Below are 60,474 nucleotides of genomic sequence, written 5' to 3' on the forward strand. Positions count from 1 at the left end.
TCTTTATGTCCTCTGTAAGAATGTGTCCTCGCAGAGAAAGGAAAATACAGATAGAGAGAGCAAGGAGGGAAAAAAGAGCTTATTTTTAAAACCATCCCATGAACAAAAGACTAGTGAAAAGAAGTAATATGACTTCTTATTGACATTTTGACATTAAAAAAAGTCCTCAGACAAAATTATGTACTTGAGCTTGACGGGCGTAACCTGCTGAAAAGAGCTAAGTCATGTGCATCAGAGCTGAAGAGCCTCGTGGAAATACTGAATGCTCCTCAGAATCACTGCTTTAAAAACTTCATCTTGCTGTTTAAGCCGAAAAGGGCACAGAAAGACAAAAGGGCAGCGTGTAAATTAAAGCTCCTCACTGAGGTGCTTTGCTGCCTATTTCTGTTTGATAAAGTTCATCATCTCTGGGTAAAAACACAATTATTTTTAGATCACTCTTAAAATCATACTATTATTTATAGATTCTCGCACCAGCACGTTGGCAAACACATGATAACTCACTCATACTGGCATATCAGTTTTATCATACTGTGCTAATATGGGTTGTTGTTTAGGATTTGACTCCTTTTACACAGACTCTTGGCTTCCATGCCACACCACTGCTAAGCAGCTAGCCCCAACCGTTTTGGCAAGACACCTGCAGTTTTTTGGCACTTCTGTGGCTTCATCATTCAGCCTTCAAGGTTGCCACTGTTGCTACATACTCTAGAACTGTTGTTTATGCATCATCTCCATCAAGTTTGTATTCACAGCCTCATGATCACAATTTGCAGCCAGGCACCCCCTCTTTTTTTTTTATCTTCTAGCATTTTAACCATTCACCTCATTCACATACAAATACATTCACAAAATGCACTGAGAGCCACAGAGCTCAATGACAATCAGTGTAATAAACAATTGCTGTGACCTTAGAATGAATCATGCAAAGAACAAAAGTGTCAGAAATCTAAACAGACTTTCAGAACTTTCTTTGCTTCAGGAGATATGCATATTAGGAGAAGAAGAGGAGAATTTAGGGGTGGAGAGGTGAAGAGGAGTTGATTAAAGGGGAGGGGGCGGCATAAGGAGATTCTTGAAGCGACACATTTATTTCTCACTGTAGAAGCACTTATGCTGAAACTCTTAGAAACAAACCTGTATGTGGGCAGGGGAAAAAAAGTTGGGAACACAATTTGGTTCATTGCTACTTTAACTGTGCAGTGCATTGTGAAAATCCATTGTGTGAGAGATGCAAGAGCACATTTGTGTTTGGGATTTGTCCAATAATTTGTGTTTTGATGCAAAATGTGCACAACAGATGAACACACAGTGTTTTGTTTTCATACACAACATCCATTCAACTGTTTTCTGAACCACTTGTCCTTTTCCTGATCAGGGCCACACAGGGCGGGGAGGCTTTAGCAAATGGGCGAGGACACGTCCAACCTCTCAGCCATTGTGAGTGTGGTTCCCAGTCTATCATGGACAAACACACTTGCACTCATAACGACACCTGCAATTTAGAGCTCCCTTTTCACCCGAATTGTGTGTCAGCTGTGAGAGGGAAATGCACTTGGTGGAAACCCAGAGAGACACTGAGGAAACATGCAAACACAAACCCAGCCAACCACTCAGACACATAGCAACATGCAGGTGAGAGGAGTGTTAAATGATAAGTTACTGTATTCTCATCTAATCATGATGTAAATTCTATTTATAATGGGATATTAGTGTGGGAAAAATACAGAAAAAAAATATATTGATCATCTCCTTTTGAAGACACATCTCCATAAAGCTGTTCATGATAAAAGGGGGAATGGTATTTCAGTGATTCACAGCACAAATTTATAATAGATAACCCACAATGTGAAAGTTTTCTCACAGAGCTGAAATCTTCAATGATCAGAGAACAGTGAAGATAATATTTAACAATATAGATGATAATGATGACAGTATCTTTGTTACACTGTGAAGAGAATGAAAATTAGAATAGCTCCTTGGCTCCTTCATGCTTTTTGGTTTTCTGCATATCTCATGTCAAAGTAGGGCTGTAGTTTGCAGCATCCATTGTCATGGCAACCAGGGGGCAACATAGGAGGTGTCAGCAGCCATCAGCTGCAGCCCTCATCTTTGATCCTCAGCCAGTCGCAGACACCTGACTCCGTTTCAAGCTGGTCGACTTTTGACAATGACAGAGAACATTGCGAGAGGAGCAGTGATGCTACAGTGATTGGCTTCTCTTCGAGGAGCTCGTTGGCAGACGGACAAAAGCTGTAATCTGAGGGAAGTTCACAGTCAGTAGTTTTGGATGTGTTTTCCTTTTGGCCATGCTTGTTAACCAAGTTTGGCTCCAGGAAAAATCATTTAACTGCAGCTGTTCAGACTTAAAAACTCAAAGACCAAGTCATTCCTAGAAAAAAGAAGGAAAGTTTCCTGTTATTATATCTATATTTTGCTGTTAAGGTGGTATCCCTTCACCTGTTTGAATTGCAGCTCACCTTCCATTGTTACAGCTCAGACATCTTCAACAAGCTCTGACTCAGTGGTGAGTCAGTCATTTCAAACTCATGCTGTGCAGTGAAATGCTTTGTAAACCCGAACACGTCTCTTTACATTCTACTAAAAGCCTTACATTTCCAAAGATACAAACTACGTCAGCCTGAAAATATGCAAACATCTCCAAATCTTCTAGGGTTGAATATTCCTCTTTGGTATAAGCATCATAATGCCTCAAAAAAGAGCTGGAACAAGATAACAGTGTGGATTAAGAGGATTCTTCCAACTTTAAAGAGATAAATGGAAAAAAAAGATATTAAGGATTTATTAAACCGCTAACTGTTGCAAATAAAGTTTTAAGACAACATTATGAGGTAACACATGAATGTAATATTACTAAATACAAAATAGTGAGACCTTTGATCTCACTGCCCACTGAGCAGGGAAGCATCTGGCATGTAACCTCAGTCTTAAATGTGAAGGGGTCCATGAGTCAAAAGGGCACACTGGTTTGGAGCGCACGTGCTCTCTAAATCTTGAAACTGGGGCAGTGCTGTCTCTGAGAGAAATCAAACATCCTTCAGTTTAAAGTACATCACACTTTGGAGATAAAGATCCATACAGTACGTGCCTCATAATATCTGTGACTGGGATACATGAAGTAAATCCATGTAATTTCATAAGAGAGTAGCCAGTAATGTCTGCTTTAAAGTGATAGAGGATTGTATAACATTGTTTTTGGTGATGATAATACTGTACATGGATTGACAAAGTTAATATAACGCATGGATTATTTTGTTAATCCATGTATTAAATGCAATTAGTCGCCTTTTTACGCATTTAATGGTTATCAGAATTATTTAAGGCAAACACAACCAGTCGATTCAGCCTTTATATGGTTATAACAGGCACAGACACGACAATTAGACATGTGAGTGGAAATTGTGTGTTGAACTTGTCACATTCACTTCCATGTGTTGGACAATTGCCAACAGACATTGCAGCTTTTTTTAGAGGGGTAATCATGCTTGGTTATTTAGGTGGATAATGAAGTGTGGCAGTAGTAAATAGTGGATTAAGATTATTATACTTAAAAACCTTATTAAAATCCTTGACATCGGCTGACTGCTCATCAGTGGCAGCATATTGTGTTGTGGTTTGAGCAGCTGTCCTTTCAATGAAAAGGACACCGATTTGTTAAACAAGGCCATAAAAGTTAAAGTGGAATGTGCACTTAGACGACCCCCTTATTAGATTTTCAAATGTTTTTATTACGCAATTTCCCAGAAATTGACTTTTTATCCTTTTATTAAAATTAGAAAACAGTAGCTCTGAAAATGTATTCTCCCCTGACTCATTGTCCATTTCCTCCAACATCAACCATTACAGCGCTGATGTGTGCATTGAGTTTGGTTATGAGGATGAGTCAAGACCACCATCTGGATATCATCCTCTACAATTATTCATCATGAGCAAGCAGTAATTTATCTTAACCACATCCTCCTTTTCTTAATCATAATCCTTCCTCTGGTGCTGGATCACCTCCAGCCACTTGTCCATGTCCTGCCGTCTGCTAAAATCTAATCTCCATTTACTTTTCCGACTGCCTCGCTCTGGTCTGGCAACTGTTTCATCTCACACATATTTTTGATCGATGCAAAAAAAAAAGAAAGATTGATGTTTATTCATGATTATTAATTGATTTAAAGCACCGTAACCACACAAGGAACAGCTAAAAACACTAGCGTGGATCAAATTTTTTTTTTTTTTTTTTTTTTTTTTTTTACAATTTTAAGTGCTGAGACCTTAAAGCAGATATCAGCTTCACGGCCGTTTCGGCTAATGCTGCGTTCAAGGCAGGCTTTTGAAACCGTAAGTTACAGCTTCAAGTCACAACTACGACTTGGTAGCGTTCCAGGTAACCCGTAGCTCGTGTTTTTACCATCCTGTTGTCTGTGAAAGTTCCCTATAACGGCCACTCGTAACTTCCGACCCGTGAACTCGTACCAGATCGAACTGGTATGACTTCACAGGAAGGAAAAACACAAAGTACGAGTTTCTTTGAACGCACCATGAGTTAGCAGCCCCCGCCCTTGTCAGGCATCAATTGGTCCTCGTGCTACGTCACCACATTCACGCGCATCCCTTGGCTGCACACACAGCCCTTCATGCCGTTCTCTCTCCTCATTGGATAACACTTGTATCCCACAAGGAAAATTTTCTCCTCGGGTTACAGCAGAGCAGAGTGACGGAGAGACTCGTGTTTAGGCTGAAATACTTCATGTAAGTGATTGCTGACGGAAAATAGGACTATTTAGGACTTATATTAACAAAAACATTCCACTGATATCTGCTTTAAAGCAGAAGTGAGTGATATATTTGTGTTAATATAAGTCTTAAATAGTTATATCTTCCGACAGCAATCACTTACATAGAGTGTTTGGACTGAAACACGGGTCTCTCAGTCCCTCTGCTCTGCTCTGAGCCGAAGAGAAAACATTTATCGTATCCTACAGTTTTTATCCAATGAGGAGAGAGAACGGCATGCAGGGCTGTGTGTGCAGCCAAGGGACGCCGTGAATGTGGTGACGTAGCGACGAGGACTGTTATGGTGCATTCAAGGAAACTCGTATTTTTCCGACCTGTGAAGTCGTACCAGTTCGATCTGGTACGAGTTCACCGGTCGGAAGTTACGAGTGGCCGTATAGTGACTTTCACCGGTAAAACAGGTCGGAAAAACACGAGTGGGTTGCCTGGAACGCTACAAAGTCGTAAGTTGTGACTTGAAGCTGTAATTTACGATTTCAAAAGCCTGCCTGGAACGCAGCATTAGCGAAAACGACCGGATCACTCACTTCTGCTTTAATTAAAAAGTAAATTTAATTTAAGTTTTATGGAAAACAAGAATTTAAAAATTAAAGATTTATCTCTCTAGCAGCGCCTGATGACATCAGGGAGTTCAAAGTACACACCACTGGCTGGCAGCAGCTCTCAAGCTCCAATTCAACCTATTTCTGAACCTTGAGAGGATACTACAGGAACCTTTCAGACAAAACACCCTTAAAAAGTCAAGCATCCTGCTCCTGCTCCAAAGTGAGTTGGAGCAGGAAGAATTGGATTGGATGAGTTCAAACATCATTAAACAACATTTTAACTAACCAAAGTAAAAAAAAAAATCAAAAACAATGCTGGCAGTCACATCCGCTGATTCCCACTCAGTCATGTCTGTTGATCAGTATCATGCTGATTTAACACATGCACAAATAAACAAAAAAAAGTGTGATACATCAGTTTTATTTTCCATAACATCATGTTTCAGGAGAACTGCACACATAATGCATATCTTGTTTTTTTTTTTTTTTGTAATTTTTTTTTTTTTTACACACAGTCCATTTTGATGAAGCTCGGCGTCGCTCCCGAGCCTTTTGAAGGTTAAAATGTTAAATTCCTTTACATTCCACAGATTCCCCTTTGGTTCATGTTACTCAGATCATCCTCAGATCATCCCCTGGGCATCACGGCCTGTTACATGAATTCTTGTCAATGAACATCATTGGTCATAAATAACATCAGACAAGCATGCACATTCTCACAGCCCCCGGAACAGAAGACATTTATCAAGATACAAGTATTCAGCTGGCTAAACACCTCAAATGCACCGCTTTCTGACCTTGCTCATGTTCATAAAAATACATTTTAATTGTTTTTGTTTAATGGTGCCTCTTTCTGCCAATAATAACAATAAAAAAGTCATAAAACTTTACACCTTTTTTTTTTTTTTTTACCCACAAAAGCTGTTTATGACATCAAGATACACACTCAGTTGCCAAGTTTAATAATTCCATACCCTGTTTGTGAACCCCACATCCCTTGTATAGATGTTGTGTAACAGCATCAGGTCAACTCGTACAGGAAAACCTTGCGTAATATTGCCAACCTATATGATTTAATTCATGCCTCAAAGATTTCAGGCTTCGGGGGGAAATGCAGCTCCCACCTGCGTCTAATGAGCCGCTGCAAGTTAAGTGGCTGCTAGGTGTAAATACTTGGATTTGTGCTTTGCAAACATTTCCAATAGCTGTTTTCATTCATGTGTTCATAATCACAGTTTTAAATGTGGAGATTGCTTTCTTGCTTGTAAACAGTAAAGGCAGTGCATACGTAATTACATTTTGCGTTTCCGTTGTATTTTCCTATGGCGGCATAAACAGCGTTATTATTTTCATCCTGGTGAATGAATGATTAATCTACCATGCACGTAATTTGATCAGTGTTCAGCATCCCCCTCTGTCTTTTAGCTCCGAGCTGATGTTGTCATGCTGTTACATAACCCATAAATGACAAGAATCTGGGTGCTGTATGGCGAGAATGTCCGGATGACAAATAAAACAAGTGAACAGCGAGGCCTCAGCGGTTGGCACATGAGCAGTACATCATGGCCTATAAAAATCAGCCTATAAAAACTATATGAGGCAAAATATTTGTGCTGTGCTCGACAAAGGCTATCTCACAGTTATTGAGCATTGCACAGGACAATGTTGATAAATCATTTCCTTAATATTTTGCTTTTATTTGACAGTTGACAGTCTGAGGGACAAGAGATGCACATGTTGCTGTTTTATATGCGCCTCAACCATTATGCTGCTGCAAATTATTGAGGTTGCCAGGTGTTTGCATAGCAGACAGTGACACTGATTAAAAAGCTGCAATGCATTTCAACTCACACTGTACAAAAGCCTTGATCATCAGCAGCTTTTAATCATCACAAAGTTGTTTGGCCATAGCGGCATCCAAATTTACTCACTATGAATGTATTTCAATTCGATTTCATCAGGTTTCTATGGGATCTATGGCCTGTAATTGCAAACTGCATCTGTTTAAATGAGTAAAGTGACACGAGTGTGTTTGTAGTAGCTGTAGAATAAAAGCCTTTTCAGATGTAAAGTGGCTGCCTCACTCATGTTACAGAAATCATATGTTGAAAGACTTGGAGATATGAGAGTGAATGAATACTGTGCATGGATGTTATAGAGGGAGTAAGAGAGTGTGAGTGTGTCATCTCACTGAGTGCAGCATTTAAAATGATTAGTATAGAAACCTCAGCTTTCATCCTCCAATGAAAAACAGCATGACAACCTTCACTAAGTACTTACTTGTGTGTTTATTTTGAAGGCAGATTTTTTTTTATTTACATCATTAATATATATATATTTATGTTCCTTTTTTTTAAATTTACACTTTTTGATAATAAACCTTGGTTAACAGTTTTTGACTGAGGATGTTGTTTTTGCCTCACATATAATCAAACATAGCACAAGCACACCAGAAGCTTTTGCTGTAGGGAACCAACTCACTTGGCTGCAGTGCAGTCTCACCAGGAGTAAACACAGTCCAGCGTTGCAGTAAAACACAAGGATGTTTTTTTTTTCTTTTTTGGTTCTCTTTTTTAATTTTATTATTTTTGAAAAATAGGATGCTCACAGCATAACCAGGCAGAACGTCTACAGAATGAAACGCCTCACACTACGATCAGGTTTGATTACAGTAGCTGTGACCGCATCTAAGAGCTAGAAGTTTTTTTAAAACTTTTTTTGTTTCAGCTTAAAAAATTGATACATGTATGTGATATTGGACCCTTGTTTCCAGAAAAGTATTGTAATGCTGCCAGAAGATTGATTGTATTGTTCGTGTGGGTAAATCATGAACTGAGAGTTTTTTTTAAGAAACTGAAGCTGTGAAGTTGTGCTGCTATGTCAGGTTGTCAATGATGGGAATTTTTAATATGCTAAGGTAAAAAAAAGAAAAAAAATTGAAATAGTGAACCCATCCTTTAAGCTGGCAAGCATTGCCTCATATTTGGTTGCATGATGAAGTAGGTCCAAAGTAAGGTTGCAGACAGGGAGCATAGGGAACCCAAATGAACACTGTTACATAATTTCGCTGTAGGGTACAAAGAAAGAAAACACAAAGGAGAAAGAGATAATATTTGCTCTTCTATTTCAGCAATTGAGTTTCTAGCCTGAGGTCTACATGTGAACTGCTGTTTGGCGCTGGAGAGAAACCTTTCTATAGATGACTGTCCTGAATACATAAAAAACGCAGTACGAATGCAAACCAGGTTTGCTGAAGTGGTTCCTTTTTAATAGAAAATATGGCACTTGCCGCAATATCTAAAATTTGACACTGTTGTATTAATTGTAAGGCAGAACTTCTAAATGAAAACAGGACCTTAAAGGACTTACAGTAGGATTTTTTAAAAGTGATATCTTGACAAAGTGTTTATACTCCTGACCCCCTTCAACTATCCCCGCTTCTTTGGTTCAAATGAAAATACTTTACTTTCCTCGAAGTGCATCGAAAACAATCTCCAGATGTTTTAGCAGATGTTTTTCCTCTGTACCATGACAACGTCACTCTTTTATTGTTGCTGTCCAGCACCCTCATGACTTTCCGACACCACATCAGGATGGCATTCATTCATGTAAATCCCATCTCTTCTTCGAAAACTTCCAGCTGTTTCTAGCATCCTCTGCACCAGAAGTGTCATTGTTTGCTCTCAAAATTTCCTCCTCTTCTTGTGATGCTCTTGCATCTGCCCTGCCTCTATGAATATTTATAGTACGACTTTGTGCTTTGCATCTGTTACCATTCTTGATCTATGGCTTTGCACATTTTCACCCTGTACGGTGACACACAAATTTGAACTGAAGTTGAATATGAGAAAATATGAGGAAAAAAAAAACTACCAGTAAATTTAGTATGAGGAACCTGCTACTTGGATATTTGATTTGTGCGATTACAGGTTGGCTCCTTCACTCCACACTGGAAAAACAAATGTATTTGCGCTGATGCAAAGTACTGTACATGCCAATTGAGCAAGAGGTTGTTTTAGATGCACACTGCAGCTGTGGTAGATTTAATGGAAAGAGAGGTTATGCATTGTCCTATAATATCAATAATACCTGTTAACTGCGTGGGGCGTTATTGAGCTTCAGATAGATTAAAAACACACTTTGAATACATCTCCAATAACAATATACCACAGTTAAAAACCACACTGACACGAATTTACAAAACATCCCTTTGAAATGTCTTCAGACTCCCTTACATGGCAGCTGGTGAACTGCAAATGTTTTGGACAACAAAATTCTTGGTAGGCACCCTGAGATGGGGAATATGGATATGAGCTGTTCTCAACAATCTACATCCCTCAAAAATGCAACAATTTCAGTTAAGCAGCAACAACCATACTGTAACTCTCCTTTCAAATGACTTGTGACCACGTGACACTGCGCCACTTGTCTGAACATTTGTGCAATGAACTCTTTTAGCCAGTGTTCTTCCACAGTGAAAGCGTTAAAGTGATGCCCCGGTGAATGAGTTTTTTGTTGTTGTGTTTTTTTTTTCAAATGAGAAAACAAAACAAACCATTAATGAAATAAAAAGCTTGAATTTTGCATACACATTTCAGAACGATGAATAAGAATTGCCACTGACTGCATAAAACTAGCAGAGCTGCATTTGATGTAGGAGGCAGAGGAACCTGTGTCACCTGTAGTGTTTCCTGTTTTACTAAGAGCGCCACTAAAGTTGAGACATCTTGTTGAAATATGAATTTACTCAAATCTCAACAATTCAATCAAGCTTTCGCATCCAATTACAACAGCAGACAAAGAGGTGTTTGTATTTTAGTAAACAAAAGAGTCCCTCTGATCCACCATTCCACGATAACTGACCCAGAAGGACGATACGTTATAATCACTGCGTCCATATGCAACAAAAAATTTACAATTGCAAATATATACGGTCCCAATTCCGACAACCCATCCTTCTTTAACACATTTTTCTCCACACTACAGGAATCTACAGATATTATAATCGGCGGCGATTTTAATACAGTAATTAACCCCACAATCGACCGATCAAGTACAGCAGGCAATTCACGATCATGGCACTCTACCGAACTACTAAAACAATATATGACTGATTTTGGACTTGGCGACAGTTGGAGACTGAGCAACCCATCATCAAGAGAATACACTTACTTTTCTCCATTACATCAATCATTCTCAAGACTAGACTTCTTTCTGATCAGTAATACATTTTTAAGTAAAGTATCTAAAACCATCATACATCCAATCATAATCAGTGACCACGCTCCAGTATCCATCTCCATAAAAATTGATTCAGCTGTAAAACACTCTCCCCGCTGGCGCTTCAATACATCATTACTCAAAGACTCTGATTTCACTGTTTTTATTCAGAGAGAGTGGGCATCCTTCCTGGAAGTGAACGACACCCCAGACATCTCACCATCAATACTATGGGAAACCGGTAAGGCAGTAATTAGAGGACAAATAATTTCATACTCAACAAACAAGAAGAAAAAGGAACAAGAACGAGAAAAACATTTGGAACAAAAAATTAAACAACTTACAGATATTTATTCAATCAACCCCAACGAACAATTAAAAAAGGAACTAGATAGCACCAAATTTCAGCTAAATGAAATCATAAACAAAAAAACACAATTTTTGATACAACAACTCAAATATGATAACTTTGAAAATAGCAATAAACCAAGCAAATATTTAGCTAGTCTACTGCAACGAAAAAAAGAGAAAGCAATAATTTCAACTATAAAAAACTCAACGGGTGAAACCACCCAAAACCCCCAAGAAATAAATAAAATTTTTCAATCGTTTTACACTAACCTATACTCTTCAAATACAGACCCCAAACCATCTGAGATACAATCATTCTTCAATAATCTGGATTTACCCAAATTATCTAAACATGATGCAGAAACACTTGATAAACCATTAACTCTAGATGAACTTTACAAAGCACTACTTCAGATGCCCAATAATAAATCACCTGGACCCGACGGTTTCCCCCCGGAATTTTATAAACACTTTTGGCATATATTATCCCCCCTATTTTACAAATTAACATTAGAAATTCAAAATACATCGCAAATTCCTTCCCACATGAATACATCTGTTATATCAGTTTTACTCAAACCCAATAAAGATCCAACGCAACCTTCTAGCTATCGTCCGTTATCACTTATAAACACCGATTTAAAAATTATCACCAAGGCCCTAGCCATCAGATTAGAAACAGTTATCTCCACCCTAATACATCCCGACCAGACAGGATTCATTAAAAAAAGACACGGCTCCGACAATACACGAAGATTATTCAATATCATGAACCTGGCACAACAAACTCAAACCAAAACAATAATCGTATCGTTAGACGCAGAAAAGGCATTCGATCAAGTAAATTGGACCTTTTTACTACATACACTATACAAATTTGGCTTCGGAGAACCGTTCATTCATTGGATTAAAACACTATATACTTCACCTAAAGCCACTGTCACCACAAACGGGATCACATCACACAGCTTCACACTCCACCGCGGCACCAGGCAAGGATGCCCACTCTCTCCATCTTTATTTGCTATCTTTATAGAACCACTCGCTGCCGCCATACGTCACAACACCCTCATTAAAGGAGTCAACACTACAAACCATCAACACAAAATAAGCCTTTATGCAGACGACATTCTGTTGTACTTACAGGACCCATTACCATCAATAAAAGAAACCTTTAATCTTATTAACACATTTTCCAAAATCTCCAACTACACAATAAACTGGAACAAATCCACTATACTACCACTATCGGAAGATGCTTGGGATTCTGCAGGATCAACCCTCTCACTTCCACTTCACACTGGGAATATTAGATATTTAGGTATTGACATTTCCCCCAGGCTGTCAGAGTTATTTCACCTTAACTACAACCCATTACTAAAAACAATAGAAGACAACCTACAGCGCTGGATGAACTTACCACTCTCACTACTAGGAAGAATAGCCACAGTCAAAATGAAGATACTCCCCCACATTAATTACTTTTTTTCAATGCTACCCATCATACCAACACATAACTGGTTTAAATCCATAGACTCTAGCATTACTCATTTCTATTGGAAAAATAAGAAACCAAAAATTAAACTATCTACTTTACAAAAAAATAAATCCCAAGGTGGCCTAGATGCACCAAACTTCTATTCATACCACCTCGCAAATCAAACACAATATATTGCAAAATGGATCCACCAAACCAACCACAACACTTCATGGTCAGACTTAGAACAGCATTATTGTCAAAACATCTCACTTGCAGACTTACCTTTTCTGAATACCACCATCAAAAGACATCCCTGCTTTAAAAACACAGTTATCGCCACAACTCTGACAGCCTGGTGGAAAATCATTAAGATCTCCAACTCCACTACAGCACCATGCAAACACACACCAATATGGCACAACCCGGACTTTCAACTCCGTAACAATCCTCTTCACTATCACACATGGGCACAAAAAGGTATCACTCATCTCCGACATCTTTTTTACAATAATCAGTTTATAGATTTCAAGGACCTCATACAGAACCACGGGATTGATAGAAACCAGTTTTTAAATTATTTACAACTTAAATCCATACTCAAATCCAAAATTAACATATCTGACAACCCACTTGAACCCCTGGAAATAATTGATAACATAATGCGATTTACAAATTTAAACAAACTAACCTCCAAAATATACCGATTAATATCAGACTCAGATAACTCAATAACACTCCCAATAGCCCACTGGAACACAGACTTGGACATCTCTCCCTCACCAGAATTTTGGATAGACATAAATAAAAACATATTTGCCATGACATCAAACACAAACCTTATGTTAATTCAATACAAAATCATCCACCGAACACATATCACACAATACAAAATGCACAAAATGGGATTAGCAACAACAGATATTTGCTCACAATGTACAATAGGAATTTCAGATAATTACTTTCACGCACTTTGGGCTTGCCAACCGGTTCACTCCTTCTGGAACTCTGTCACAAAAAACCTCTCCACTATACTAGACTGCAGAATCCCTTCATCTCCACAGCTATGTTTACTAGGAGACACCTCATTAACCACCATACCAAATAAATACAAGAATAGCTTGCTCACCTCTTTAACTGTCGCTAAGAAAATAATCCTCCTAAATTGGAAATCAAAAAACTCAATAAACATTAACCATTGGATCAACCTTCTTCTGGAACACATTGCTATGGAAAAAATCACCGCTTACAATAATAATAAAATAACAGTCTTCACTGAAAGATGGTCCCCATTCCTCTCCTTGTTGGGCCGGTAATTATACCAATCCCTCACACATTCCTAACACCGTAAAACACATCACAGTTTAATATATACAGGGAAAAGAAAGAAAGAAAGAAAACACACACACACGCACACACACACTTCATCACTTACTCCTATTTTCTTATTAAATTTTTTTTTTATTAAATTTTTGGATTTATTTATTTTTTGATTGACTTATCTTTTCCCTCTCTTTTTCCCTCTCCTTCCCTTATCTCATTGGCCCGTATTCTTCTCAATTAAAATACTATTTCTTTATGAATTTCTTTAAATATTATCTCTATTACTCTTACTTATTTATTTATTTATTTTTAAATAATAAAATTACTTTATCCTTCTCTTATCGCTAATATTATCAGTATTTCTCCATGTTTACATTCATAATTATCATTACTAACCTCGCTTGGTTGACTGTGTAAAAATTTTTTTTCTTAGACTGATTATTAGGATCTTGTTTCTGATTGTGATTATTGTTGTTTGAAGTATTATTATTATTACTATTATGTTGTTTTATTCACTGTCATCATCACAATTATTATCCGTCTATCTTATTTATTTAGCATATCATCATCTTCAACGTTATTGCTTCCTCCTTCACACTGTTGTTATTTCGTGTACGTATGTATATGTATGTGTATGTGTATATGTATATATATACATATATATATTCGTATATATTATTTCGTTCTCTCACCATGAAGTTTATCTAATTTACTTACTTTTAATCAGATTTTTATTTATTTATTTACTTACTTTTTCCCTTTCCGTTCTTCTTCTCTCTCCCACATCACATAGCTTATCTCACTTACTCACTTTCAACCAACCAATTATTACTGTTATCATTATCGTGTTGTTCAAAAAAGGAAGAAAAAAAAATATATATTATTATTACATTATTTTTTTTTATTATTATTATTATTTTTTATTATTACTTTTTATTTTTTTTATCTTATTATTTATTATTATTATTATTATTATCATAATTACTATTATTATTATTATTATTATTATTATTATTATTATTATTATTATTATTATTATTATTATTATTCTTATTTATTTATTGATTTATTTTTTCTTCTCAAGGAGGGGGGGTGGGGGGGGGTTGACACAAACACAAGTAACATGATTATTTATAACAATTGCCATGATAGTAATAGATTAATAAAGCATAGTAGAATGGGGGGTGGGGGGTGAGGCCGGGCTGATCGGTCGGGGGGTGGGCCGGGGCTCCGTACCCGGCCCCCCCTGGGGCTTGGCGGGACCTTGGACGGGGGCGGCTGGGGCAGAGTGGTGGAACCCAACCTTTCCCCCTCCTATCGAAATATAAATAAATTAAGAAATATAATGAAAATTACAAATTAGGGCAAGATTGGAGGGAAGAGAAGGGGAAGGGGGAAAATAATAAAAAATAAATAAGAAATAAAATAAAATAAAGCCTCCCCTTAGTGGGCAAACCCCCTCCCAAGGGCCTGGGAGTTGCCTTGACTGGGATAGGCTCAGTGAGGATATGCAGTGGACCAGCACCCACCTCTGGGTTTGGCTGCGGTCCAGGGCACGATCATCACCAGAATTTAAATCGAAGATGGGGGGAAAAGAGGGGAAGGGGGAGGAGAGATGGGAGATCCTCTCACCCTATGGGTCTCCTACTGGGGTTCCCGGCTGGGCTCCGGGACGGGCCGGGCGGGCCCCTGCTTGCCCTCCTTCCGGCGGCACGACCTGACCTCACCTCTCATTGCAACTTATTACTATCATGAAAATTAATCTACACAAAGGAAAATGATTACATGCATCTTTTTTTTTTTTTCTCTCTCTCTTTTTACAAATTATAATATATATATATATATATATATATTTTTCTTTTTCTTTTCTTTTATTTATTTATTTATTTTTTTTTTTTTTTGTTGTCCCTTTATTTTCAAAGTCTTATTTCATTATTATATACATGTATTGCTCCTTTCTCTTATTATCTATTCATTATCCCTAATATCACTATTTGTTTATTTTCTTTTTTTTATTATTATTACTGTCACTATTATCGTATTATATACCATATTGTATACAAGTAATAGCACTCCACTAACCTCTCATCCACGCACACACACGCACACACACATACACCTAACACTACATTTATGTATCAACGTGGCATGTCTTTTCCTGTTGTTGTCTGTACTTATGTCAATTGTTCGTATGTTTGTCTATGTGGTTATATGTGCTTATAACGTTGTTTGTCCCTCACGTCACCTTGTCTATCACTTTATCACCAATAAAAAAAAAAAAAAAAAAAAAAAAAAAAAAAAAAAAAAAAAAAAAAGAAATATGAATGCACTCAGGTGAGGGACGACTGGATCTGCAATCTGCAATTTTTTTTAGAAGCTACTGATGTTCACCACTTTGAGTTGCATAGCAAAGTGTTACTGTGCACAAAGAGTCGTCCGTGCTGCTGCTGCACTCGGCCGTTCTGGTGAAACTGAACGACTTATTGCATTACAATGTGTGGAGTTGTGTTCTCCCTGTGTGAGCTCTATCTCTGTGGGTGTCCTCCCATGTTTAAGCCACTTAAAATACAAATTACTCAGTACAGAAATTAATATTATATTATTGAATTATAATTATTAATGCTTTCATTATAGCTGTAGATGATAGAGGTGGAGATATTGGACTTTTAACCTCTTTACACACTGCTGAGTAGCTTTTGAATTAGCGGAAGAAAATGTGAATTCTGTATAAAATGTATTGTACTTGTACTACATGTGCTCAGTTGCTGTATTGTCATGATATAGCATTAGTCCAACTTTGCACCAACTTAGTCTGGTGCAAACTGGACTTTTGATTTGCATGTACATGTGTTAGTTTGATTGAAGTTGTACTAAACTGATTTTTCCAAAGTTGGACAAACATAAACCCAGATAATGTAATGTAATGTTGTGCGTCTAATTCCACCTGCATGTTTACCTCAGTTTGATGCAGAACAGCCTGGGTGCTCTGCACATGCTCCACAGTTCCTGCTTGGAAGTCGAGCACATCGCGTAAAAGAAGCAGCATGTACTAATGTACGGAGCTGTAAAGTTTTCACAGCACAACATGCTACTAGTTTGCTGTGAGCTAACTTGTTGGTCGACTGTTTGGTCTGTGATGAAATGGATCAACTGGAAAAAAGTCCAATACTAATAACCAGAAATGGGGGCATATCCCCACCTATCATAGTGGAAACTGACAGAGTTTGGTCAATAAATCAATTCCTCTCCCGTGCTTGTAAACTGGGACAAGGAAGGTCGTCCAATTAAAAGGCCTGGTCGAGCTCTGACATAGCTAAAGTAAACTGCATATACAGTACATCTGGTTTCACAGTAATTTTACATTTATTTTGTCTCCTTGCGATAGTATCTCCATCACAGTTTAATATTTTGGGTTACAAACTGCATTTTAATATGTTGTATCATATGATGTATTTTTGTCAAAAGCTTTTTATACAGTCTATTTACATTTTCAATGAATTATTTGCCCAAGCATTACAGTATGTTGAAACTGTTGTGTGCTCTGTAAACCAATGTGGCTCTACTATAGTAGAAAAGTGTATGTATTTCATTGAGAATAAACTTTTTACTGCAGAATCTTATTTAAAGTTGAAGGAATATTTGGATTTTGCAGAGTTAACACCCCAATATCAAATCAACATTTAGCCTTCCTGGAGACAGAGTTTGTATTTGAAATATCAAGGTGCAGCCCACAGTGACCTGCACTGTAATAAAGTTAAATAATGTCCAAATGGCAGCAGCAGAGCAGCACAGGTGATATACTGAGTGATGGATGCAGCAGCAGTAGCAGTAATAATAATATTCAGGCGTCTGTCTCCACCTACTACATCACATGCAGCATTTGTTTTGAGGCTTTTCGAAAAACTTTCAAAAACAACCAGGTCTTACATGGTATGATGCTAGTGCCATCTTATCACTCACTTTAATTCCTGAATTAATGAAATCATTAATTATTACTAAGTTTTTGTCTCGTCTTTGGGTCAGACCAGGTAGCATGAACTCATGCTTCGTGTTCAGTTCTGACCCCTTCACTGTCACCCATGTCAACCCCATCAGAGTTGACATTACACACATACACACACACACACACACACACACACACAGGCACACAAACAGACACACACACACTGACGTCATCTCCTTGTGTACTAATGTAGCGTCTAGGTGAGGCGAGTTGCACTTTTTGAGGCTTCTGAAGTTACTAAAGAGAGGTGTGTGTTTACCCAGCTTTCTTCAATATGTCTAAGAGTCTACAGCAGCAGACATTAAAGGATATTACATATTCATGTAATATTAATGTACCATTCAGATTGTTCTTAGAGTAAGAGTGACATGAAACTGCAAAACATGACTTCGTTCTAACAGGATCAGCAACAGCTCTTCATTGCAGCTCTGTTGATGCTAAAGAGAAATCATCCTTATTAGCACTTTACAGTTTTTGACTTAATCCTCCCAACTTTCAACTCCCGATAACTCAGCTTATTAACATAATTCACCAAAAACAGATGTTAACATCACCTGCACCGTGACGGCCAGCACCAGCCTACAGAAAACCAGGCCATGTGTTCCAGTTTCATGTGTTATTTGACTCTCTTTAGCTGCACAACCATCTGGATGTCACATAAAAACAGGATTTACCATTGAACAAACTCTAGGATCCACTTCTCATTCTTGGTTTGCACGATCTCTGACCGACTCGTTGTTGTTGTGTGGCGGCGGCGGTGACTGCTTGCTCTTCATGCTCCTGCCGTCCGTGGCGGCTCGCGAAGTCTCTGTCACAAAGAGCCGAGTCACCCAGACAGAGGTGACAATGCGTTTGTACTCGTTCCTGAAATTCCTGTTGAGTAAGCCATAGATGATGGCGTTAAGACAGCTATTGAAGTAGGCCATGAAGTAGCTGACCACAAAAAGCCACTCCGGGATGCGGGGAGCCACGCGCAGCGGATCGATGGCCACCGCCAAGCCGATCAGGTTGAGCGGGGCCCAGCAGATGGCGAACAGCACAAAGACCACAAACATGGTGATGAAATTTCGCAAGTCACTTGGTTTGAGGCGTGGGCTCTCCTCAGTCTTCACTTTACGCCGCACCTGGACATGATGAAAACACACAAGATGGCAATTAGACTGTGAGCGATACCAGAAGGCTGCTACCTCTCTGCCTCACTGTTTCACACACGTACAACCACTCCAGGGATCTGCTCCATCTATCTGCTCACTTTCCCTCTTAATTCAACATTCATGATGCACAAGACACATTCCTGAAGCCCTCTAACAGGAGATGTCTTCTTTTCAAACAGTATCTGAATTAATATGACCTATTCAGTGAACCCGCTGTGCTATTACTCAACAACAGTTTTCTATGTGAATTATTAGAAAGGCAGAAGTCTGAAATGTATCCTGCATACAAAACAGTCATTAATGATGTCTTCATCAAACGACTGCCTTTGTAATCCCTATTAATTTATTATTAGTATTAAGAACCATTTATTATGCTGTTCGACACACTGATCAATCACTCATAGATGTCGAAGGCCTTGTGTTGATGGCGCCATCAGGTTTATATCTTGTTTAATTTAGTTCACATTTTAATGGGTCACCGAGGAAGGCGGATGTGATGTTTGTGTGTAAACTCACATTAAGCAGAAAATTGAACGTGTTTCTGAAACACTTAGCTGAAATAGAAACAAGAAAATAAGTACTGGCCTTGCTTTTGGTCCCTCAGGGATACAACAAACTGACCCACTGGTTAAACCGCTATCTTCTGGCTTTTTGCCATTTGCACTTATTTTCCCATGTGTGTTGCTCCTCTCTCGTTTTTGTTCTGTTTTCTGCCTCATGTTTCCATATTAAGTTTTCCTTGTCTACACACACACATGCACACTCTGTTTTGTTACAAGACAAGTTAACAACTGAATCAGAAAAGCTGGAGTGCCTCAGAATAATCTCAGTAATTTAACTTTAATCATCATCACTGTTTCATTTTGAATATTTTTCAGGTCATCATGTTTGTACTCTGCAGTTATCTAGAAAAAGTTTAGTTTTGTAATTAGAGTTTATGTTGCATCAAACCGCAAAAGAACAGGGAGAAAACACGATGTGCCCCTGTACGCCTACAGAGAGATCAGCAGTGGTGCCAACAGAGGGAAGTCTGTCGGCAGACCGCCAGGCTCTGAACAGCTGAGGGAACCGGTGGAGCCACACGTCATCCAAGGAAACCCCTGAATGTGTCGTGAGGAAGTCCCCGGATTTCAACAACTGCAGGATTTCTAACTGGAAAAATCAGTGGTGGGTGAGTCTTTGCTGCTCACGACTGGGTTGTCACAGACACAAAATAATATTTTTTAAATCAAATTTAATTCATATTACTAAATTCACTGACTAAAATGAGTACAATAGTCTCCTCCCAGCTATTGATTAGCACTATTCTTTTGATGCACTTTGCATCTTGGAGATAATCAGACATTCACTCTTCATTTAGACTCAGTCGTTGTTCCATGTGTTCATTTGAAGTCGAGATCCATTGAACTGAGACGTCGCAGCTCCTGGTGTTAGACTGATTGGATTCACTGTATTAAAATTAATTTCTCTCCAGCCCTCGACATTCCCCAAACACAAACACTATGTTGATGTATTTTGTCATTCTATTCTAGCTTTTAAAAAAAACGACTCTTGACTTTTCCAACAAAGGGTCAATTATTAAAGGTCAGAGTCTCAAAACTCAGATGGCCCATATTTCCTACATTGCAGGTCCAATCTGGATGAACCCTGTCAGGATGATGACCCTTGTTATTATTTGGCCCATAGGGTTCTTGAATTATTCAAAACTGATGGAAAGTGTTCAGGTTGTGCTTGGTGTTGTTATTGTATTTAAAAAGAGTCCCACCATTAACCCCTGTGCGCCTGTGGAGAGATAAATAACCAGCAAGAGGAAAAGCAAGAGACTGACCTGAATCACAAGCACCCAGATGCGGAGATAACAGAAGGTAACCACTGCGATGGGGACCAGGAAGTGGACCACCACTACGGCCACCGTGTAGGAACTGCTGACGTTCTGGGCGAAGGTGCAGGAGTAGACCCGGGGGTCGTAGCGCAGGGAACCGACAAAGAAATTGGGGACAATGGCCACCACTGTGAGTAGCCAGATTAAGGCAACAAACAGAAGAGTGTTGCGATAGCTGTACAGCCGACTGTAGGAGAATGAGTGACAGATATAGCAGTATCTGTTCACTGCAATGCCAGTGATGTTGAAAATGGAGCCAATGACACTCAGCCCCATGAGGAAACCGCTGACCTGCACGGGAATAAAGAGAGAGGGGTGTTTATGTCGGACTGCAGTGGGAGTGTTGTAGAGGTAGACAACTGAAACACTGTCTTCGTGAGCCGGTCTTACCATGCATTGTGTGTTTCCCAGCGCCCATCCGTCATGGAAGAGAGCATAAAGAACCAGGGGGTAGGGGTAGAAGGCTACCACAAGGTCAGCAAATGCCAAACTCACCACAAACACATTACCTGCAGAGGAAGAGGAGGACACAGAGAGAGAGACAGTGTCAGTGCTCTAAAATATATTTCACAGTTACATTAACTTCCTGATTGTGACTTGAGTCACATGTTTCATTATCCCGCAGACACCATAATTATACAGTTCTATTAACACTGGATTCGCCCTCTAATGTGGCTGTGGTGGTTTCACCCTCTCAACTTCCCCTCTCAGCACAATGAATTTGCCAACGTGCGCTCAGCCCGTCAGGATAAGCACATTCAACCCTGGTGGCTCATTGCAGCAGGAGGCAGGAGTAGCATTTATCCACTTTACATTTAAAGCACTGACATGGTTTGCATATAAAATTACTACATTCATATTACACTTCACATTTCTCTCTTTAAGGTTGACATTATGTTACAATGATGGTTTGCCCTAAGGTGCAAAGGTACTGTATATCCTTGTGGCTAACACACATGCATTTTACAAAATGCTTCAATTCAAATTGTTACACGTTTCTATATTAAAGGTCCAATGTACTACTGAGCTAGATTTCCATATCCTTTTTTATCATTATGTCTAACTTCTATATTAATGCTAGGAAAGGCTGAAAGTGCTCAGTACACAGAGAAATGCACACAGCCTTTATTCAGAAACTGAGCTTTAATACGAGCCATCAGAACTTCTGTTACTTTGTGATGTCACAACAAAGCAGTCACTGCTCTCTGCCACACACAAAGAGAGGCTCAGAACCTCCTCTCTTCTGATTGGCTCAGTGGCCTGTTATTACCAGAAGGCAAATGAGAAGCCGCAGAGCGATATAAAAACACATTTAGATGCTTTTTGGTGCTAAAACCACTATTTCATCTTGAGGATATCAAAAGTAGTAATAAAAACTAGAAAAGTGTAAAATATGGGACCTTTAAAGGAGACATTATGCCCCTTTTCCACAAATTAAAATAGTTCCCGGGTGTCTTAAAGACATGTCTGTGACATGCTTTGGTCAAAATACCCCAAGTAACAAATATCACAGCACTCTTGTCATCCGCTCAAAACAGCCCTGTTCAGAATGGCTGGTTGTGACCGTTATCAGTGCTCACAGGTAGGGGTGGTATTATGCTAATTCGAAAACTTATTACATTATTGTATGTCAACAGAGGGAACAGCTCATAAAACCACATGGATTTCAATAGGGAGCCTGCAAATTACAGATTTTTTTGTCAGTTCTCTCATTTTGGCGGCCGGAAGGCAAGCCAAACACCTAAATATATGTTATAGAGCCTTAAGAAAGTAATCTTTCCATAATATGTCCCCTTTAAATGATTATTTTACAGACTCTAGCCCAATGTGAGTTAAATAATCTAAAAATGCATTGTTTTGCACAGACCACTGTCCCCACACCAGTAATTCTCAGGGCACTAGGAGCCTATCTCAGCTTGTCAAGCTTGGTGTGATTGTTGGCCAAGTGGGCTGAAATTACATACCAAAGGTTTCAAGCCTCTGGCCCACTGCTGATTGCCTCGCCCCAGACAAAGTTTTATCAGGGATGCCACTCGCTGTGCTTTGACAGAGTAGAGGGACAACCGTATGGACATAGCTCTTGAGCTTCTGTGACACCCAGGCACATAGGTCCTTTTTCATCTAACTGATTTACAACTGAACCAAAACAGTTTGTACGGTCTGTAGTCCACATTATCCAGCTGTAAATAATCATTTGCTGCACAAGTAGCTGCCACGTTTCTGGCTTGTTTGTCAAAAACAACACACTAGAAACTGTGAAGGAAGCTTTCAGAAACAATAAGCCACTGACAGGTCTTGCACTTTATAGGACTCATATCCCACCCAGTGTTTCGCCTACAGATGCCTGCAGAGGTCCTTTGCAGACACTGATCACTCCTGTATTTGACAGGGAGGAACTGAAGTATTGCAGGGACCCCAGACCTTGGTGGTGGGTAGTGTAAAGGAGGGGTGGCCTCCCTGATGTGCGTCTCCTTCTACTTGCCGGGTCTTGCGTAATCAATCTGCACAAACCGTGTCAAAAGTGCATTGTGCAAAACGCACCGGAGCTTTATTTATAGCTTCAGCAAGCGTGAACAGTTTCTACACATTTCTTTCTGTAACTACAGTATATGTTTGGTGTGAGGCTGTCAACCTAGAACTGTCACTATGCACCATGATGCACAAAGTGGAGACAGCAATTCAGCACCTCCTGTACAAGGACATTAGTCACCTCTTATTGTGGGGAAATCACTTTAGACTCCTCTCCTCCATCATTAAAGTGTCAGAGTGCTACAGCTCTGAGCGCTCTGCTTATGTAAAAAGAGGAATAGAGGGGATTTGACTAGTCTTAACTAAGTCAGGCCCACTTCCACTGATGAAGTATTCTGCCAAAAAAAGAAAATAGAAAAATACATTTCTGCCATTACATGACTTAGTTATTAGGGGCCGGGCAGCCTAAGAATCAAGTAAAGTGTGATTACAAGTACGGCAAAATAAAAATGCACCAGTGAAGTGTCACAGAAGTGTGACATTAGGACCTCTGTCCAAATGAGCCTTGGGCCGAAATAAAGCAACCCATCACACACGACCACCGTAGAAAACCACATACTGTACAGAAACTGAACATGTCTCTTTAACACTAGTCTCGCTCGCCAGACCCTCCTCCAGAGAAGAAGGGTCTGGCTGGTCCGCCTATGATTTCGCGATCAAAGAAAAAAACGCTCCGGCCGTTTGGAATTTTTTCAACCAGTCAAAATCGTTGTGGTCGGCGCCATAGCAACGGTGCGCTCGCAAAATATTGCCGGGTGGAAACTGGATTTGGGTCTGCGGTGTAATGACGGTCGGCAACCGTTGACGGATATTTATTCTTCTGTTTGGTTTAACGGCGGTTGGCAACCACTGGCGGATATGTCTTCTTCTGTTCAGTTCATGACACGGATGTATAATAGATCCATGGTTCGGCTCCTGTTGTAGTTTGTTGATGTTTCCCTTTACCAGGCGGACTGTGAAAGCTGCAACACGGAGGCGGGACTTCCGCCGGTTGGCTCGTTCCGACCAATCAGAGGCTAATCGCAGCAACGCACTTCCGTCAGGCCAGACTACTTTGACACTGAAAATAATGATCATGAAAAATATTGTATGTCGCTGTAAAGAACTTACTGAAGAATCTACAGCCAAAGCACCTGTGTAAGGCTGTACAGCTAAATGCTAACATTAGCATTTGGTTCACTATGTTAGTTTGGTGTGTAAGCATGTTGATAATTAGGCCTACCAGTTAGCAGGCAGGAATAACACTATACTGTAGTTCCCTTTCAGTTGATTCACTCGGTACAACACATATGGTATGGGATAGCCTATCACGCCCCCGCGTGGCCTGACTGACTGCCCATGATCCCTGTTTTTGTCACGCCACTCACCTCAACATGGAACAAACCACTGACTATACCCGCGCCGCCACGGTGCCCGACTTTACAGTTCTTAGACCTGGATGGAGCTGAAAAGGCTGGTTTGGTCAACCCTCCGCCTATGGAGGTGTCCCTGGCAGCCTCTCTGGCCCCTGCCCAGAACCACAGTGTTGGCTGTCCCACTAAGCTCCCACCCAAGCACTGCAGGTTCTCCGCGTTGCTCCGTCACCGAATGCGGCGTATTTGCCTAAGATTATCCCTGCAGCTATAGCTCTATGACTTTTGAGCTCTTGAGCTACTGCCCCCCTCCGTTTGCATCTGAGGAGCAGAGGAGGTTACATTCCTTGTGCCTTGTGCGTGCAGCCGTGCACTATGCACTTACATAGACTGCACCCTGTGTGCGTTTATGTGACCAGTTGTTTGTCTGTTCTGCTAATCTGGAAAATGGCAAGGCGCTGACTAAACAGCGGCTTTCCCACTGGATTGTGGAGGCTATCTCCCAAGTATACAGCAGCAGGGGTCTTCTGCCCCAAGGTGTAAGGGCACATTCAACCAGGGACATGGCGGCCTCATGGTCCTTGCTTAAAGGGGTTTCTGTGAGTGATATCTGCGCTGCAGCCAGTTGGTCATCACCGCACACTTTTGTTTGGTTTTATCGTTTGGACCTGATAACCCCTTAAGTGGCTCACTCTGTCCTTTCTGCTGGGTCTACGATGCAATAGAGTATTGGAGGTTTGACTCTGGTTTTTGGTGGCTGCTCTGCGGGGCGTGTATACATGTCCCAGACTATATGTGTTGTACTGAGTGAATTGACTGAAAGGGAATGAAATTTTATTAATATAACTTCTGTTCCCTGAAGGAGAGGAACAAGGTACAACACTATGTTGCCCCGCTGTGCAGCTGGGCTCGGTGAAGAGCGGCTATTGAACTGAAGGAAGACTTAGGCGGTGCACGTACGTGCAGGCAGGGCCTCACATATGTTACCACAGATCATCTGCCGTAAGAGTGTGAATAGAGGTACAGTATTTGCAGTCAGGCCACGCGGGGGCGTAATACAGAAGTTATATTCATAACATATTGTTTTGCAGGTATGTGGACACTAAGACACTGCACTGAACCTGATGACACCACTAAATTAGTCCAATAGCTGTTGAGTCATTTCGCTAAAAGCACAATCTGGATCTCATGCTGGTGTGAGAGGAGAAGTGAAGGATGTCATAAACCATAACAGCCCATCCTTAGTTGATGAGATATTCAAGGTTGAAATTAACAGGAACAATAAATAGTCCAACAGAAAAGCACTATACAAAAACAATAACTAAAAAAGAAGCATACACAACACCTGCCTGCTTCAGATATGTAAACAAAATGTATTCTAAAAGCACTTTTCCATATCTGTATGAGATATCAGTGATTGAGATGTTTCAATGTTTAAATGAACAAATGACAGAAACTCAGATCAGATCAGTGTAAATTACACCTGATATCTGTGCCTGCCTTCTTGTTTTACAATGGATAATACTGAAAAAAGATTGTGACATCACAAGGGAGAACATCATTTGGGAAGTCATGCCAGCGTTCAGCCACAACCAACAAATATGTTGAAAAATGTCTCAATGTGGACAATTGCGGAATTATGACAATATTATATATAATATAATATATTATATATATTTGAATATAAATTGGATGTGTGCAGAGAGAAAGAAAGAATGTAGGCCCTACTGTACATTGAAAAGAAGGATGATACCCTGTATCTTTATATGGGTCTTCTTTTCATTATCCAGCTCCTCTTACATTATAAAGAGAAATTATTTTTTGGTGAAGATAGATCGATGTTCATTACCAGCTGTTTTGTGTGTGTGTGTGTGTGAGTGTGAGTGTGGGCATGCATGACCCACTTCAACACATAAATTAGAAAGAAATATGCTAGAAGACATAGAGTGCACACGGAGGTGTACTGTACAATAAACAGAGGGCAAGAAACAAAAACATCAGACTACAGCAGTCTGTACAATGAAAATGTGTCCACCATCCACATTCAACACATTCCCAACAAGAAAAAACATAGTTAACAAAAAAAAAAACATATATACATATATACATATAATTTCTTGAAGTCATCCTCTTGACAAATATGCCATCATGTGCTGTGGAGGAGCAAGAGGAATTTGAGCAACTACATCAATAATAGAAGAATTACTGCTAAAGTTTTAGATCATTAACTTAACATTAAAAATTATGTATGGGTTTTTCTTTCGAACAACTGCGCTTGGTAATCAAGACTATTTGGATTAATCTGTGCAAAGAGCAGCCTGCCAGCAAAATCAGATCATTATGAGTATGATCATTTAGTTTAAATCAGACAGTAAAACTTTAAATCTGAGTGTGTGAATCTTCGAGAACGAATCAACACAGGATGAGAAAAAAAATGTTTTCTCAAAATATTGCCGACAACTTCTTTTAAACTGACTTGTAATTCATTCAGAAGTTATTCACCCATCCTCCTGAGTCAAAACCTTGAAATATTTCCTTGTAAAAAAAAAAAAAAAACGTCCTCACAGCATCAGGAATGACAGCGAACAAAGGTTTTCCTGATACAGGATTTTCATTTTCAGCTTAAACGTTGAACTCGGTCACCTTCAGCACAGAGCGTGGTGTATTTGGAACTGTGATGGTTCAGCTGCGTGTACTAGAGTTTTGAATTATTCACAAAATTATCACCCAGTCATGATTTCTTTTGAGGTAAGGCAGAGCAGTGTTTAAACTGTGAACCATCTGACCTAATAAATGACCCACTGTTACTCTGCACTGCCAAGGCATCACATCACTTGAATTTATAGAGAATAACTGTTTCACTGTACAGCTGGTACGAGGTGTTAATTGTGCACTAAACCAGATCTCAACTCTTTTATTCTTTTCCAAATTTAGTGATTGTTTGGTTGTTAGCATTATTTACTGCAGAAATAAATTGAAATGTAATTAGGTTTATTCATGACTGTGAGAGTTGTCAATTTTGTTTGGGATGTAATGAGCAGGAAAGTAGTTTTTATACACAATGTTAAATTTGTTGAGTGCATATTATGAGATGTGACTGTGTAACTGACTGTTAAATAGGCGAGGAAGAGATAAAGGAGTGAGTTGTTCAACAGCTTTTTTTACTCAAAACGCACATCTAATGGGCTTGTATCAGTATTGCTGCAAAAGAGCGAAGCAGATGGTGCTGTAATAATCACCGAAAATGAAAAGGGAAAGCCTTCGTGTGATAGATACTGCCGCCGTTCATGACTCGTCTGTCCATGCAATGCCGCTAATACACGAGGAGTGGATAAGCAGCCGTTGCCGCACGTGCGTGGCTTTGGCATGAACCCAGGAAATCTGGATATGTGTGTGTGTGTGTGATGTAGCGCTGCAACCAGCCGCTTCATTTTCCTTGCCATCAGCCTGATAGGAAGCAGCACGCAGTTGACAAGACAGCAAACAAGTGTTTTACATGTGGGGCCCGCACAGATGTGGCGCTGACACACCTGTAAGAGTTTTTGAGCCATCTGCTCACTGAGCCACAGATTATGATGATGATGATCACATTTTGTAATTAATCATAGATGAGAGTCAGAGCTTAACAATGTGCTAATCTTGTTTCAGGATTTAAAGCAAATGTAAACCATAGTTAGATTTCCCTACCACCGGCTTCATTTACCCACAAGCCCCTGGGAACGGGGCACAATTTGAACAACCAACTGTTCAGAGACCTTGAATTTTGATCATTTCCAGATGAAAGCATGTGCATAGTGTTGAGTTAAATTCTCAAGTGCAACATTTTGGGCTGCACCAATCAAAGAGGAAACACACAAACATGAATAGTAAACATTTTTTTCTGTGCCTAATTGGTAGATTGGTAGCTCCTAAGACTGAAGCGTGGATAGCTCTTCACAAGGTTAGTCACATGCACATAATTATGCGTGGAAATGTTGACTGAAAAGTAATCTTCTTTGTCAAAGGAGTGCACAAAGGATCACTGTAATAAACAATCTACAAACCCCAAAAATACAATTTTGTGCATGTCTGTAAGCAATGCCGCAGGGGGAGAGATTGCAATGATTTTCGTCTCATTTTCTTTTTTTAAACGTCTCTCTTGTGGGAGGAAATGCTAGGCAGATTTGCCTTGTTTGCATTTAAATTTGTTTTCAGTGAAGGAACAGTGGCCAAAAAAGGACAAAAAAGATGGTTAGGGAATAATGACAGGAATGGGAACTGACTCCAGAAGGGAGTTAAGTGGAGGGAAAGTGGTCAGGGATGATACAAGCTGCATTTTCATGTGGAAAGGCGACATTAAAAGTGAGCAGCAAATCTCATTTAGCACGGGTAAATAATATGATTCCCACGAGACATGATCAGGGACAATTAGCAGCCTGTTATTTCATAAAGAGGCTGTCACCTCTGGTCATTCCTTCAATCTGTTTAATAGAGAGAAAAGACCAGAAAAGAGAGAGAGAGTGAGAGCGAGCAATGTCTGGCTCCATCTGCAGTGATGAATGAACAAAGCTGTCAACAGGAATTGGAGAATTAGGAAACGTAAGAAAAAAAGCGGATTCAGAAGGTCAGCGGAGGATGGGATTTTCAGCCACAGAAGAAGAGAGAGGAGAACAATCCAAACACGAGATGAAATAGTAAGACGTTTCCGCATCGCTTTTTAGGCAAGGCAATAAAAAGTCTTGTCATCACCAGTATACATCAGAGCCCTTTCCTCAGCACAGAGAAATGTCTGTCTATGCTGGAGCTTGTCTATGCCAGCAGCTTCTTCACTCCACTGCCCCGCAGACTGCCCGGTCATACATATCAGTCTTGGTTTGGCCCAGGTAACCTCACAGGAGAAAGAAATGTAAACCTTTCTCCCACTTCCTCCACTGTCTGTTCCTTTATTGTCTGTTCACTGAGCTCTTCCTCACATTTCTCCATCCAACCGGTATTAGATTTGAACGATATGACCTAATCACCCTCCCTCCTCGCTCCCTAATGATCCGTCTTTCACATAAGCAGCTTTTTTTTTTTTTTTACTTTTTTTTTCAATTTTGTTTTCAGAGGTTGAATGCATTTCCCTGAGAAGGAAAGATACTGAAGAGACACAGACAGAAAGGTGAATGGTCAGGTCATGCTGCACGGCTGAAACGCTGCTATGCGAAGAAAAAGAACGACTTTTAAAAGATTTTTAAAGTGCACTTCATCGCTCTCTTGACAACCATATTATAACAAGAATTCAGGGAAGAAGTGAAGCGGCTGCAAAGTTTGAGTCTCTTCTTACAGACTTGACAATAAGCATGCTGTAACGGAATAGCATTTATCACCTTGGGCAAATACTGTACAGTAAGTTCAACTTTACTCTCTCATGGGCTTCCATTTTATGCAGAAGCAAGGACAATCATAGCCTCCGGTACATCCAAATCTATTTGTAAGTGTCTGATAGTTCTTTAACAAAGAGTAAAAACCATTTAAGCTGCTGCAGGCAAAGTGGATGATGTGGCAACCTGAGATGACAGCCACAGGTAACCTGACAGTGGCGTCACTGTCGACCTGTGCCTTGTTTGTAGTGTTGATCAGTTTGAAGAGTCCAAATATTTGCCTCATAGCGAAATATTTAATTAGTAAAATACTAATAAGTTCATTTCTCTTGGTCCTGATTGCGTTAATTGGTGTAAACATCCCTGAGGTTACATTTTAATTAGAAACATGCGTCAATTCATCCACCCGGAGATGTGACAGGATTTGACCCGTCTTCATTTACCTGGAAGTTAGAGCTTGAATCATTCCAGCTAAAACGAGTACGCGGACGGGATTAGAAAAATAACAGGTTAAAGCTGCAGATTATCGTTGAGATGTTAGAAATTGAATTACAAAAACAGACGTGCTCCATTTTTAAACACCACAAAGGCTGCATTTGATTAAACATGCAGGCTTTAGTTGTGTTTATTATTATTTCTGCTATTCTTGTTTCAATCTGACTGCTTTGTTACTATGATATTTGCATTACTGAACTTCAGGGATTTATGTCATAGTCTGTCTTATCTAGCATTTGAACCAACACATTTTCTTATCTGCTGCTCTTATGGTAACATTCTTTGTTGTGTTTATGTAACTCACATGGTAAAATAAAAGGGAGTTTCCTCCCTACTGTTGCCAAGTGTTTGCTCATTGTAGGAAGTGTGGGCTGTATTGTGTAAGGTCTTGACCTTACCCTGTAAAGTGCCTCAAGAGAATGTGTGTTATGACTTGGCGCTAAACAAATCAAATTGGATTGAATAGAAACTTTTGTTGAGGCTAGAAAATGAGAACAGTTATGACGAAGGACAGCCAACATTAACTGTTGGTAGAAACAGGATGCAGAGCACAGTGGTGGTGTGAAAGTCTTTTTCCTTCCAACCAACCTCCTGTCGAAGAGATTTAGCAGCACTCACTTCTACCTCTGGCTAAAAACACTGCAGAGAGACTGCTTTTGATGGAGGAGTGTTGTTTCAGGTGCTGGTGAAACGGTATAATGTGGTCCACCAAGTGCAGTTAGAGAAACAGATCCAGAAGTTTAAAGTCTTACAGATGCCGATACAGTGGACAGAGGTTTATAAAAGGATGAGATAGGAGTGAAACTCTGAGTTGCAGCAGGTAAACAGTAAATAGCTGGCATGTGCACTTTCCAAAGCAGATGATGTCACAGCGCGGTCCAGCAAAAACCTGAGCCCGGTTCAACTTTTCTGTTGGACGACCCTGCAGGTTTCTAGCTGGGTGTACGCTCCGGTTTGGCATACCTGCCTCATCGACAGACCGGTCTCATTTAAATGAATGAGTGAGGGGTGGGAGGTGTTGGGCGGGGGTGGGGAGCTGCTTCAGTCAGTAAGTGTTCTCCATCACCTCGATCACTGCTACATAACTGCGACACTTCAACCACGGGATGTGAGCGAGTGTCTTTAAGCCGGTGTTAAGTTACTCTTAAACAAGAGCTGCAGAGTCAAACACACTCACTGGAGGGAGAAGTGTGCAGGAACTGGGTGCTGAATATTTCAGTAAATATGATTCAGCTGTAGGTCGGCTCCCACTTTGAAAACCAGCTTCGCAAAGCAGCTCTGTCCCTTAGCTGCCTCCCTCAGGTCTCTCTCTCTTTGCCTCTGTCGCTTCTCCTTAGAGGCGCTGTCACAGGCGGTTTACAGTGTAAACACTGTGCAACACCCAGGATGAACCTTCATTCATAAATTACATTAACCTTTAGTCAGCACTGCCTCTGATTGTCATGGTGCAGTGCTGAGCATCTGGCTCCGAGATATCCAATGCAACACGGTGAAACCAGATGTATACACCTTCCACTGTGGGAGCGGCATAAATTATCTCTAATCATAAACACACACTAAAAAAAAAAAAAAAAGTCAATGCACATCAGCAGAATAATACAATTATTTTTTACTTCAATTGGTGCCAGAGCTTTATATATTTACATACATTTTTTTAAATCTTATTTTTGTTTCTGGGCATAACCCCCCCACCCCCCCCCCCCCCCCCCCCCCCAAAAAAAAAAAAAACCTGTCTATTTGATCACAGCAAAAAACGCTCTGCTCTGTGCTAATTAGCCGAGAACCAATTAAGGAACTGCGGTGCTGTATAACCTTATAGTTTCAGGCAAACACGCAAACCAACCGTAGCCACTGAGTAAATAACCTCTGTGATGATAAAGAACAGTTTAAATCATGTTCACAGAAAGAAAGCCGGTGAAGGAAAGTGCAGACGAACAACAAGAAACAATGGTGGTGATACATTTCCCACATTTATATGAGCAACAGCAGGGATAATGGTGAATTATTAAATTCGATAATACTCTCTTAACTACATAACTGCATACATTAAGTAAAGAGACACTTGTTTTAATCCAGTCCTCATGTTGAGTGTTGTGTGTATTCTAATTACACAACAGTTCAATATTTGCGAACGGTTTTACTTGTACTTTATTATGCAAATAACTGCTCTGTGTTGCCCCTGCATACATACAATTTGCATATTAAAGCACAATCAATAGTTGTTTTCATTTAACAGGACAAAGGGTCACATTTGTGTCCTGCTCAGAGGGAAACGACCACACTGCAACAAACTTATCGTTCATCTTCTGCTCCGTTTGAGCATCACTTTGGGCTGCTGCCTGTGTTAATGTTTGTCTAACTGATGCCACACTCTTCCAGTTTATGCTAAACACACTCCTACCCATGTGTGTGTGTGTGTGTGTGTGTGTGTGTGTCAGTGTGTGTGTGTGTGTGTGTGTGTGTCTGAGTGTGTGTGTGTGTGTGTGTGTGTGGGCGCGCACATTTAGAGTGTAAAGCTTGCACACGCTCAAATTGATGCCTCTTTAAACAGAGAGTAGATTATATTTTTTAAATAATAAGCGTGATGGGAGCTGGAGACTTTTTCAGCATCCACACTCATTTGTTTTAGACCACGGGCCTCTGGGAAATCTTTCCACACAAATCTGAACAAAATAAAATTTAACTACGCAGCAACTCCTTGACAAATGGGAATGGAAGGAACTTATTTTTTTGTTATGACAAAACTTGAGCTCAGTTATTATGGCACATTGAAAAGTATTCCTCATAGTATGATACATTTAATACTTAAGTGAGTATTTTTTATGTTTATGGACAGCATTATTTATTGTTCTTGCTGTGGGGTTTACTATTAAGGCTCCTGTATAAAACAATAATATAATTTACATCCAAACCACATTACTGTAAGATGTCTGCAAGAGAATAATATATGAACAGCTGTTGTAGACCAAAGTGCAACTATTTCCCCTTTAAACTGCTGTAGGTTTTCAGGTCTCTAAATTTAGATAATTAGTCAAGCTAAGTGTTTAATTAAAGTAGAATACAACTAAAGAACAACAACAGACAATATCAAAAGGAAAAACATGCGGTGGCCATTACAGTGTGTGATGCACTGGGCAGACAGATGGTTGTGTGTCATGTGCAGACCAGAGAACGTGACTCCATTACCATATACATGAGGGCACGCAGACTTGGAGATACATCAGAGACACGGCCTGAAAGTGAAATCATCCAATTTTGAGTCATGCATTGTGTCACCTTTATCAAAACCAAAATCTCTGTTTTGTCACACAAGACATGGCAAATTGCTCCCCTGTCTGAAAACCTCCTTGGTTTCACATCACAATGAGGAGAGGTTGTGTTTGTCTTCCACACAGTGTCTGACCGTTGCATAATTAGTGGTGCCGGTACATCTGGCTGTTGTGCGTTGAGGCGCGTGCTTTCCGGGTGCCTGCTGATGGTTTACCCATCGCGGGCTTCGTGCTGCAGGAGAAGTGGAGCATATGGATGCAGCGCCACTGGATGTTGTGATGTTGTGTCGGGTGAAGGGGTGAGAGAGAGAGATTTACAGCTGGTGGGTTCATTTCACGCACAGAAACCAACGGTCTGGTAAAATGTTATTGTTTGTCATGCCTGCGCTCCATGATACTGAATGGGTCTGTGGCGCATGAACCATTTAACTCGGCCTTGTTTTTCCTCGTCTCTCTCTTTCTGCCTTTGTTTTCCTGCAATATAGGAATCAGCCAACCCACTCTGTCCTTTGGCAAAAAGAATGTGTCTCCATACAGTGGTAATAATGTCAAGCATTCTTAACAGTGCTATCAATAAAGAGCTATGATCAATAAGGTCTTCTTGGATGGAGTGGGTGTCAGTCTGACTGGATAATTGTTGCTTATAGGTTTTTAGGACAAGACAGCACTGACAGGCTAATGGCTCAGCATACTCACCATGCAGTATGCAGCACTGTGATTTTGTGATCTGTGATTTGCCAGATAAGCCAGGCTGCAATATACGTAGATAAAGCCTAACAGTTTCCACAAGTAGCACTAGTTCATTACTGGAACTTGAAATTTAGGAGAGCCACCTAAATTAACATGCATTGCAACACAATGCTGTGATAATAAAGAGACAATTTAGAGAAATCATGGCTCTAGATGAACTTTTTTTTTTTTTTTTACTTGGAACACTTGTGTCCCTCAATGAAATTTTAAGGGGAACAAACTGAAAATGTAATGCTACTGTTGATAAATGTGCCATTTCATTTCATGTTCACAATATTATCACAAAGGTACATGAACTACTAAACAAATACATTTAAATATTAACCTGAGGTAATTCTCATCACCAGAACTAGTTAATTCTCACATGAGGTATCAAGTTAAAGTGTCCTAGCATATATCTAACAAACTTTCCCCAGTAAAATGATGAACCTGACATTAAGAAATAACTCTAAAGGTGTTATTGCAACCCTTCAGTGTTCCCGAATGTGCTACGTGGTGCACATGATGTCCTTTGTCAGGTGTTGTGAACTGTGCTGTGTGAGCCAGAGTCCATGTGAGAATCTCTCAAAACCCAAGTCCTGCCAAATGATTTCTCACGATTTGTCAAAGACGACACGATTGGGAGAAATTCGCTTGAGTGCAGCATCTTATGTAAGAGAGCTGGAGCTGATAAACACACACACACACACAAAGTGCCAGAGGAGGGAGAGGTGACACTGGGGGCTCACTAGTGGAGGTGGCACGTAGTGAATGCAGTGAATCTGAATAATGGAAATAATAATAAAAAGCTGAACAATGTGCCTTTCTGTCACTCTGCACACTTTGGAAACACACAAAAAGTTTATTACACACATTGGGCCACTTGTGAAAAAAAGATGTGTCTGTACTGTAAGGAGTTAGTTTACCCAAGTTGCACACAAAAAGAAACTACAACAAAAACAAACATTAATGTGTCTCACTTACACATCACTGTCCTGTGTGAGCTGTTTTACACTGGAGCTACATTTTTACTAAAGAAACTGTCTGTGAGAAGTGTTTTGAAGTGTTTGAACAACAGAACAAGAGATATTGAATTTTTTGAAATGACATTTTTAGTACCGTAGTGATGCAAAACTCCACAGTAAAAAATCCTCTCTCCTCCATTGCTTTTAGGTGATGCATAGGGGGGAGATTTCATAAGACAAATCCATATGCATATTTCTTTTTTAAATAGTCATCCCTCCCTCTAAGTGCAAGATACTGGCTGAATGTTCACAGTCAGCACTGATGTAGCCATTGATCTGTGGTGGCAACTGCTCGCAAGTGTGTAATCTTGAAGTGAATATGAACATTATTAAAGGGAGGGAGAGAGAGAGAGAAGAGCTCTCAAGATCTTGGGATAATCAGAACACATCTGTGAAATCAAACAGTTATAGCAGCTACAGTGAAGTTAAAAGTGTGGTATTGATCAGGGCAATCACCAAAGAAACATCAGAAGTTTCAAGGACTTGGAAAGTTAAAGTTTATCCAGCACATAAGTCATGTGGGCTGACATGCTCAGGCCAGCAGCTTGAGTTTATCTTGAGCCCTCTCTAACATCTCCCCACTAAGTGATGGAGGACTGTGAGATAACATCAAAGAGCTGCAGACCAAGGGTGTTTTCATATTGACCCCAATCAGAGTGGGAGACAATATTTCAGGCCTTAGCACTCCTGCCGAGCCCGACCCAACACCGTAATGAAGAACTCTCCTCGTCTCCTGGAGCTGTCTCTTCGGCATGACAGCTAACCGTTAGCATACTGACAGCGTCATACACTTGTTTATGACTCACAGGCTAACAGCAGCAACACTGATTGACACTGTTTTTGGATGCGTGGGGCATTGTTTATGTGTCTGTTTTTTTTTTTTAGAGTAATGAGCAAGAAAAAAACATGATGAACACGAGCACTGAAAATATAATTGCCTAAGACGAATTTCCTCTTCTGGGGACAATAAAGTTCATCTGATCTGATCTGATCTGATATTTAATTGTGGCAAAAACCAGGACAACTTAAAGGGACAACGAGGAGTTTTGGAAAAGCGAAGCGTTTTCACACTACATTTATGAGCCTCCGCGCGCACCGTAAAATTCTTTTGACCGGCGCAAGACGGACTCATGTTTTCATTCATCAATAATTAAAGTCAGAGGTTCAAAGAGGTTCACATACCGTCGTAGTTCCGACCATAAACGGCGATTCAGCTGCGTTATTCTCATGACTCGTTGCGAAACCGAAAGTAAAAAACGCTGGTCGGCTCGACCAGCATCTCCGCCACCACTAATAATAACAAAATAACGATAGAGACAGAACGATATATTTATCGAAAATGGGCCCATTAACAAGTGTGGGTAGCGGAGATTCATCCACATTAACGTGAGACTTTTTTATAACCGAATAGAAACTCCTCGTTGTCCCTTTAAAAGCGTATATTCAAATTATTGTAAAAAAAAAAAAAGTTAATCATATTCTGTATTGACATAGCCTATATACGGAGTGACAGTATATTTGCATTCACATTCAATAACTCTTCACTTCTGTGTTTTGGGACAGCAGTTGTCACACCTGAGACTGTACCCTACTACACCAACTACTCAGGACCAGCTTTTCAAAATATTGGCAGTGTTTCCCATCAAACGTATTTGCTAATGTCACAGAGGGGCTTTATTGGCACCACAGTAACCAGACAGTTGAAAATGGAGAAGCCTTTTTTTTTTTTTTTTTTTTTGCAAGAGCAATGCATAACGGTATATTTCACCTGGCTAATGACCAATGAACATAACTTTTTCATGATGCATTGTAGGACACAGTGAGTCTACTATGTAGGGTACAGTATAATAACTCTCACTATACATTCAGACAGCACTGCAAGATGGAAAACCATCATATAGAGGACAATATAGGGAGAAGTTAGTGATTTGGGACTCAGTTGTATTATCTATTTTATCCAAATCCAGTAGTGCCCTCTACAGGTATCCTCCAGTACCATTATGTAGTGGGCTACTTTGGCAAGTAAATAAAGGATCATGTTCATGATCCAGCTGCTTTGCCGCACAAATATCTACAGCTCAAGAGTCTACAGCCGTGATAGCAGGTTGAAACTAAACGCTAAATCCAGCCTAAAACATGCTGATATTACAGTGTAAGCTTTGCATGTTAGCACAGGATCACTCTGTAATTAACACTAAACACTAAGTAGGCTACAGCTAACGCTGAAGACAGTTTGTTCTCAGCTCTGGGAACACACGACTGTAGCAATAAATCAGGGAATCACTGAGAGCTTTGTCTTTAAAGGGGTTTGAATGTCTGACACTGATGATGGCAGGTCAACACATGCCATCATCGGTGTAGTTAAAAACTATAAGTACCTCAGCCCTGCTCGTATCGGAGAAGACAGGTGTGCTCGAGCTCAGGGACCTGTCCCACCGTGTCTCGGTGAGCTATGGGTTGTCCTGGACATTCTGAGCTGCAAACCCAGAGGAGCCGACATCTGCAGCCTGATGAAGGTGATGGCTGCTGGTCTGAGCTCTTTATCGTATCTGCCTACTGAAGCTCCTCTTCAACTTGGCACTGGGTTATTTTTTCAGTTTATCTTTAAGGAAAGTTTCAAACCTCCTGTTGACACGCATGTTGGCACTTTCCTGTCTGTGCTGGTGTCAGCAACACAGTCCAAGGAAGAATAACACGTCATGGTGGAACTCACAGCAGCATATAGTGTTTTATTGTAGCTAAAGTTGGCAACAGTGAACAACTGCAGTGCAAATAATGCCAGTCAGCTCAGCTTGGTGGTTCCCAACAGTTCAGACTTCATCAGGTTGGCTTAAGGTGATGCTGCTGCTGCTGCTGCTGGCCTGGCATGCTGGTCACCAGATTGGCTAGCTACGGTCCAGCCGCGGGCTGCAGCACCATCACTGGCCTCCTTCATCCACTGCTTCTGTGAGCTGTGTTTCTTTAGCTGCAGACTCAGACTCTGAGACTCAAGCTACATCAAATCAGAAGTGCTCTCTGGTGAGTTGGGAACAGACAGAACCCCACCTGTTGTTCTTCTGCTGCCATTCATTGGTGTCACTAGATAAAAAGAGCTAAACTCGGAAACAGCTGCTAACTCACATAAAAAGTGCATTGCTAAGTTTTATGGACAGGAACCATCCAGGCTTTTTGATGGAGACTCCATATGGACAGTTTGATTTACCCACCCCACTCATTAAAAAGCTAGCCACATAAAAACTAAATGACACTTACTCCAATAATGTTTACTAAAATACACATCTCATTATACTTATTTTTTTTCTGATTAAAAAATATTTAAAACTACATTTGAAGCCTATCTTTGTTATATTTATCTTCTCTTTCCATCAGTGTTTCTGTCACCTGAATATTGTCAATATTCCTAGAAAATACATTTTTAATAAAACTACAATGCAACAGCGGCAGCATTTTTGCAGGATTGTGAATGGATTGTATATACAGTATATTCTCTTTTTCAAACAACCACCGTGGTGACACAGTTTTACGGTGGTTTCCACTGTCGCTTCACAGCACAAAAGTTCTGGGTTTGATCCCCAGCCTGGGGCCTTCCTGGATGGAGTTTGTGTGGGTTCTCTCCAGGTTCCCTCACAGTCCAACATGCACATGCACACTAGCTTGATATGCGATTGTAAATTGCCTGTAGGTGTGAATGTGAGTGTGTGAGGTTGTTTGTCTCTATATGTCAGCCCTGTATATTAGGTCTTACAGTACAATGCCTTGCAGTGACAACAGCATCATTACAGTGTTTAGACACTCACAGCCCCTGGTTATGGTTAGGGAAAAGATTATGCTCTTATTTAAAACAATACATTTAATAAAAAAATGTACAAACGTCCCCAGAACCACAATCTGTCTCTGACCGTAACCAAAGTGCTGTTGTTGCCTGAACATAACCACAGATGGGACTCCGAACGTCCTTGGTGTGACTGTTTCGTGTGCCCGCACCCCAACCACCTCCTGGCAACTCCACTGCTGTTGATATATGGAGCTTCATTCATTCAAGAAATGCGTTGCCTCTGAACATAATCCCCAACAGTGAGTCTCTTCGAAAAATATATTTGCTGTCGCGGCGCAGATGTATGGAGGCATCATTTCTACGAGACAGGGTTGACTATTCCCCACACTGCCAGCAACCTCTTTCACATCCATGTAAAAATATTGATTATATAGCTGAATAAATCTCTGAGAAGAATAATGTTGAAGCTGAATATATTACCTGAAGTATGTGGCTGGCAAAATAGTTGAAGAAGCAAAATTCCTCTTTTTTGCTCCTTCTTGGTCTGTGTGGAGCTGCCGTTGCTGTGGCACCATAATAGCTGTTTCGTTCAGTTATGCCTCAGGCTGCCAGTGACTGTGGACTTTATAAATATGTCACCAGCTTGACTAATACATGGAAACAAGGTGGAAAAGATTAAAGGTTCAACTTTTGATCTGAAACATCCCACTCAATCACAGCGTTAATGTAGCGGACCTGACGGATGTTTGATCCCTGTGGTCTGAAAGGTGTTATGTTTTCTACCGAGCGTTATTGAAAGTAAAATAAATGTTGAAGTAATCTGTTAATCACGTCTTCATTTCTTTTCCTCTCTGCTCCAGCTTCTTCCAACATCAAATTTTTAATAGACACCATGAATGGTTTATGTCCTTTTTTTCCCAGTCCATTGTGGTGTCTTTCTAACTGTATCTTTAATGCACATTAGTGATGCTGCTCTGGCACCGGTTTCCTAGGCTGACCTCAGGTGTGAGCACATGAGAATCAACATGGCACCAAAAACAAAAACAGAACCGAAAAAAAGCTCAGGTTTGTGCATGTGTTTTTAGAGCCAGATTTTCAAGGTCAAATTTGTTTTTCTATCGGCTCTAATTACACTTCCCGTCTCCCAAACATGCAGGGGTGCCACATATAGTTTGCGTGTGTGCCTGGAAGCAGCTCTGACTGTTTTTCAAAGAGAGTAACACACCCGTGAGCTGCACCTTGTCTCAGCTGCATGTGTTTTTTTTTGTGTGTGTTTTTTTTTTCTTCTCTCTTCGGAGGAATCACAAGACCTCCTCCACCCTGAGGTGGGCTGGGTGAAATGTTCAATCTCATTCTTCAACAAAGTGCATTCAACAGCTTACAAACAATTACCCTTTGAATGGGGGGGAGGGTGGTCAGCTTGTAAAACCCGCTGCAGCGATGAGAGGAGTTATCTGTGTTGTATGGATTTTGTATCTACAGTGTGTTTTTTATAATGCTGTTATTCTTAGAAGGAACAGCCTGTGTGGCAGCGTCTGAGGAGCTCTCTCACTGGACGAGCGGGCCTTGTGGGTGCAGCTCTTTGTAATGTGAAAGGATGTTTAATCCAGGAAAGTAATGTTGACATTATTCTTACGATAATGAAATCCCCCCCTTGTGAGAATGAAGAGAATATTATAGTGTAAGGTTTAGTGTTGTTAATTTACCGACATGAGACCACAGGGACTTTCCCAGACTCTAGATGGCTTTTAGTTTTCTCCAGAGGGTTTGTGCAGGACCAGAAACCGTCTGCCTGTTTCCTAAGTAAGAGAAGTTACTGGTCAGATTTTCACAGACATGGGAAATGAAAATGTTGCTGCTGAGTGTTTATCTTCTGCAGGACCTGTTAATCCAGCTCAAGCTGCCTCTCAAACCAGAGGATGTTTTTTTTTTTTTCCCTCCACAGTACAGTAAGTAACGTGAAGGAGAGACGAAGCATGTTTTCCAGTGAAGTTGTCGTCTGTCTGGGAGCTTTTGTTCGAGTGCTTGAGATAAACCCAGGTCAGGATGATTCACATTCAAAATGCACTTTGTGGACACTCTGCCTCGGGCGAGCCCAACCCGCTGTACCCCCACATTTAGAATGCACAACGTCAGGGCCTTGTCTGCCCCCCCCCTCCATCCAACCCCCCACCTCTATTCCTTCACATTAAAAATGCTGTTGTGCTCTGTCTGGAGGCCGATGCAGCCGAGCCTATCACACTGTGAGGTTTAACAGCAGATACACCTCAGCCCGTCTCCTAAACTCACAGGGTATTTATAGTAGTTCATCGTGGGGCCAGGAAGTCGGAGATGAAGGCACAGTACATGTTCATTCTGGGGACAAGAGGTCACCCTCATGTACCGTAGTAATATGTCACACTATATGTGTGATTTGGTAAATTTATATAGGAGCCTGTGGTTGCGCTGCTTACTTGCTTTTCTACTCTAGTGCAGCAGGCAGACATTAAGTCTGGTTAGTCCTGGGAGATTGACCTTTGAAGTGCACACTGAACTGTAAAGCAAAGCAGATGATTAAATCAGAAAGCTGTCTTAGCTCATCATTATAACAGTGAACATTGGGGAAATAAAAGTCTAGTTTAAAGCTGCACTGCACAAAAGCAGGAATTACTATTGACATTATTGATTATGAAACCAACAAGAACAGGTTTTTAGGCACCATCGGCTCGCATTATGTAAAATGTTTGCCTTGTCTTTCCACGTCATAACTTACAGAATTACACCCAGTTGACCGACTGCAGCCTTTGAAGGGCTTTAATTTCTCTGGGCGTTCTGTGTTTGATCAGAAAAACTTGGCATTTTGGATGCACAGCATTTGAGCACTCAAACTGTCTGCTCTGTCCCTACTGCCAAGTTATACCCAGGCTGCAAACATGCTCTGAATGGGAGTTATGAGACAGATGAATAGAAACCAAAGGAAAGGACATGCCCCTGAGGAGGGAGAAGTGACTTTGGTTTATTGTGTTTCCTGTCTGTGTTTACTCAGAAATATCTCCTCTGCTAATTTGACCTCAGTCCCGGTGGGATTGTTAGCGAGATGAATATGTCTGTTGAGCCTTCTCCAAATACATTTCATATCCTCACTTGCTGTAATGGACTAGAGTATCAGAGCACCAGCTGTCATGGTGTCAGTCACTCTGGCTTCTGAACCCGTTCACCTGCACAAACATGAACGGTGTAAAGAAAAAGTTTAAATCAACTCTCAAGTGAGAAAAATATAAATTTATGTAGGAAACAATTTTCAGCGTTGACTGCGGCAGCCTCGAGGATCTTCAAGACTAGACTATGCATGAGTCAAAATCAATAAGATTTGATTAAGTATTCATTTCAGTGTTTGAAATCTGTCAGAAACAGATGTTCCCTTTACACATACGTCTTTAATTAACGGTTTCTCCTTTGGAAGAGACCCATTACATGCCCACCTCTAATGAGATAAACTACTTTACTGTCTCTAACATGACTTGGGGGTTTACCACAAGAAACGAAAACACTCTTCATCTTTTTAATTTTCTTTGAAGCAAAGCTCTTATTACAAAATTAAAAAAAAAAAAATAAAAGTCCTCTAAAAATGAAGTATTTTGTTATGATTTTCTTTGGCTTTATGATACAACATCAGTCGTGCTGTGATGGTTGTCAGTTTCTCCCAAAGAGAAACAGACTAATCCCATCACAGTGAAGCTGTGGTCTGAACACAAACTTCCTGTGGAAATTTAATATAAAATAACTTCCCAGACGCATTTAAAATCAGCACTTTGCATACATTTTTTACCCTCGCTTCTGGCCCTCTCCATCTATCTAGTGTGTACATTCCCCTTTTTTGTATACTCTGTAGAGTTGCATCCAGCAGTAGCTTAGGGAAGCAGCCTCCATCCTGGTGCTTCGCGTCTCTCGCTGCGTCTGCTCCGAAACAAACATTCTGTTTGCCTGTTTTGTTTGCGGAGTCGTTTGCATGAGAAACACTTCTGCGCATCCTCGCGACACCTCTATATCTCTCTCTCTCTCCCTCCCTCCCTCACTCCCTCTCTCCCTCCCTTATCCTATTCTCATTTTCTCATCCTAGATTGGCCTTGATTTCTCACGTCTTCTCCATTTCACCTCCCCCCTCCTCTTCTTTCAGTGTCTTTCTCCTCCTTCTCTTGCAGCAAATCCCTCGCTTCTTCCACCTCTTCACCCAATGCTGCCTGAGGGTTTTGAGAAACTGTTACATAATGCACTTCAAATTATCACAATGCATGTATTATGGATACGGGGGAGATACAGGAGGAATTACAGGATTTGATAAGGAATAAAGGATTGAAATTACCAATCACTTGCTTTGCAGATTAAGTGGGTCAATCTATCATGTTCATGGTTATTGAGATTAAAGAAAATTGTTCTGTCAGTTGCTGTGTGCGTGCACGCATATGTGCAAACTTGTGCGACTGAATCATCCCCCGTCTCAGCACTAAAGTACTGATAACAACTGGGTGATTCTGATGACACATGACAGTAGTTCTTACATTGTCTCGGCTGCGCCTCTTCCCTTTATAAAACAGCATCACTCTCCTACTCCTCATAGCGAGGGATTTCAGTCCTTTCCCTCTATTATCTAAATGTTGGACTGTCTTTCTCTATTTTATGGCCTGTGTCCTTGCCGTTTCTCTGTTTTTGAACTGCTTCCAACCCGTCCCCTTCTTCTTTGCTCCCCTCCGTCTGGCTGGTCTGAGCTCCTACTGTTTGCTTTATCCAGCTGTCTGTGTTCAAGGGAATTACAGAAGTCATGCTTCACCCAAAAAGATACAGGACAGTGTCTGGGCACAGCCCGGGCAGAGGCAGACTCTCAGAGCACTTAAAGCTGCTGAAAACATCCCCAGCAGTCATGTCCAACCTTCACTTCTGCCTAAATACTCACTGAGTAAGACAAAAAACAGTAAAACCAGATGATGAAAGAATTATATGGCAAAGCCTCGGCACATACAGAAAATCCCCCAAAGCCCCGCAGACACTCTCCTCCCATGCATTATAGATCAGTGGCAACTCAGCTCCCCTATGGATTCTACGTGAAACTACATGATGAAACCAGACTGAGTGGCCAATATTTGTCACAATGGGATGTATAATGGGATGTCAAATGCAATTTTCATGCGCAATTCCAAATGATTCAATATCAAATAAATGGATTAATTCAAATCAAACTAGCAACAGAGCCCCTGTGTCTAATCTCTTCCCCTTTTCTTTTTGAGCTACAGCTTAACACTCTTCTATTTCCATTCCGTCTGCTCTGTGATCTCTCCTTCTCTCTGCCTCCTTTTCTCCGTCTCCTCTGTTACGCACATAAAAAGGTTCCAATACGGTCGTTTGGGCGGATGGTATGAGCCTGCCATGCATGAGAAAGCTGAGAGAGCTCCTCAGGATTAAAAAAGTCTGATTGATCTGACAACCTGTTCAGCTGGCTGATCTCCTGTTTTGATTTTAATGAATTAAAATCAAACACCCGAGTGCCCCCATGGCAAGAAAAAAAGAGGGAGAAAAAAACCTTGGTCAAGAGCATAAATTATAGTAGAAACCAGAAAGAGTCAAACATCTGAGGATGCCTACTGGGTCATAGTGGAAGTAAAGGGAAAAAAGAAAGTGTTTTCAAAGCGGGGAGCAGAATATTTAAATCCATTTTAAACATATAGAGCTGAATCAGGGTTAGTGGGGTTTTACCTCACTAAAACGATGGTTACATCCCCACGGTTCTATGAATTTCAGATGACCTGTAGATCTACGCAAATGAGACGGAAGGACTGCAGAAGGACACAGCGTCCCCTTTCGGATAAGATTTTTGCTTTTAGACGTTATCCTATTGTTGAAACTCGTGATCAATAGTCATACATTCTGTCACTGGGTGGAATTATAGTAAAAATAAATTACTCGTTTTTTTCCTGCGACCCCAGGAACCTCCTCGAAGACCTCTGGGGTCCCTGGACCCACTTGAACCACTGGTGTAGACAATGAGTAAATGCACAACTTTTAAACCTGAACTCTGGATTACAAATTTGCTTTATATGATGAATTTAAATGCAGCTTCCAACTATGAATTATTTGTTGTACCCTGTGTTTCACACCTTGTTTTGATGTGTTTTTCCCCCAGTATATTTGATGTCTTTTGATATTTTAAGATCTTTTTTTTTTCTGAACATGAACTTGCTAAGTTGAATGCCTGAAACAGCTTCAACTCTCCAACACTGTCTCACTTTTTTCACATTTCTTCAGTCACAAATGCAGATACCCTGCCAAACATCTGAGGCCAAACCACAACCACTATTTACTTTGTAAACTCAAAACCCATTTGTAACAACAGTCTTGATCTTAAATGAATAAAAATCTGGCTTTCTCAGCTCCCACAAACTAAATTATCATCTTAAGTGCCTGTGCTTTCAAGAGTAGCTCCTCAGCACTGTAATTAAAGCAGATTAGGTACGCACATGCATGCTCGCTTGGTCTCTTTCTGCTGTATTAATATTTTAATCACTCCTTCATGTTTCAACAATGCGACAACAGCTAACTAAACTAAAGCAGTGGTGCTAATAGCAGCAGCAGCAGATGTCACAGAGGACCATGGGGGGAAACAGAAAGCTCCGGGGAGAGGCTGTGTTTGAGTGTTTCAGCACCACGGACAGAGTCACAGGCAGGAGGCCTCTCTCTCTCTGATGCTGCGACTCAATTCACATACTCCACACCCAAACAGGCTGGTTTGAGTGCATGAGTGTATTCACACTAACAAATTACACACAAAGAGAAGAGGAGGGACCAGCAGCAAATTTAAAAACATGTCGTTGACATTGACAGCAGCATGATTTCCATGTCACATGACACACAGGAGGATAACACATGCATCGTTGCCGTCATTATTTCCAGTGTCCCACAATTGCAGTGTTTAATTTGACCTTATCACAGAACCCTGCCATGTACTGCAGTACACCAGTGATTTCCTAAGTGTCTGTTTTGAGACACAGCCTAAGTTTGGACTCATGACCTTGAGAGTTTGAACTTGAAATTCAACTTGTCCAAACACTGCGGCAAAGCAGCTCCAAAATGCCACAGGCTACAAATCTGGTAAAGTGACTACTCCACATAAAGGGAAAAAATGAATATTCAACACAATTTCCATCCACAATTAAATTATTCACAAATTAACACCTTTGAAATGCAGTATCATCTGACTATGACTGGTCTTGGTTCTACATCGTGTAGCTCTAGTCCTGAAAACAGACCCTGTATAAAAATCTAATATTAAAATCTTGATGTTTATAAACTTTTAATCTACGATTAAAATGCTTAATTTTTTTCTGAATGTCAAATAAGTAACGTACAAAGAAAACTCGGGTCAAACTAGTATCATAAACTTAATATAATGTAATACACCATAAATGTAAATTTGCACTGAGATGCTCAAATAGATGTATTTGCTCGTATAGTGACTTAATGAATTATTAAAATGGTTAACAATCAAACAATCAACTAATCACTTAGAGTACTGTTTGGTGTCTGGTTGCCTGTGGGAATCATAAAACTGCAGTTTTATAGCGGGGGGGTCAACAGGAGCCTTATACCAAATATTTGCCCTGGGGGCCCCGGAGGAGGTTAAGCCGGCCATGCACCGGGGAACAGGAGAATACAGTCTGCTCAATATGCAGCTGGAGCAGCAGCATTCTTGCTGACATTCCAGCTCAGCCGGGATCTAGTGACAAGAGTACACTCCAACACAACTGCACAACTGTTCTGTCAGAAAATATGTCAACTCAAAGCTTCACCAACAGGCTCCTCTTTTCACCAACAGTGTTAAGCTTTTTTGGAGATTTCAACTGGATTGACTGTGAAGTGCAGTCAACAGTTATCGCCGCTCTAACGTACACCAACCACACTGCCTCTCTTTATTTCCCTACAGTATACAGCAGGTACTGAGTTCAATCTTTCTTAGTAAGAATATGGAGAGATATGTGCCTATAAGGACCTACAAATACACACAGGCAACACTGCTGTACAACAACAGCATTATGAACACAAGCTAATTTAGCATTAACAAAGTTTATCTTTAAAAAGGAATTATACAGAAGACTATAGAGACATTGGAGGAAATTACTGGATGGCTTCCTCAGATAAAGCAGCTCTCACCTTGGACTGACCACAGACATCAGCCAGGTCTCACCTGGACGACGTGTCCTTACAGCTCCATAAACATTTGAGCAAAGTACTTATTTTCTACACAGTTACTTTCTCCCATCAAAATGACTAAACTTTAATTTAGTGTCACAATAAGAGCTGTAGGACAAAGAGGAACAACCTTCCACTGTCTGCCAAAGTTTCTCCGCCATCGCAGTCAAGACACTCGTCTGCCTCGCAGATATACAAGTCAGACTCTGGAGGGTTCTTGATGAAATGGTACTAGGTGTGGACTACGAATCGAAGCAGTACTTTGGCTGTGATTGATGACGCGTCGCTGGTTTCGCAAGAACACGAGGCACAGACAAGGACGTAGACTGAGCAAAAGGCTTCAGTTGGAGCGTTTCAGGACCACGGAGAGAGACAGGTAACGAGACCGACTCTCAGCATTTCAGCACCATGAACGGAGGCACGGACTGGATGTTAAACTCTGCATTTTTAACTCCACCAAGGAATACTTTAAGCATTATTTTTGTAGAGGAAGAGAGCTTTAGAGAAAAGTAGCTGGAGAGGGAATGAGACAGAGGTGGTGGTGGTAGGAGGGGGGGGGGGGTATATGATGTAAATAAAGTCTCTTTGAAGAGAGTCTCTGTAATGTGTGATCCTGTCTAACTCTCTTTGAGGTTTGCAACACCTAAGCTCCTTCAAAGACAAATCTCAGGGGACAAAAACCTCTGCCCCACACAACTGTACAAAGCACTTTTCCTATACTCATACACATGTTCATACAAGGAAGCACAATACCACGGTTCTATGTGTAAACTTAGCGTAAACTGCATTTTCCTGAATGTGAGCTCTGTGTGTTTTTGTTCTTTTGTGCAGGCTTACATCAAAGCTTTTCTCTTTAAAAGACAAATTCCGGGTTGGTATTTAGCTCAGTTGGTAGAGCAGCCGCCCCATGCATTGAGGCTACAGTCCTCACTGCAGGTGGCCCCGGTTCGAATCCCGCATTGAGTGGCCCTTTCCTGCATGTCATTCCCCCCCATTTCCCGTCTCTCTCTCTCGACTGTGCTTTTTTTGTGAAAAAGCCCAAAAAATATATATATTAAAAAAAAGACAAATTCCACCTGGCAATTGGCTCTAATGGCTCGTGGATGTGCGCGCACGTGCGTGCTCATGTGTGCATGAGCGTGAGGGGAAACAATAGCAGGTGATGAGGAAAGATCTATAACTTCAACGCAGAGAAGACAAAAGAGGGAAAAAGTGAGAGAGTAGAGGTAAAGTGCGCTCCATCTATATTTCTAACGCAGCTTGATTACACACCAGCACGCAGAGTTATGATGTCTGTGAATGACAAATGCACTGGTGCCAATTTCATAATACGCCTGTACCATCATGAGCAGTACTGTATGTGCGCGCCTATATCACCTCGGGTAGGTGAGAATGAATAAGCAGCGTTAGTCATCACTCATAAAGCTATCACCTGATGAAATACTGTGGTCCAACAGTTTACTGTGTTCCCTCCACCACAGCAAGGACCTAATGTAAAGCTGTAGTGGCTGAGCATATTGCCAAAGCCCCAGTCCCCCCCCCCCCCCCCCCCCCCCCCCCTCAACGCCCCCTCTGCTCCTGCCATGGCTGTTTATATACACTGTTGTTAAATGTCAGGTGTTTTCCCGCGGAAAAACTATTGAGTGGGTTGTTTCGGTCTACAACAGCCGTTCTGCAAGTTTATGACTGTGGGTTCGGCGTGGCTTCTGAACTGCTGAGTGGGCTGTTTGAGAGAGATCAGCTTTAAGGCAGAAATGCACCATGTTAGTGGCACTATATGTTTTCACAGCCTTCCTTCTAGAGACCTAGGCTATCGTCAACTGAAAATAAGTATCATAAATATAAATATATAAAGAAATGACAGCCCATAACAGCCAAGAATAGCTTGAAGAGAAATTATGGTGAGACTTTTTTTTAAATCAAGCTGTAAAAATACAATTTTATTCTATTGCTGGGCTCTTAGTCTGTCTCCATAGGGCAAACTCATTACACAGAGGAAATGTCATGCAGAGATTGACAGGTGTACTTGGTATTTGTCCTGCACTAAAAAAAAAGAAAAAGAAATAAAAATCAACACGATCACCCCTTTCTTTCGCATCATCCATGCCACAAGCGCTTCCTCTTAAAAGCACAAGAGACTCTTGAATCAAGGCTCTGCAAAAACATAAACGTGTTCTGCCAAAGGGTAAATGTGATCACAGTGCAGAGTATGATCTCTTCCACTATGATGATTTCAACAGAATAGTGTTGTGTTGCGTTATGACACAGTTGTTTGGTTCTCACTGGAGCCTGGTGGATGTATAGATTGACTGAGTCCACCAAAGACTACATAATGCCTTATACTGGAACAGGTCAGATAAAATACTTAAGGAGTGTAAAGTCCCCCGTTTGATTACATTAAATCATCTGAATGCAGCTATCTTAACTGTGGCTGTGCTTATAGGTTTGTAGGTTACTTTGACGGAATCACACTTGACACATTGCTCTTAACTTACAAATTCATTTCCTGCCTCTTAGTAACGTAGTGAATTCCACTTTGTACCCACCTCAACAGATACATAACCTCGGTTCAAGGCGATTCAGAGCTATGAATAAGCTCAGCCTTACCTAAACTTCAGTTTAAAAAAAAAAACTAAACAATCCATGCTGGAGTGCAGGGTGTGGGAGTCTTTCTCTGAAGACAGCCTGCAAACACTCCAGTGATCACTGTGTCCATCTGGCTGGAGGAATATGTTCACTTAGAAGAAGAGAAAAAGTATTCCCCATGAGAACAAATACAAGCGGAGGTCCATAATGTGCTTAAATGAGAGGCTGTAGTTGTTTTGGTTAGCCCTCAGGGCGCCTTACCCAGCTAATAATAAGGAAGAGAAATTTCTGGTTACATCCTACTGGCTGAAAAATAGTTGCTGATTTACAGAAAATGCAAATAAATGCATATTTCCTTCCCTAATTGTTGCCTGATAAGGCACAAAATAGCCCGTCAGCACAGTGTGGCAGATTTTACTGCATTAGATCTCCATCTTGACAAGGTTCAAGCCTTTTAATTTTAAGCAAGTTTTTATTTTCTTTCCAATCACTTATTTGCTCTTGTTGAATTATGTGTGTAATGCTTCTCACCGAACAAAATGAGTGTCAGTAATGAAGAGGGAGCAAATTAGATGGTAAACCAATAACATGTAAAAAATACACAGCAGGATTCTGTGAAATCCTTGAAAGGCTCATTTTCAAAAGAGTAGAATTACAACCCCCAGTGTATACTTTTCACCTGAAGCAAGGCTTCAGTGAACGAGTGCCTCCATGCTTTATGATCTGGCTTTATTCTCCACTAGCTGCAGGTGGCCTCCTGGGTAATTTCACACATTCACATCAGAATAGGTTCATCAACACCGCCACAGTCAGCTTTTTAAAAGGACTCACCTGTGCTTATTAAAGCGGTCTTGCACAGCAAGTACCTTTGAACTGTACCAGAGAGTAGTGCAGCAGTGAGGGGAGAGGGGCGCGCCGAGCTGTTATGGTGCCTTTAATAGAGCCAGGTATCAATCAAGCTGTTGCCATGGAGGAATACACTATCAGTTAACTGGAAATACACGGGTTAATGCAGGTTAAATCCCTGCACCAGCCATCAGCCATGTGTCCTGTCAAGATATAAACCTGGAGTGTTCTGGGTTAACACTGTCAACTATACAGCCTTTGTGTTTAGGTTGCGCTCGGCTGACAGAAGTAGGTTGACACCCTAATCCAAAGGTAGAACCACATAATGTGGTGTGAGTTTAGCTGGATGTCTATTTTATTTTAAAGCCACATAAAATGCAGAGAGGTACTTTTGATTAGTTTGTGCCAGTGGTTCACTAATGGGGCGATGTCAGTGTGTGGAGGGTAAAACAAACTGGATTGAGCCAGAGAGCAGATTTCACACACCACAGCCAACATCTATAGTAACACGTTTATGGTAATGAGGTGTAGAGTATAGGCAAAACCTGTCCCTCAGAATGAACCATTATTATTGGATGTGATCACTGATCATCAGGTTAACCGTCCTTTAAAGACACATCTTAGTAAAGAGGTGAAAGCTCCTACCCGAGTTCCTCAGTTTGCGGTTCCTGAACACCGAGATGATCACCAGCAGATTCCCCAGCACATCCACCACCGTGGTGAAGATCAGCACGCTGGCCAGGATAGCTATGACCCAGGCGGGGCGGGCGCTCCCCTCCGAGGCCAGTGTGCGCTCCAGCTGCCCCAGCCGTGGCTCTGTCCGGTTCTTCAGGAGTGTGAATGTGTCCGGCATCACTGGCCCACAGCCCGACGCTGCTTTCCGAGTCCCAACTGAGCTTTTTATGTCCCGCAGGTACCGCCGGCACCGGTTAGTCCTAAATGAAACATGGAGCGCACCTGGTGCCTCCCCGAGTTCCACAAGAGCGCACGTCAAGTCCGCTACTTCCAGCCGATGTTAATGACTGGACACAACGAGGCGATCACGTGTGACCTCGGCTATGTAAACTTACACGGACTCTTGGTTCTCTTTCTTTATCTTCGCACAAAACTCATCCATCCATGTGCCACCTAAAGCTCGGACCCTCGGCGGTGCCACGCCTCCTCCCTGGCGAGGAAATGTCAATTATTTGTCCTTTGGAGAATATTTCGCAAAAGAAGATTGAGACCATCTATATTTTAAGTCTCCATCCTCTTCAAGTGTCCCTGGCTGGCTGGTTGGCATCTCTAACTCCTATCAGTCCGCATGCGCCCACGCTGGAGAGAGGGGAAGAAGAAAAAAGAAAAACAGAAGGCTATTCCTTTTAAAAATATCAAACCACTGCACCGTCTCGCTGCCTCTGTCTGGTAGAGTTTGCTATTCTCTGGGAAAAAAAAAATTGAGATGCCCTTGCTTTGCGCCGAACTACGACGCAGCCGCCGCTGTGCGTGGCGAGGCGGCACTGTGGTAAATTTCAGAGAGAAGCCCTCAGTCAGGCACACAGCAGGATGTGGAGAAATCCACAGAGTGCGAGGACGGAGGCAGACACGCTTCTCACAATCAACATTTATACCTCAGACCCCCCCACCCCCCTCCCTTCCCCTCCCCTCCTCTCCTTTCCTCTCCTTTATTACTTACTGTCTTTGGCTTTCTCATCTCCCACTACCATACCATACCGAGGTGTGCGTGCAAAAAAATATTTCCCTCGTTTTCCCCCCTGCCTATTCCCAGCGTGACTTCCCAGAATCTGCCTTTGATCTCTGCACAATGCTCGGAGGTGCTTGAAGTGTACACACAGTGGTGGGTCGGCACGGGAAGTCCAATCAGCTCACTGTGACTTATGTGGAGCATTTATCACAGATGAGCGAGAGGACATTTTTTAAAGCACAATAACAAAACATTTTATTTGTTTTGTTTTTTTTGGTCTTTGAAGTTAGTGGTTTATTGGGTTTATTGTAACCTTTGGTTAATGCATTAAGCATTAACCTTTAAAGCAGGCAGGCAAGCACACACACACACACACACACACTGGGATGTAAATTATCATAAAACAGCTGGGGCTATGTTTTGGGAGTCCCTCGAATTAAGTGCAAACACCATATACTATTGATTGAACCAATATCCTTCAGCTCTGTGTGTGTGTGTGTGTGCCTGCCTCCACCAGGGTGCCATTTTTGGACTCTGGACTATGATTCACTTTGTGCACAGTGCAGCCAGAGCAAGTGGAGGTGGCAGTCTAAATCCCATTCATCCCTCACCGTGGGTAACTGGTGGCAACGGTGCAGTCGAAAAACTCGCCCATCAGATCCAGTGGATTCATTATGTCATCGATAGTGTCAGTGCCAGTGGTGACACATTGAGGCCAGCGCCATTCACTTGTTTAACTCCTCACTGCTGGGCGTATGGCTGCAGCGGATGCCCTCCAGCAGCAGCAGCAGCAGCAGCAGCAGCAGCGGCAGGAACAGATTAGAGCAGCCCAGCGTCAGCCTCAAAGCAGGGTGATATGTTCCACAGGCCTGATGTGATGACCAAGAGACGGACAGTTGTGGCTATGAGGTCACACACACACACATACACACACACACACACACACACAGCACTGCACATGGAGACAAACTCAATAGCACTGACAGGGATTGAGTGAATGCATATATCACACATCACAAGACACCCAATGACAGTGACAGCGCAAAACACAAAACATAAATCTGCTAATTGAAGACTGCAAAGCTTTGATAACACAGTGCTGACTGTGGTGAATATGCTTCACAGAGTTTATAGCCATAGTGATTACTGTGTGTGCCCGCTCTGAGAGGAACCTTCAACAATCACTCATTTATGGCAGTAAAGCACATTGTTGTGGGAATATATATATATATATATATATATATATATATATATATATATATATATATTCTTTTCTTTTTTTCCTTTTTTTTTTAAAGCAGGAAAGTGGATGGAGGACAGCCCCAGGACAGCTGGGTATCAACGCTGTCTGTCCTCCACAAGAGCCAGTAACGTAGCCTCTCTCCATATGGCCACGTTGTTTGTGCTGTACCTTACAGGACTACATGGTTTTATTAATATTGATGACACAGTCTCTGCTGGCGAACTCTCTCAGAGTCATCGTTCCACAGAGGATTTTTTTTATTGAAATTACCAGATGGTCTCAACCAAAAAAACAACAACAATGTCTGGAGAATAAGGTGTAAAAGAAAACAAAGGAAAACTAGCTTGGCACTACTGTTAAAGAGCTGTGTATTTATTTATTGAGAGTGTTTTTAGAAGTTATGTAGCATGTATAACCTTATTTGTATTGCGGTCATGACAGTAAGACGTCTTCTCGTTTCACATTACCCCTTACTGTGAAGACAAACCGGTTCTGAGGAGCAGGATGCTGCAGTCTTGAGGAGCACTCAGTGCGGATACTCACGCAATATCACTGTAGCTCATTATAATGAAAAACTAAAACCCTTGTGGATGTTAAAATGCGTTGATTGAAGGTTTGTGGATGTGTGAGGAAAATCTGATCGTCAACTTATCAATAATTTACTGCACATTTGATGAAATAAAACAAGCTGCTGTTTGCGAGTGTTGTTTTCTGTAACACTTTGAAGATCTTCCATGATGTAAAGTGTGATATTTAACAACACTAACAGCTCTACGGATGGCTTTCTGAATGGCAATGTTAGTCTGTCAGTTGGTCCAATATAAAAAAAGAAAAACTACAGACATTGATGGTCCCCAGAGGATCAAACACACTATCTGATCTCTCCTGAGGTCAATGTTCTCACTTGTTCTCTGACATTTGTAAGTGATGGATTCACAATAACATTTCTAAAGAGCTCAAAGCTTAAACAAAACAACAGTTTAACAAAAGTTCAGAAAATGTCTTCATCAATTTGACAACATATGCCCTGAAAAACCCACGAGACAGAAGTGTTTCTGGAGACACAAAAAAGTGACAGACCCCAGTAAAGACTAAGGCTTAGGTAACAGTACATTAACACTAATAATGTATGAATCATGTCATATTGACTTAATAATAATAAATATATTTTTAAACACCACTGACAGGTATCCGTCTTCACAAAGTCAAGAAGCATTGGAAAAAAAAAAAACTCCAGCACTCCAGCTGGGTCTGTCACTTCTGATGTGGTGTGAGTTTTGCAGCACATGTGTTGTCAAATTGATGAAAACCCTTTCTGAATTTATTTATTTATATATTTGCATGTGTTAAGTTGCAGTGAGGTCTGAGGTCCACCGTTCACTTCCCATGAGACATTTGTGGTCGTCAGAGGATGACTCCCTCGCCCCTAATCCTAATGACTGACATTAATCAGTTGTAAACGCCGCTGTGCCAGAGGGCATCCGGTGGCTGTGGATATTTACTCTTATTGAAGAGAGTCAACATGAAATCCGCAGGTCGTGATGTTCACCACCATTATTATTGCAATGGATCTCAGCAATAAGGAAGTAATTATGTTTTCACTGTCTGATCATCTTTATTAACAGTTATTACTTGTAAATAACAACTTTGTTCATCCAATAAGCAGGACCACTCCGACGACCCATTAGACCACCCACCTTCCGAGAAAGAGCTGCTTCCTGTAGCATCCTGACTCAGATGTCTTCATTAACTATTTACCAACATTAAATTTAATCAGCGGATGTAAAATTACTTTTAGATAACTTCCCAACATCCTTCATGAACTTTTGCCACTGGCCCATGAAAAATTGAAAAAAACAAACATACAGTAATCCTTTATTGACAATAATCACCAACTGCAGGGAGAATGGTTTGGTTTGTGAGAATGCTGGGAACACATAAGCCCTCTGTAATAAACAGCTGAATTAGGGGCATACTGCGGCTGATTGGCTGGTTGGTTGGTTGGCGGTTGGTGGTGTTGTGCTAAAAGATTGTTTGAAATCACATTCACTGTATGATAATTGCTTTATCTATCAACTCATGACATTCTGTGGAGAGAAACTCATGAATATTGTATGAAACCCGGTGGAAGTCGGACCAGATGCCAGCGCCATGTTTAAAGAGATTTTGGTCTAATCTGGATTTGGAATTTCTGTCAATAGATGATTATCGTTTTATAGCTACACATCAAATACAGACGGAGACTTAGAGGGCAGAGGTAAAAGCTATTAATCCCTGCAGTGAGATCTTTTTTTTTTTGTTTAAAATGTTAGCGGTAGGAAACAGTGCCTTCAGGTGCAGCGGGGAGAATTTCTTTCCTTCAGAGCTTTATGGTCTCCAGCTGAGCTTCTGGGTGTGTTTGTCACACACGTCTCATATGTTATGATAGTTTTTACATTTGAGTCATCAGATAGACTGTAAAGGTTACAAGCGCACACATTTCACGCTTACGCAGTTCAACAAGGACCTAATAAAAACCTCACAGTTGAAGCAACTTCAGCAAATCTGGATGCTTATTCTGCTAGTGAGCATAACCCCCCTTCGATGATCAAAGCACAATATAGAGCAGACCTTCCCTTTTTTTTTTTCTTTTAACCAAAATCAGATCTCAGCAATCTCAAGGGTGACAACATACCAATTCCTCAGAGCTAAAGCTGATAACAAGCTGAGCTTCTGAGGCCCCATGACACAGCCCAGATCTCACCGCCGCATTTTGATCCATCATCCTGTCTCACCTCTGTTTAAGGCAACATTTCTTTACAAGATCAAGAACAAACCGGGGGAGCGTTGTAATGAAAGTCCGACAGCGTAACACTGAAGGCCCCTGTCAAATCAGCATATTAGAGCTGGAGTCGAGGCTTAATGGAGGGTAAAATTAACACACAGTGGCCACGAGAAAACATCTTAACATCCGAAGGAAATGTAATGCGGTTTGAGACAATTACAGCATTTTAATGCCACATTAATGTGACGAAATCCGATCACACTCTTGCACTTTCATGTTGGAAGGAAAATCCAATAAAAGCACATGAAGTATGAGGCTAACTTGCCTGTCTCACACGTAGCAGTTTTGCAGACATATGCCAGAGGATTGCCTGAGTAATAATCTGTTAAAACAGCAGAGGGAGGAGGAAGACGAGGAGGAGGAGGAGGAGGAGGAGGATGAGGAGGAGGAGGAGGAGGAGGAGGAGGAGGAGGAGGAGGAGGAGGAGGAGGAGGAGGAGGAGGAGGGTGGTGGTGGTGGTGATGGGATAGGGCTGGGACTCAGCTCCCTCTGTCACACATGGCTGAGGGCAGCTTTCTGATGTGAATTCATATCGTCATACGTGGACTTGACCCCTTCCCCATTCAACCCCCCTCACACCCCCTTCCCCCACCTCCTCCTTTTTTAGCAGCGTAGGCACATAGTGTCTGATTATACTAAAGTGTTCCTGAATAATACATGTGATCAAATTACTTTAGACACTGGCTGCATTTGTAACCAACCAGGGTCATGTAAGTGTTGATGTGCATGTATGGCATGTGTGTGCATGTGTGTGTGCTTGTGTTTGTGTGTGTGCATGCACGCGTGTGTCCGTGTCATCAGAGGCAGATGTTAGGCGCATAGATTAGGTCTGGCTGGGTGTGTAATCCTGGTGTTACTGAGAACAGCGTGGATTTATAATCACCCACACAGCCACCCCTCAATAAGCAGGAACTGGGGAATGGTAATCTCTCCGCCCGTTCCCACTTCTCCACTCATCTCTCGCCCTTTCTTACATGATCTATCTTTCACTCCCCTCCTCCTTTATGTAACATCCTTTCATCCCTCTGTCCATCCCTTCACGTCCCTGCTGTGTCCTGCCAGATCTGGAGGAACGGCATTGTGGAGAGAGAGAGAGAGAAAAAAAAATGGAGCACGGGAGACGACTGAGGGAGAGTGAGAGAGAGTGTGAGGGGGGGAAAATAAATAAAAAATGGAGGGTGAGAGGGTAGAAAAAGGTTTTAAGTGGCTTAGCTTACTCTATGGTGTAAATGCCAGATGGTCCAATGAAAATCCAGCAGAGCTAAAGGGACTGGCAGGTCCTCATCAGTTTCCTCTGATGCATGATGAATAAACACAACACTCACTTTGGTTATTGCTCTCTCTCTCTCTCTCTCTCTCTCTCTCTCTCTCTCTCTCTCTCTCTCTCTCTCTCTCTCTCTCTCTCTCTCTCTCTCTCTCTCTGTGTCTGTCTGTCTGTCTCCGTTCCCTCACACAACCTCACACTTTGCCTTTGGTTTGACCCTGTCTCCGTCATTAGGACAGACAGCATGCTTGGAATACCTTAAACAAGCAGGACGGTCATCAAACGGGAGAGTGCCAGGGAGAGTATGTAAGTTATTGGGACATGTTACATAATCCTTGTCAGAATAAGTTAATAAGCTGTGAATCTGGATGAATAAATTGCTTGTAGTCCCCCGCCCCCCCTACCCCTGTCTCCCCTCCTCTCCCTCTGACCAGACAGCAGGATGTTTCCTACCTGTGGTTCGTGTTTACATTTGTGCTGTTGGTGCTCTCTCTCTCTCTCTTTCTCTCCCTCTGTGTGTGTGTGTGTACCGCTGGCTGGAGGCTGAAGTAATGTTATGTAAGGATGCATGTCCTGTGGGTAATGACTCCTCTCCCTCTGTCTCCCTCTGAAGCCCCCAGATGAAGGCAGGATTGCCACGGAAATAAAAAGACAACAGAAATGATTGTCTCACACGTCGCCTGCACCTCTCACAGACCTCTGGCTGTTATCACTTGAGACATCGTTAGCATATGATGCCAATTGATAAAAGTCTCATTTTCTGGCTGGCCTTGTCGTGACAGGAAAGGGGTAGCTCAGGAAACATGAATTCAGGTGTTATGATCACATTGCCGAGCAGAACAAGCTGATTATTTTTAGGCTGTAAAGTCAGTAATAGAAATTTTAGAATGTCTCCTGCAGTGACAAGTTTCATCAAGGTTTATGTGTATTTTACACAGTAATGCATGATTTTTTCCCCCTCTCCCTGGGCTGAGGAAAAATAGAGATTCATCTCCCTCGAGTTCTGCCGTGTACCTGTTTGAGTCTTTTGTGGTTCATGGTTCCTGGAGGGGGGAGAGAGAACAGAACTGGAACGAGCCAGCCCGACATTTGACTATGAGCTATTTCCATCTCTTGCACTGACACAAACTGGCATGCACTAAAACATATATGAAGAGTTCCCCTCAAAAAATGATATCTGGAAAAAAAGCAACATTTACTCTGACAAAGTGACTTCTGTCAGGAAAAAGACAGTGATGGCTGCAGCTGGTGTCTGTCCTAAAATGTGCACTTTGCAAATAGTCATGTTAAATGATGTAACAACAGATTCTTGAAATGTTTATGAATAATTTTACAGTCCTTTTTTCTTCCCTCCTCCTCCCAAACCTAAGACAGTCGTGCATGCCTGCCACCGCTGAGTCCTGGCTTGTCTCAGTGCATACATGCACAATACTTAACATGCTATATTTTTAGGAGTGGGCGAGTTCTTGTTCCTGTGTCAAACAACTCTGCTCTCCTCCCCTGTGTAGCGATGCATCAAAGAATCATGCATTTTGGAGGCATACAGCACACGCACACACACGCGCGCACGCACACACACACACACACACACACTTTCTTGTCCCTTAATTGGCCAAAATGTGCTGTATGTGACAGAGAAAATGAAACAAACACAATCAGGGGAACGTCTGGTTACCATGGGAATGCTTTCTGGCAGACAGTCAGCCTGGTGGTGTTTATATGCGCAGGGTTGGATGATAACAAGGACAAAGTTTGTGTTAACTCCACAGGCGAGGTGGGGGCAGGGGAGAGGGGAGGAGGGATGAGGGGTAATCAAAAACCACAAAGGTTCCTCTGTGTGTCTCCTTGTTAGTTAGAGACAGAGCGAGCGTGCAGCGGAGCTGTGGAGCACGCTGGCCACTGTCGCCTGCCTCTAACCTTTTGTCACCAATCAAGAATTAATGACTGGTCACCTTTGGAGGACGTAGATAAAGTGATTAGGAAATGTCACCTTACTCGCCGGCAGCCAGTTCCTGCAACACTGAGTAATTAATATTGCTTTAATTTGGATTATATGCAGACGTGCATGTTGTCTTAGTCAAATACTGAGGCTGTGGAATGGTTTCCATTTTTCTTTTTCTTTTTTTTATTGGTGTGTGAAGACAAGGTTCCTGCTCAGACAGCAAGAGTATTATCTAATCACAGATAACGTGCTCTTACAGATGCACAGTCTGCATAATGTGATCACAGCACTGGGTCAGCAGGGGAATAAAATCAAACTAGCAGGAACAAAGAGTACCACACAATAAGCCGGATGCGTCTATTCCAGACAGCCAAGAAATCAGCTCCATAGGTAAACAAAAAAGGCATTATGAGAAGATTAGGCTGAAATCTGTTCACCTTGTTGACGGCTAAATGCAATCGGAGCCACCATCACAACACCCCCTTTTCAAATAATCTGAAAGGTTTTCAAAATAAAAATTCATTCTTTGACTGATCTCACTGTTTATGCTCTTCACTTTCCAGAAGACAGCCCTACGCCTTCGTGTCTTCC

At 41.2% G+C, this 60,474-nt stretch overlaps 1 protein-coding gene across 1 annotated transcript; it reads right to left on the reverse strand.

Annotated features, from left to right (window-relative positions):
• Positions 1 to 18,426: 18,426 nt before the first annotated feature.
• mtnr1bb (melatonin receptor 1Bb) lies at positions 18,427 to 51,788 on the reverse strand (the record flags this gene model as incomplete). Its single annotated transcript, XM_083986310.1, has 4 exons — positions 51,572 to 51,788; positions 21,152 to 21,270; positions 20,708 to 21,052; positions 18,427 to 18,849 (listed from the first exon to the last, which is right to left on the reverse strand). The coding sequence occupies exons 1-4, from the start codon at positions 51,777 to 51,779 to the stop codon at positions 18,427 to 18,429; spliced, it is 1,095 nt and encodes a 364-aa protein (XP_083842436.1). The 5' UTR covers positions 51,780 to 51,788.
• Between the last annotated feature and the right edge of the window lie 8,686 nt (positions 51,789 to 60,474).

Source organism: Trachurus trachurus (assembly GCF_905171665.1).
Source record: "Trachurus trachurus genome assembly, chromosome: 14".
NCBI classification, from domain to species: Eukaryota; Metazoa; Chordata; class Actinopteri; order Carangiformes; family Carangidae; genus Trachurus; species Trachurus trachurus.